General features: G+C 40.8%; 1 protein-coding gene across 1 annotated transcript; it reads right to left on the bottom strand.

Annotated features, from left to right (window-relative positions):
- Positions 1–34,638: 34,638 nt before the first annotated feature.
- On the bottom strand, positions 34,639–63,810 carry Fam204a (family with sequence similarity 204 member A). Its single transcript, XM_032892222.1, has 8 exons — positions 63,746–63,810; positions 58,434–58,690; positions 57,863–57,950; positions 57,719–57,749; positions 57,436–57,535; positions 48,894–48,983; positions 36,161–36,267; positions 34,639–35,679 (listed from the first exon to the last, which is right to left on the bottom strand). Exons 2-8 carry the CDS (start codon positions 58,680–58,682, stop codon positions 35,628–35,630), a joined length of 717 nt encoding a protein of 238 aa, XP_032748113.1. The 5' UTR covers positions 58,683–58,690; positions 63,746–63,810; the 3' UTR covers positions 34,639–35,627.
- Positions 63,811–72,089: the final 8,279 nt, after the last annotated feature.

The following is a 72,089-nucleotide window of genomic DNA, read 5'->3' as shown; positions in this document are numbered from 1 at the left end:
CATTGTTTTTGGCTAGGTAGGCTGGCCAGGGAGAACCCCAGAACCACTGTCTCCAAAACCCCTGACACTCAACCACTCCTGGCTTTGTACATGGGTTACGGGAATCTAAATTCAGGCCTTTATGCTTGTTCAGTGACTATTTTATACTGAGCCATCTCTCTAGCCCTAGGATTTTTTTAATATTTGAATTGAGTACATCACATGTGCATACACACAGGCTTACAACACATTCATTTTATAAGGCCCGGGAGTTGCATCTTTTTCCTAGTTGAATGAAATGCGGTTTTGCAGATCCTGTTGTATCTATGTGTTCTGTGCAAGGCCAAGAGTTCAAGCCAGCCTGTAGTCTAATTAATACAAGTCCAGCAGAATCAGAGGGTGGAAGAAGAAGAAAACCAAGAAAATGAGACATTAGCTCGGATGCCTACCTCACTGCAAGTATCCATTAATCTGCATGCTAGTAATGATTCCAAATATGCAAACAGATGTTTCTCTCGTTAAATTGTATATGCAAATACTACTGGTGGCAGTGGCAATGTTGTCTCGGGGTTGAGAGATCGTTGAGGGTAATTAAAGGTTAATCCAGTTTTCAGTTCATAGACTAGACACCAGGAATAGTTTCGAGGAAGATTTGTCGTTTAACCTCCAATTCATCACCGACAGTGCACGGATTTTCTGCTGAAATAACATAAACATATATGTGCTAATCATTACTCATCCATGTCTGGTCAGCAACAACTGGAAGCACAGCCCTATTCATCGTACTAAGCTGAATGTTACCATAGACAACACCAGTAGGAAAAGGATACGTCTCCCTCAAAAAGTGCTCAGTACCCCAATCCAGAGCGGTCACCTCTGGATCCTAATAGACAGACATCCAAATGACAGCAGTAACATTCTGTAGCATGGCTTCATACACCGTGAAACATTGGACCTTCCAAGACCTTGACCAAAATCACTGATTTTTTTTTTTTGTTACTGTGGGGTGAGTTGAAAACATAAATGGATAAATGATTTGGCACCCCCTTTAAATGGAAAAGTTTAACTCACTGGCTGGGTAACTTCCATTTTCCATTTTGAGAGGAGGGGGGTGGAAAGGCGTCCAGCAATTAAGGTCAGAGAACTTTCACATTGGCAGGTCTGCAAGACTTGCAAGGTCAGTAGAAACTGTGCAGGAAGAGCTGGTGTGAAGGAGGCTTCCTGCATCTGTGGAATTACAAAGGAGGATTTATTCCCCAGATCAACAGTTACAAAGAGCTTACCTTTGGTTTAGTGGGAACCCGGGTGCTCAAATGGTAATCTCTTCTCTCCCCTTTACTTAGTCCTTGATTCTACAACAAATGCAGAGCTATTCACTCTGCATAAAGGCCCACATGCAAAGCCAGCACGCAGAGTACCTGAGGTCTGCAGGCTCCAGTAGATGAAAAGCCTGCCTTCTGCCCCCAGCAAGCAGTGAGCCCTACCAGATGCCCATCGAAATGAAATTGAACGCTTCAGGGGCAGGCCGATCCCTAACTTGTAATCCTCATTATATGTCGAGGGCTTTTAGCTAAACCCAAATTTAATTTGAGTGCTATGCCACCAGTAAACCAAAGCTGCTTTCATGATCACAATTCTACACTAAGCCAAACCCCAAGTCTTGGAAATAAGACTAAGGGTCTGCCCCCAACAACTCCTGCTTTCTCAAAAGAAAAGTGCCAACTGCCAAGGCTTGAAAAACAAACGCCTTGAGAAACTGTACATTTCCCAAGAAAATGGTCTATGGCTGCTTTGCCCTAAGCACCCTTTTCATAAAATATTAACAGCACTGACTGACAAACCAGAGTTAAAAGGCAACCATTGTGGTCAAATGGGAGGAGAAATGTCTCACTATCCAGTTGTGAGGTTTTGTTTGTTTGTTTGTTTGCTTGGTGACCCATCAAACAATTTCACGTCTTTTTGCCACTATTTCATATTTACTGATGAGTTCTTTCCTTCTTATGTACCTTTTATTATGTCTGTGGCGACCTATTATTTCCTTTCCAGCCAGAATCTGGGGCTTCTCAGCTTAAGAGAAGAAAAAGCCCATCCAATTGTCACCCTTGGAAGTAGAAAGGGTCTTGTTGCAGCCTCTTCTAATGGGTCTAGGTATCTCCTAGCAGGAAGAGGAGGAGCATGGTGTTTTCCAGGACTGCGTGCAAGCCATGAATAGGCACAGCGCGCCCACACCAGTAGTACATAATGCGCGTGTGTTCCCTTGGGCACATATTAAAAGATCTGATCGCCTGCCCTCTCCAGGCTAATTTTGGATAACATTTGGAGATCTCCAGCCATACTCTCAGGAGGCTCTTTGGAAATAACATGGCCCCGTGCTTCTCTATTTGTTAAGTAATTGAGATGTAATGGTGATTATTACATATTAAAAAGAAACCAAATTCCCCAAGCACAGAGCAGCCCCCTAAGTGCCATACTGCTCAGAACGGCAAAGGGATGGCATCAAGACTAGATCTAGGGAGACAGACCTTGGTTAGCAGTCTTCAGACAGTGACAACTTGTCTCTGTTAAAAGCACCAGAAACAGCTCCCTCCTATGACAAAGAGGAGGTCCTTGGTTTTGGGTAATTCTGACCCTGTCCCCAGTATTGTCCATGTCTTGATATGAACCTTTTCCCACTGCCCAACACAAGTTAACTTGGCTTTTTCCTAGAGATATGTGAAGAATCTAAGAGCCCATCCAAGCAGGATTATAAGGATAAACAATGAAGCCAGAACAGCCCAAAGGAGGAGTCTACCTGACATATCACAAACTGCCCCAAGAGAGTGTTCCTAGCAGCCTCAATTTCACTGTGTTTTGCTATATAAAAATCATCCTCTGGGCTCTATAGCTCAGCCGAGAGAATGGAAGATAATAACATCCCTGCAACACAAAAAAAACATTTAAAATCATGATAGTGATTGACAGAGTTGACCTCATCCTAGACAGTGGAACAGATTCACTTAGAGCATCTAAGTTTCTGGAAGTTTCTAACATGTCCACTGTACTATCTCTGCAGAATGGAGCAAGTTCCTCTCCCCCTTAGAGCCAAACACCTCATCATATTGTAGGTATACCCCCCCAGCTATGCTGGCTGGATTGCAGGAAAAGATTATCCACTAGAGCTAAATCAGATCTTTAAGTGGCATCATGGAAACTCACCTTTCACCCTATATCAAGCTGGACCCTGTGCAAACACCAGAAGTCCAAGAAGTGTTATGCACAAAAGCAGGTATTCTCTGGGGTCCCCACCCCACCCTCTTGCTGGTCTGATGGGGCACAATGCCTCTCCAAGCCATGGTGTCCTTGTTTGCATAATGACTGGTCCTCGTGGCAAAAGACAGATGCAAGGATAAGCAAAACAAGTCGGGGGGCGGGGGATGCTCTATCAAGTGTCCGAGTCTTTCAGAAATGGCAGGGCAGCTGGGTTCTGTGCATACAGGGCTTCATCCTATAGTCCAGCACCAGTAATTGGTCTACTGTGTCCACGTCAACACCACGATTCTTAACCCTAATGGTGTGTTAATTTAACTCATTAGAGGCTCTTAGCACTTGAAAGGGTGTTTAAAAACACAAACCAACAATTAGTCTTTGGGGACCAAAGAATAAATGCAAACATAATGTATCACTTTTCCTGGCTCAACAAACACCATTTTGATGTGCTAATGGCCCCTAGTGAAGGCAGTAATTTCCAGTTAAAGCAAGCCAACAACAGTCCAACTACTGCCCCTGTGAGGCCACAATCTACTTCATCCTGAGAGTCCAGCCTGGAATAAACGTCAATCCAATAGCCTTCCCATACAAATAACATAAAAGTGAAGTCCTTTGTGCACTAGAAAATGTGCTGTCAAGAAACCAGCCTCAGGTGAAATGGGATCATTGAACCAAGGAACAGGGAATTGAGTTCATCCTCTGTCTAGTGACCTAAGAAAACTACGTCAGCACTAGCAAAATGTAGCCCTCAGCAAAACGGAAGCATTGTCACACACGGTCTACTCTGAAGGGTGGTGAGAAATCTGGTGCCATGTGGGAGGCTTGGAATGGGAAAGCGTGTGGTTTTAATGGGTTCATCTTTAGGATATGTGATTATGGGAAAATGACCCTTGGCGCGTATCAAGAGAGATGAGCAATCTTGAGGAAGAGTGAGCTGGAGAAAGGTGTTTGGAAAGTCTGTGTACACGAGTGGTTTAAATTATGGTGAATATATGTAATACCCAGCTTAGTATTTTAACCATTTTCATGTTTTTGCTTTCACAATATGCAGCCACCAGCTCTACCTTCCTTCTAGAAATTTTCATTTCCTCAAAAGCATTTCCTCTTGACCCATTAATAATTACTCCTCATTCCTCTCTCCATAGCCCCTAGAAACCGCTAATCTGCTTCTGCTTCTATAGGTGTGGCTGTAACAGACATTTACTAAGAAAAAAAAAGAAAGTATCATTATAACCAGTGTGTGGCCTTTGGTTTCTGTGTTTTATCATCTGGCATAACTTCCCAAGGTCCATCTAGCATGTGCAGAGTATCCATAGGTATCTCCAAACTATGCAGCTAATAAAATAACCTATTATTCCCAGGTACTGAGTACTACATCATGTGTGCGTGTGTATGTTTGTGTGTGTGTGTACACACATGTGTGTATTTACATGCTCAGATCATCTTTATCACGATATAACATGAGGAAAGTAAAATTCAGAATGGTTTAATGACTTGTCTCAACCCTGGTTTGTCAGGTTCCAGATTTCTTACTCTTAATCATATTTGGTATTTGCAGTCCAAGAAGAGCCATGTAGAGTATTTGACAGAGACTCCCAACCTGAAAAGGGACCACTTTATAAACCTGCAAGCCTTATCATGGCTGGAAACCACAGCCAGTAGAAATGTCAGAGGCATTGTGTCTGAGGCTACCATTAAGCTGGCCTCTTGCTGAACAAGGCATCTATTCTTGTTTAAGTGCTGAGGTCCTAGCCAGGATAGTAGCACACGCCTTTTCATCTCAATACTCAAGGGACAGAGACTTGAGGATTTCAAGTTTGAGGCCAGCATGAATGCTACATGAAGTCCCTGGCTCATCTCTCCCAAATGCTGTGGCTTTATTTCCAGGAACCCTCTGAAGTTCACATTTGGCTGAGTTGATAACATTTAGCTCTGAAAAACAATGTTTCTGCCTCTGCTAAATGTCCTGCTCACTTTCCCTTGTGTGGCACACAGACATCTAGAAGTGGAAGAGTAGAGAGGGAAGCCTAAGTATACGCCTTGAAGAAACATATGAAGACCTTATAGCCATGGGCGTGGTAGGTGGTGTGTACAGGATTTACCAGGACACTTACATAAGAAGAAGAGCTGTTTTGATCAGCGAGAAGCTAACATTAATTGGAATCTGCAAACATCTTCATTTCCTTATGATGTTTGATGTATAGGGGCCACATACCACTACGTCCCAAGCCACTGTCTTTTTCCTCTTTTTAAATCCATACAACCGGAATGAATTTAAAAGATATTCACAGAAATATGATTTTCAGTGTCAAACAGGATGAGTTAAAGAAAAGGGGCTGCAATTTAACTCCTGGGTCTACCAGCACATGCATGCATAAAGACCTTGGAGGAATCACTGGTTTTCTTGCAAGCGTCTCCCTCCAAAATGGGCCCGAGGAGGGAACAGTGACTCTTCGTAGTGTGGATCTTCCAAGATTTTGGCAGCCCAGCTTCTAGTCAGAACTGTTTGCTTAGGCGTCTCACTATCTCCATTTCTCCTATCTGGGAACACAACACCAAAAGACAGAAGGAACAGTGAGCCTCGGGCCATTATGCTCTTCAAACACTGGTTTCTCAATTTTCTGGGGAACAAAATTGTGCGTCTGAGAGACTGGACTCATGAGCTCCCTGGTTTTTTTTTTCCCCAACAGTGCTCTTGGAGAGACTGGGTACCACCACTGAACCTATGTGGAAGCTGTTCAAAAAGAGAAAGCACGTCTTGGTGTTTTTATACACAGTCTGGCCCAAGTGTAATGATTTAGAGAACTGATTGTTTAAAAAAAAATCACATGTGGTAAGGGCCAGTTTCTGACCTCGGAGGGAGGCACCGTAGCTGGAAAATGAGAGACTCTACTAGGCGAGCTGCTTCGGTGTGTTGGGATGGACTTTGGTGAGTAAGTTTATTCAGCCTGCCTGATTACAGTGCACACCCAGGATTAAAGCTTAAAATCACGACTGATGGAAGTACATTGAGTTGTGAGAACTAAGGTCCTAATTTCATGGGCATCAAATGGAAATCAAGTACTTAATTGAAAGCATGGCCTATGATTATCTTCTATTCCACGTATCGGTCTTTGCATTGCAAAGTAGAAGTAACCAATTTTTAAAATGTGGTCCTGTGTGTGCCTACATGCATCGTCATGTGTGTGTGTGTGTGTGTGTGTGTGTGTGTGTGTGTGTGTGTGTACATTCATGTGGAGGTTGGTGTCCAGTGTCTTCGCCCTCAGTCGCCCACCACCTAATATACCATCGAGGAGTCTTTCATGGGAAGCCAGAGCTTGCTAATTCACCTCGTCTAACTAGCCAGCTTGACCCAGGGACCTGCCTCCCAACGTCCTGGCAGCTTTATATCATGGCTAACTGGGGACCCAAACTTTGACCCTTTGGTTTTTGTGCAGAAGGTGCTTTACCCATTGAGCCATTTCCCAAGCCTGTACTGCCTGTCTTTTATTCTTGTTTCCAGGAGATCTGCAGTCAGAAGAACCAGAAGAAAGCAGATCGGGATTGGGACTGAAGTTATCATTGTTTGAAACCAGTCTCCAGTATTTACTTATCTCTGACTAAAACACATCATGCAACTGCTCTGATTTTACATTTTTTTCATCTATAAAATGAGGACGATTAATATCTCCTGAGGATGTCTGGGGGCTTAAATGGGGGATTTCCAGGTTTTGCCTGTAAAGTCTTGTCCAACCTGAGGCATTCCAGAGCTACACCAAGGGCCAGCAACCGCATCGGGGTAGAGGGTGGAATTCAGTATCAATTATCAAAAAACAAAAAAAAGAAAAAATACTTTACATGATTGTTCTTCAAAATGATGTGAGCATTTGTGTGAATGTGTGCTGTGGTATGGGGTGTGTGTGTGTGTGTGTGTGTGTTTGTGTGTGCATGCTGTGTGCTGTGTTGTGGCATGGTATATGTGTGCTGAGGTGTATGTGTAAGTGTGTATATGGGGGTGTGCTGTGTTGTGGCATGGTATGCGTATGCTATGGTGTATGTGTGCTGAGGTGTGTGTGTAAGTGTGTATATGGGGGTGTGGTGTGTGTGGTATGCTGTAGTGTGGTATGTGTATGGTGTGGTGTGTGTGTGATATGGTGTGTGGTATACTGTGTTGTGTGCGTGTGCGTGTGCGTGTGTGTGTGTGTGTGTGTGTGTGTGGTGTGCTATGGCTTGTGTATGATATGGTGTGTGTGTGCTGTGGTATGGTATGTATGTGTGCTGTAGTGTGTATGTGTGTGTAGTATGGTGTGTGTGTCATGTAATGTGTGTGTGTATGTGTGTGAATGTGTGGTGTGGTGTTTGTGCTGTGATGTGTGTATATGGTGTATGGTGTGCTGTGGTATGTGTATGTGGTGGTGTGTGTGTGTGTGTGTGTGTGTGTGTGTGTGTGTGTGTGCTGTCCTGTGGCATGTGTGGGTGCACATGTGCATGTGCTTGTATATGTACATGCGTGTGTTCTGAAGTGAATGAAGTTTACCAACTTACACCTTTACTAAAAATGGAGCTTCTGTACTTCTAATTGCAGGACTCTGCAAAACAAAACAGATCTCTTGCCTGCTTCTAGGCAAGTCCAAGGGGGTTAATTTACCACTCCTCAGAACAACTCTTTGGAGGGATCCCCTCTTGATTCTCTATTCTCACATTAATTAGAAGAAATGCCACATGCACTTGGAATAGGAGAAATTAGGAGAGAGACACGGCACCCTCTGGGGACAGCACACAACGCAGCTGCCACCTGGTGTAGAGGGGGGTGCTGGGCAGAATGACCATCCTCATGGTCAGCAGCTCTCCCCCCACCCTCCACAGGGACACTCCGGCCCCTTTGTTTGCAGGAGAAGTCCCATAGCTGGTATTTAGTAGAAGACTTCTGTTTAAATCTAATCTTCAGGGACAAAAGCTTTTGAGAATAAAATGGAAGCTTACTGATTTCTTCCTTCTCAGCAATGATGGAGGAGGGTGAGGACTTTGGAAACAAACCAAGACGCCAGAACCCGAGACGATTGTTGAGATCAAACATTGGATGCTACTTGTACTTCTGATAATCTTCCAATTGTTTTTTCCCCAGATCGAAATCTTCCTCAAAGGTTTGCGTTGATCAGATTTCAGGTCTGCTGGAGATGTTGGATTCTCTTGTTAACATCTCTTGTTGTTGAAGCAAAGTTTATATTGATTCAGGACATTTCTGTATGAGTCAAATGTAGATGACTCTCTTTTGGAACACTCAAGGAGGTTACTAAACTTTCAACTTCAAGTAACAAAGGCCTGGGTGGGTAGGAGGGTTGGGGTGGCAGCTCAATGGTAAAGCATTTGCTTGACAATAAAATAAAATCCAAATTATGCCCAATTGCCGACTAATAAAATGGGGTTTTCTGATTGGATAGAGCATTTCTGACACAAACTGGGACAGGCCACGCTTGTAAAGTGGGCGAGACTGCCTGTAACTCTCCTCCTGACAGAAGCTAGCAAGGATGGATGGACACCAGGCAGCCCAGGACCCAGTTCTCAAGCTTTTCGGGAGCCTGTATCAGGAGGACTCAGGCCTGAATTATTTATGGTAATTACAATACAGACTTCCTCCTGCTGCCTCAGTACAAGCAGCAAGCACTTCAACATTCCCTTCAGTCATGAGAATGAGAGGAAAAAAAAATCTGGAACATAAACTCCAATTCTCCTCTGCACTTAAGGACTCAGGGTGAGTTTGAGAAGAGTAAGCCCGAGTTGGCAATCAGGCTAATGAGTGCGCTGTCCACGGGAGGAAGTCCTCCAGCCAGGCAGGAGGCAGGGGGTGCCCAGCCTTCTGTTCGGCAGTTGATAAATATTGGGCCTTTATTTACATACAGTTGGTTTGTTTTTTTTTTTTTTTCAGTCTTGAAAGATATTCAAGGGTAAGTTTTGCAGTCTCTTTACATGGAAGGACAGACATATAAAAGTTAAAATAGATTTAGCCCTAATTAAATCTGTGCTGCCCTGACTGCCCTGAGAGAGTCTCAGGCCCCAGGTTCCTGGGGGACAGGAGTACTTGTTAAGCAGGTGAAGATGGTAAACAGAAATGCTTCTCTCTCTCTCTCTCTCTCTCTCTCTCTCTCTCTCTCTCTCTCTCTCTCTCTCTCTCTCTCTCTCAACCAGAAATCTGAATTACTTCAAGCTGCCATTCTATTTCTAAAAGGCATTTCTCCTCTTGGTACAGGCAAGAACCTTTAGCCCCAACCTGGCAGCCCCATTCAAAGGGCCAGACTTTCGAACGTTCCAGTTTTAAGCTCACAGAGAAAAATCTCTGGTAATGAGTCCCCACCAGTGACAGAGTTCTGCATCTAATTTGCCGTCCCTGCTCTGCCCAGTGAAATGGTTTACAAGTCTTGAGCATCTGGGGGGGAGGAGGGGGGATCTAAAGGAATTCTCTGGAGAAGGAATGAAGTGCTATCATTGAAATCTTTATTTATGTGAAGAGAACTAGCTAAAACATTACCTCAGAATGCAAGATTACAACATCAGTGGGATGTAAAGTAAATCTATTCTTAGTGCTGACACACCAGAAACCCATAATCCTCTCTCAAAGCCCTTTTGTTATTTTAATGTCCAACAAATTATCTTTTTTTTTTTTTAAAGAAGAAATCCACTTAGATTTGAGAGGTTCCTTTGGTTCTGGTAAAAGTAATTTTAGCTAAAAAAAAGTTTTAATTTTCTGTAACTGAGTCTTTATTGGGCTGGCTAACAAACACATAAGAGACTAAGGTGATTTCTAACTTCAGTAGAACTAGCCACAAAGTAACCACCAGGATTGGCCTCAAGTTACTATGGTAACAGTAGTCCTAAAAAGTACTTCAGCAGGGCATTTCGGGTAGCTAATTTGACCATTCTGGTTGTTTCTAAGTGGTTGTATATGGATGAGTAAGTTGCAGGACATGCTGAATTTTCTGCTTTTTTATGTCAGTCATACCTGGACTAATTACCCTACAAACGACTTCAGTAAGTATCCACTAAGAGATCCGAAAACTGTCCAAAGTGATTGCCATATCTATATCTATATGAAGTTTAACCTTGTTTGTTTGTAATTATATATCTGTGCATGTGTGTATGCATATTTACATGGTGGGGCACATACATGCAGGTATACATGTATACATGAATGTGTGTTGGTGGCAGGAGTCTTCCTTGATTTCTCACTCAATTTGACTTGTCCAGCTAGTCAGCTTGCTCCAAATATCCCCAGTCTGGCTCCTGAGCACTGGGATTATAAGCGGGCTGCTAAGTGGGTGCTGGGGACACAAATCCTAGCAGTAGCTGAACCTCCAGAATTCACTTGAACAGCAAACACTCTGCCCACTAAACCATATCCCTAGCTCTCAAGTCTGCTGTCCTCTAGAAGCTACTTTGGCTGTCTAGGGGTCTGTGAGAATAGCCTTAGGTAGCAAGGCCTCTAGGTGCCAACCCTGGCATGTTGCAGAAGAGATGATCGATTCTGGGTGCTGTAAACAGACACAATGTGACAGATGATAAGGCTGGAAGATTGGTGCAGGGGGTGGGGAATCTCTAGGACCTGACAGAGACCTGGGATCTGGAGATCTGGGCTGTCTATGGGGGCAACTCTGGTAGGACTTCTAGCAGTAGAGGATATGGATCCTGAAGTGGCCATTTCCTGTAGCCAGGCAGTGCTTCCAGTGGAAGATAAGGACAGCAACCCTTCGACAAAACCTTTGACCCAAAAGTAAAGGATGTCTAGGGACAAAGATAGGGCAAAAGCAGAGGGAATGGCCAACCAATGACTGCCCCAAATTGAGACCCATCCCATGTGCAGGAACCAATCCCTAACACTATTAGTGTAACTCTGTTATGTTTGCAGACAGGAGCCTAGCATACCTGTCCTCTGAGAGGCTCCACCCAACAGCCAGTGGAAAGAGATACAGAGACCCACAGTAAACTTTAGATGGAGCTTGGGGAGTCTTAAGGAAGAGCTGAGAGAAGGGTTGAGGGGCCCAAAGAGGACAGGGATTCCACAGGAAGACCAACAGAGTCAACTGACCTGGACCCTTGGGGGCTCCCAGAGATGGAACCACTAACCAAACAGTGAGCGTGGGCCGGACCTAGGCTTTTCCGCATTATGTAGCAGATGTGGAGGTCCCCCAACAACTGGGGCAGGGGATGTCCCTAAATCTGTTGCCTGCCTATGGATCCTGTACTCCTAACTGGGCTACCTTGTCTGGCCTCAGTGGGAGAGAATACACCTAGTCCTGCAGTAAAGTGATGGGTGCCCCCTTCTCAGAAGAGAAGGGGGATGAGGCATGGGGAAGATCTGCATGATAGGGTACTGGGAGGAGAAGGGACTGATATTGGGATGTAAAGTGAATAAATAGATTTTTAAAAAAAGGACTGGAAGTACCATTAAGCGTTCTAGTTTCAAGGATAATGACCATGACTTGATTTTTCCTTGAAAACTCAGAGTAGGAAGTCAATAATAGATATTTATCGAGTGTTCACTAGCTGATCACTAAAAAAGAAAACTATTGCACTAATGAGAGAGTGTTTGAGACTTAAAGAAAATCCATAGGAAATTGAATGGTGACAGAAAGTATGGATGTATACATAGATACATGTGTACATTCATACATACATACATGGAATGTCAGGAGACCAGGGGTCCTATTCTAGAGTCAGACCAGGATGTGTTTGAGAATAGGTGGCCAAGGCAGACCTTCCTGAGAGTTAGGATATTTAGACAGAGGCTAGAAGTTGGTGAGGAGTTGCAGGAGGCAAACAGCAGTGAGTGCAGAGCCTTCTAATCAGGAACTCCTTATGAAAATCAGTTCTTCATTACTTCAGTATCTGTAAAGCTTTTTAAGTTCTGGTATACATTTCGTGCTGCTCCACTATGGCTCCTGGTGTCCCTTGCACACATTCCTGACTCAAGATCCTCTCACCTCTTTTCTCTGAGTGAGTGTGCCTTCCTCATTGGGGAGCTTTGTTCTGCCCCAAATAATAGTGGTTCTCTCTCTCTCTCTCTCTCTCTCTCTCTCTCTCTCTCTCTCTCTCTCTCTCTCATCTGCTTGTTATAAAGATATTAAATTGAGGAAACATAGATGGAGGACCTGTTGGGTTTGGATATGAGTAGAACTGATGGACTGATGGTCTGGGAGAGGGCGTGAACTGTGAGAGAGAACTGATGGTTTGGGGGTGTGAACTGTGTGAGAGAACTGATGGTCTGGGAGTGTGAACTGTGAGAAAGAACTGATGGTCTAGGGGAGGTGTGCACTGTGAGAGAACTGATGGTCTGGAGGAGGGTGTGAACTGTGCGAGGGAACTGATGGCCTAGGGGTACAAACTGTGAGAGAGAACCGATGGCCTAGGGAAGTGTGCACCGAGAGAGAGAACTGATAGTCTGAGAGGTGTGAACTGTGAGAGAAAACTGATGGGGTAGGGGTGTATGAACTGTGAGAGAACTGATGGTCTGGAAGAGGGTGTGAACTGTGAGAGAGAACTGATGGTCTGAGAAGTGTGAACTGTGAGAGAGAACTGATGGTCTAGAGGAGGTTTGTACTGTGAGAGAACTGATGGCCAGGGGGTGTGTGAACTCTGAGTGAGAATTGATGATCTGGGGGATGTGAACTGGCGAGAGCACATGGCTGTAAAGTACTTTCTTTGTCTTTTACACACGAATCCCTTTGTGTTGGAGGCCATACAGTATTATAGCTGTTTTCCTTCATGTCCAGTTAATACCTCACACAACACCATAGGTGAGTCAATGTCCCATCAAGGAATGAGGCAACCTGGTGAGTTTTCTTGACTCCAATGGTGCCCAATTCTCACCTCATGATTCTCATGGATGCCAGAGAAGTGGGAGCAAAAATGACAAGCTTGCATGTTGAGCCAGACATTTCCACCAGAGCGTTTTCAAATCTATTACCTCACTTGGCTTATAACAGTGACCCCCCCACCTAAACTTCACAGAGACTACACTAGCCCCTGTCTCCAGAGACAGTTTAGAGGAAAAGAAACCCCAGTAGGTCTAGGAATCCTGATCTTTAGCTCACTGCCCATCATACATGGTCAAAGGCTCTGTTCGTTACATACAATACCAGCTAGGTAGCAGGAGCTTGGAGGAATCACAGAAATATGCTGGCCATGAGCAAGACCCAAGGGTAGGCCAGGTGAGACTTAAGTCCCAAGAGCCTGCCAAGTAATTGCAGTGCGTGAAAATGTGCCTAGAAATGGAGGTGGGCTGTGATGCTTGGGGATTTGGGACCATGGGTGCTTGACACGGAGGGGCTACCATCACATTCTTGGGCCCAGCAGTCCCCCTCTCTATGCCCATTTCCTCTGTAGTAAGAAGACAGGTCTTGTTAAACTAACTTTCTCAGATTACAGGAAGCAATCAAAACCGAGGAGCTAAAAACGCAAAACAGCAGAGAGGAACTCCCAGTCTGTGCTCAACTTGAGTTCCTTGGGGCTCTGAGACTCAAACAGGCAGCAGCACTCAGCAAAAATGTAGTAACACTCTTTTGTTTTGTTTTATAGATTTATTTTATGCATGTGGGTACACTGTAGCTGTCTTCAGACACATCAGAAGAGGGCATCAGACCCCATTACAGATGGTTGCGAGCCACCATGTGGCTGCTAGGAATTGAACTCAGGACCTCTGGAAGAGCAGTCAGTGCTCTTCACCACTGAGCCATCTCTCCAGCCCAATAACACTGTTGTTTAATGAATTATTTTTTAGGCTTGCTTGCTATTTGTAATAAATATTGTTTATTTTCATATCACGATTCCTTTGAAAATAAATAGACTTGAGTACAGTCAATGGTTGAAAAGGAAAGGTTAAAATTATGAAGGTGACTCAGGAGGGACGTTGGGAGAAACACTGGGTTGGAAGACCGGAGGGATTCTACTCCTCTGAACAGCAGTGGAGAGTGCTGGTTCCAGACGTGGCTCCAGATCTGCACCCCTGGACATATGCTTACACATCTGGATAGATGCAGAGACATTGGCCTCTCAGTGCATCAGTTTCCTGTCCATAAGGTGGGACTAATACATACTTATTTCAAGAGAATGCTGAGGGATATTCTTAGGATAAACCAAGCTAACCCTATGCAATTCTATGTGACCTGGATCTGGCCTTCAAGGAGTCCTTGATCAGACCATAGCCAGAAGACTTTGGGAATCAAGAGAAGACCAGTCAGTATCCACGGCCATCAGCATTCGCTTACCAGAACACACTTGCTTAGACACACTGCTTCCTGTCTCTGAACATACAAGCCCAGTGTTCCTTCCTCTCTCCCCCCTTTCTCTTCTCATTGGAAAGCAAGGGAATGGGGTGGAGGAGTAAGGCCATCTGGCCCATTCCCTATCCACACAGAATTGGAAAAAGGTGTCCAGGTGTCACCTGTCTGCTCATCGTCTATCTAAGGGCCTGCAAAAGTCAGCTGTGAGCCACATGTTCAATCATTTCCTGAGCCAAGAAAACAAAGAAAGAAAAAAGGGTTGGGAAGCCAGAGCAGCAAAAATGGCAGCTTGCCCACTACCCACTCTCCTGGGCTCTTCTCCCCACACCCGCATCCTGCTCTGAGGCATGCTTCGTATTTCTCTGTGACAAACCCTGGTCCTTGAAGGTTGGCATGCTGCCTCTTCTGAATCAACAAAGGGCCCAGAAGGAGGAGGACTGACCCTGCAGGTGGCCACATGCGGAACCTCAACCGTGTCCATCTGTAGCTGGTCCACCCCAGCCCAGCTCTACTTCAGGGGCCACGGAAGTAAGCACAGCTTGGAAATCCGGTTGCTTTCTTCTGGAGCCGCCTAAGTTCCTCTGGACTCAAACACATGGGTAGCGTCCTCCTACGCAGGTTGTATTTCCACTTATAATCTCCTGCTAACACGCAGCGAAGGTCGTGCCTGTCTGCACTCCCTAGCGGCAGAGAACAAGGACCGGTAGACACATTAGTTTATGTAAAGGGAAAGGAGAATCGTATTCTTCTCCAGAAAGTGTGGAAAAAAACCCCGAGAAAGCTCAGTGGTGGCATCTATGGGATGGTTAGAAGCCATCTTGAGGGGGTTCCTGGCAACAGTGGGAAGCAGGAAGCCTGCCACCGGAGAAGGGAACTACGAGCTCCATGCTCGTTGTGATCTCTAGCACAGCAGGGGCTTCCAGACTCTGGAACACACTATTCTGAGCGGCAAATAGACCGTCTCTACTACACTGCCTCCCTTTTATCTTTGATATTTCCTTTCTGACTCCCACGAACGATTGCACAACAGTCATGGGAGCAGAATTTATTATGACTTAAAGGCAGAACAGTACGGTACTGGCAAGGATGACTTCTAAAGATAGACTAGAAGAATTTCACTGATGAGTTTCCTCCCACCAATTGAAAGACATGTTTAGCCTCTTGTTTTCTCATCTATAAAATGGGGACAGCGGTAGCCACCTCACGGAGTGGCTGGAAAGCTTCAGTGGACAGACTCATGCACTTTCAGTAGTCCCTATAATGTAGCAAATATAGAAAAATGTCAGAATGTCAGTAACTGTTGTTTGTTGGAAAACTCTTCCATTAGACAAGTACCTCATACCTCGAGTGAAAGAGCAGCCTCCAGAATGGCCCTCAAGACTCTTATTCCCTGTCACAATGCCTTCTATATTAAACAGGGATGACTGCTTGACCACTAGGTCAAGGGGGATTAATGGAGTGTGACATCTAAGAACAGCCATAGAAAAAACTCGAGGCTAAAACTGCAGGAGAGGAAAACAAGACTCTGAGGTTTCCTTGTCGCCTGTGCAGGGTTTTCAACAGCACCACTTAGTTTGGTTTTAAATTAATGTATTAAAACATTAAAAACAAAAAAACAGAAAGAATGAAAAAACCCACAGTCCCAGCCAAAGGCATAATTCCCTTGAGAAATTTTGAGTTTTTAGATGTACTTTTGAAGCCAGCACCAGGAACTTCCATGTACAATACCATGCACACACCCACAAAGTACTGCTTAGGTGCCCTGCCCTGAGCTTGGGACTGAGGGCAGCAGGGCGTAGGGAAAGGAATAAGCTGGCCCTTCTGGAGTTTGAGGTCTACCAAGGTAAATGGGCATAGAGCAAGGAATTAATTACCACAAAATGGGTCAAGGTTTTTGAGAGGAGGTATTGGATTATGTGGGTACATGAGAGAGGCCACTGAGCTAGGTTATAGGGACAGAGAGGGCACCTGGAAGGAGGAGCTTCTACTCAGGATATACGAGACTTAGACACACACATTCACACCATCCTGAATCTCTGGATAAGAGGAGAGCAAAGTAAGGGTGTGCAGTAGGCAATGGGCTGATGGCCTGAGCAGGAGAAATGAGGTCTGGGCTGATGACAGTGATCCAGGCATCAAAACCCAGAGTAGGGGGACTAGGGAGAGCTCCCTGGGGAAGTTCATCCTTGGCCTCCAAACCTGCATAGGCTTTAGCCTGTTTCTTGCAGCCAGGCTTCCTCTCTTAGGAATTCATAGGAAGGATCATGACTTGGAAGGTCTACATATGCTAACCCAGGCTAAGACAGTTAATAATAAGTGTCAGCTTGTTTTATCTAGAACCAACTAAGATGTATCCCTCTGGATAGGTCTGTGAAGTCGTTTCGAAGAGGGGTTGAGAGAGGAGAATGGGATGACACCTTCTAGTGGCAACACAGATATAAAAGGCCTAAGGAAAAAGCAGTACTTCCTGGCTTGCCTACCCTCATTTCTTGCTGAGTGTATGCTTGTCCTGTCGCTACCATTGCTGCTGCCAGCATTAGTTGGTGTCAGAGCCTAGCTTTTGCTGTTCCAATGTGGCCTTCAGCACCAGACTGGGGACTACAGAAGATCCTAATAAACTGAACAATTACAATTTTCTCAGCCTTTCCAGTGTACAGCTAGCTATTGTACCTGTGGTAGTTTGAATAGGTATGACCCCCATAGACTCATATGTTTGAATGCTTGGCCTATAGGAATTGGCACTAGGAGATATAACCATGTTGGGAGTAGCTGTGTTCTTGTTGGAGGAAGTGTGTCATTGTGGAGGCAGGCTTTGAGGTCTCATATATGCTCAAGCCATGCCCAGTGGGACAGTCTCTCCCTTGTTGCCTGCTGATGGAGATGTAGAACTTTCAGGTCCTTCTCCAACACCATGTCTTCCTGTATGTTGCCATGCTCCCTCCCATGATGTTAATGGACTAAATCTCTGAAAGTGCAAGCCAGCCCCAGTTAAATGTTTTCCCTTGTAAGAGTTGCTATGGTCATGGGGTCTTTTCACAGCAATGAAACCCTAAGACAACACTCCTTATCTAATAAACTCCTTTCCATACCCTAACCCTAACCTATAGATTCTACCAATTCTGTTCTTCTAGAGAATGATAATACATCAAGAGATATGACCAAGTACTCTCTTCCTACCAGCAACCCCAAGAGGTCAAAAGCTTGGATTAGTGGACAGAGCCATTGTCAGAGGCTCACATAGACAGTCAGAGACAAGCTCCCAAGCCTAAAGACTCTACACTCGAGATACTCAAGGATAAGGACAACCAGCTGGCACTCAATGATGATTTTCCATGGTATCAAGACCCAGTGATACGGTGGGTCTTGCAATGCTGTGATCCAAACATGTTTATTAGCCCAGGAAGCCTCAGTAGAGGAAGCCTGTTCCCGGGCAGGCACAGGGCCAAGTCAGATCTGATTAGTCTCCAGGTGCCTACCCACTTGAAAGACCTTTTTCTTGCTTCTTGACCAGAAGCTTCCTTTTGTAGAGTTCATGCCTCAGAGCTGGGCAAACGAGCCCTGTGGATGTGCAGACAGCTTAGCTGAAAAGGAAATTCTGTCAGCCATACTTGGGTGAAAATAGCCAAAGTCACTCCCATCTGTTGCCTGGGGTGAGTCTAGTCTCAGGAGACAGAACTGAGGTGAGAGCAGATGGGAAAACCTGGCCTGGCATGGAAAGAGAGTAGACATGCTTTACTAAACTAATTCTTGAAAATGTATCAAAACTCTAAGAAATCCACTGCAAAAAAATCAGTCCGTGATCAAAATAGGAGTGCCCTTAATAGAATTATATTTTCCACAAGCACAATTGAGGTTCCAATCATACTCTGGCAATTATATTTTTTAAAGTTAGGCTTTAGGCTGAAGGGAGATGGCTCAGACAGTAAAGTTCTTCATTTGCAAGCTTGAAGATCTGAGCTTGATCTCCAAAACACAGACCCTGCTTCAACAACCCTGACCCCCATAAGTTGCCCTCTGACCCCTACACATGTGCTGTGGCACACAAATACCCACAAACTCACACGCATACCAAGACAGAAAAAAATAAATGAATGAATAACAAACAATTAAATCCCAAGTGGGAGAAGGCAAAGACAGGCATGTGTGTGTGCGTGTTGGGACGCTGCCTCTGCATTAACACTATGTTTAGGAAATCTGACTCCCAAGCTTACTCTTTGACTCTGCTTCAACTTGCGCTGTTTTGACCTGACCTGACCCCCGGTGCAATGATAGGTCTGTACCAGGGAGCCTGAGCATCCTTATCCACAGTCCTTGTCTAAAGTATTGACCTTTGTCTGACTGAGGCTGCTTCACTGAGAAAGGAATCAGCAGGTCTCTTACCCCTCTGATCAGCGTCCAATGTAGCATCTAATCTGCTCAAGAGGGCAAACTCAAGTCATTGCTTGAAAACTCCACCTAATGAAGGATTATAGACTTGGGTCCACCAAGAAGACAGTATAATGACTGCATTGTAAACAGAGCCCATAGAGAAAGGCTTCTGGCAGCGGCCTCCCTCTACTACTACACACCTCATCTTTTAAAACTTTAAAACAAGTGCCTTTCATTTCCAAAAGCTCAGAAACATGGAACCAATGCTGTGTCAACTTCAGGGAGCTTGATTTGCCTCAACAGTCCATATATCCAATATGGACTATTTCCATATTATATGATAGTATCCAAAAGTCATAGGCTGGGACATTCTATATTTTAAGTTGTCTTGGCAATAAAATCAGATCTATGGTAGAAAAACAAGAAATAACATCATGTCGACCTAACACCCTGCCACTGTGACACTGGTTCTGCCACCCAGCAGGGTCTACACACAGGGAACGGTTATTTACAAATCTAGGTCTTATTGGTACTGTTATTGCCAAATAAAATGTGACCTGAAAATGTGTCCAGAGCTGAAAAGATGTGAGCTCTGGGATGAGTCCACTCTCTGACAGTTTTAGTAGCTGACTACAATAGAAATACAGACAGACAAAGGGTTGTTCATTCCTTCCTTTGCCAACTTCTGGTACACTTCTCAATGTCACTGTCTCAAGAACATTATCATGAGGAGAGCCACAGCTGCAAATATATGCATATTAAAACACTGAGCTATGAGTATGGACACATTCAAATTAAATTCCATATTCTTAACTCCAGAAAGTAACCAGTGAGGGAAGGTCAGTTCGTCAGAGCTAGGGACTTAGGTTCTGGTTTCCCTGTCTAATGCTCCCAACCAGCATTCAAAGGCTTCTTTTTGCGATTTCTCTCTGTCTGGGATTTAACCTACAGAACTACGCATTTCTTCAGTGTGCCTATAACTGCATGAACAATGACATGACCTCCACCTTGAAGAATCTAATTCAACTGTGTAGTTGCACAAAGAGCATTGTCTTTGCTCTGCTGACTATGACTTTACAATTTATGAAATAGCATCTGCTGCAGTAGAAACTTACAGCATAATGAAGAACTGAAACAAAGTCGAACAGAGCAGCTTTGGGGGGGGTTGATAAGGACTATAGAGAAAAAAGGAGCAACTCTCTGTACCCTTTGGATAGCCAATGGCTACAGTAAAAACCTACAAATGATGATTATAGTGACTATCCTGACATTTATGTCCATTTCATCCTGGTTATGAAAGCACAAGGCATTAGTAGCTCATTCTAGAAGTATGTCTCTATATATAGCTTAATGTTATTTTAAATGCTCATACACTTAAGTGCCCTAAACTGTTCTATGTTCCTTGTCCCACCTCAGAGGCACAGGCTAAAATGCATTCTTCTATGTGCCACACAGAATCATGAATGCACCCACAATGCTAATTTGGAAGTAGAAAGAGGGCCACCTCCTTGCAAAGTCTACCACAGCATAAAGAAAATATGGAAATAAGAGTGACACATGAACCCATGAAGTTCAAGCAAGAAATGACTTTTCTTCGACACCAGGGCATTTGTTGTACGATGATAGAAGAAGGCCTTTCTGGAATAACAGGATGGAACAAAGGTAGATAGCAATCAGACAAGAGCAGGGTTATAGTTTATTATAAGAGTGTAGAAAATTGTGCATGTTTTTGACAATAGGAATTTTGACATTACAAACTATAAGACACCACTGAAAGGGCAGTAAACTCAGAGGTTTATCTTTGGAAGAAAGTTCTGGAATTGCTGTAAAGGTTGTATTGGTACAGAATTAAGCTGGAGACACCCAGACTTGGGAAGGGCTATTGAAATAGTTTGACTGAAAACTAGTGAACAGGTCTACAACAGCTTCATAACAGCTTGTTGCGATATGAAATCTTTTATGTCCCCAAAGGCCATGTGCTAAAGGCTTGAGTTTCATAGAACAGGGCCATCAGGAGGAGACAGAAACTTCAGGGCACAAAATCTACTCAGAAGAAATAGGTGATTACAGCCACATCCTTGAAGAGTATATTCAGATCTTCTTCTTCCCTTGCTCTTATTTCATTGCTACTTCATAACTGCAATTTTGCTATTATGAATTGTAATGCAAATATCTGATATGCAGGTATCTGATAAGCAACACCTAAAGGGGTTGTAACTAGTCAGTTGAGAACCACTAATTTAAAGAAATCCAGAATGATAACCACCATGCATATATTACATAAAGCTCAAGAACTACAAATGAGACAAAAATTCTGAGCTGTTTTAGCTCACTATCACAACCAGAGGTACATAGACTGGGAGATTGTCTATCATCTGCCCTTTTAAGTAAATGATAGTTATAAATATATATGAATGACGATGATGATTAGAGAGGTAACTTCCCATTCAGCTTATACTCATTACCCCCAAAGGACACCCAGAGGGCACTGAAGGTGGAGGGGCAGAAGTTTTAGAAAAGGCTGGTGAGTCTGCATTCTGAGAGGAAAAGGAGGCCCGTTTGGGGTCCTGCAGCATAGTTTCCCTTACTGCCTCAGATCTTTCTAGATGCACTGTTCCAACAGGTAGAAAAGTTCCAGGTTCCCTGATAGAAGGAAACAGAGGCTGTGACTCATCCACATTGCCAAGAGTGAATGACAGACATAGAGAGAGGCACCAGGCAATAATGCCACAGGCAGTGTCTACAGAGGCTGATGTCCAGGCAAAACTGACCACCACATCGCACGCGCATCAGCAATTTTAGGATCTCTGAGCCTCAATGCCATGCAGCCTTTAGAGATGTAATATAGAAGGGTTGGGAGTGGAACTCAACATAGGTCCCTCCTCTCTCACAAGTCCTTAGCCTCTGTATAGAATCCTCTTCTTTTGGCTCACTCCTCCTCACTTCCTACAGTCAAATTCCAGTCTTATTTTCTCAGTGAATTTTCCCAGTCCCTTCCCAGTTGGGTTGCATCTCCATTGTAATAACATTCTGGAAGCACAAATGCCTTGATAACAGTTACCCCAGGGATACTTTTTAATCTTTGTGGTTGATGAGTGATCCTTTGGTGAAATCAATCTTCTCAACTACAGCGTAAGCTAAAAAGAATGACTGTAAGACTGTACTCTATCCTGTAACAGATTGGCTCCTAGAAAACTGCCATGTAGAATTAAGGGTGTGTTGAATGAACAGATCATTAAATATTTCTTCTGATTTTGCTGCATCAAGACACTAAAATCCTCTGTTTCTGACTACTTCTCTTGACTATTCCACATCAACCAACCACTCATCCTCTGCCTCCATCACCTGCAGAGCTTCAGATGCACATTCCTGTAGATCTTTGCATGGGAAATGATGGTGACCCTGCTGTCACTTGCCATTGTTATTCCTGGGTGGTCTTCTAGTTTTATGACTCATTGGCACACCAGGAGATGACTGGGTCCTTAAATTTTATGCAAATGGGTGATTTGCACAGGCCTTTCCCCTTATTCCTAGAAGGCCTTGTTGGCCAAGGGTAGAGATATGATAATACAGCCTTGCTCTGCCATTTACATGAGTTTAGTCTTGGAAAGTTCTACAACGTTCTTGCATATAAGTTTGTTTATATGTAAAGAGAGTATAATTATAGCTACCCCACTACTTCACAGAATTTTAAGATTAAAGAAGATAATATGGAGTGCTTTCCACTGAGCTGATTATATTAAAAGGAGGAAAAAAGGAAGAAATAATTAATAATAATAATAATAATAATAATAATAATAATAGTGGTGGCAGCGGCTGTCTCAGCACACGTGAGAACCTGATGCACAATGCTGTCACCTATTCTGCCAAGGCCTTGCACCCTTGCAAGCATTAACATACTGGCCTGCCACTGTCTGAAGGACATCAGTTACTCCACAGAGCAGTGTCCCCTTCTGTTAAAGAACCCTTCCAAAATGACATGTATAGCACTCTTCCTATTCAGATGGCATTTTGGGAGGAAACAAAGGGCAACCTGAATACTAATCAGACATGGAACCAGCAACAACCATGCAATAATTATTATTAATAGTGATCACTTGCAAATAGTGTCTGTTGCAAAATTCTCAGGAAAACCCTGACAAAACAGTTATTATTCTCACTTATATGAAGAACAAGAAAACCAGAATCAGAACACAGCTGTCTATATACCCTTCTCAGGCAACATAGTCATTTGGTGTGTGTTGTAACAATCAAGGAATTAACTTCCTGTGTATGGCAATACGTTTTTTTAGTGCCCAGTCCATGGAATCAACCACTGACTTGCCCAGAACCCCTTCTAAGAAAGGTCCCATAACAAAATGGTGAGCCCACTGATACTTAAACACATAGGCTATGAACAAGGTACATGACAAGCTGGAAGGAAATCTTTTGTAATTCTGGTTGTACATTTAATTTTGCTGGTCATCCCAGTTTTCTCTTATACAGGTGGCTAATGTCTAAACTGGAATGCAAATAGGTTCCTAAATAACAACGCTTCTTTTCCTAACAGGCATGTTTCTCTTTATGAGCCTGAAGCATTCCTTGTGCAGTCAGGTGTTATTTCCACATCCTTCTCATATCTACGCATGCTACATCTTCAGGTGTCTACAGAGTGAGCAAGCTGGAATAGCATGTTACGTGCTGTTGACCAAGCTGTACTGAAGGAGACACTGCCTTGAGGCAAGCTGTAGTGAGGTGCAGGGCATAGCAGAGGATGTAAAATATTCAACCTGGATCTCGGGCTTGAGTTCTACAATATCAGAGACTTTCATCATTTCTCCTGTGTGTGTGTGTGTGTGTGTGTGTGTGTGTGTATCATGAAATATGAGAGGACAGGTGATAAAATGTTTTAAAATTTCAGCCAACTGTCACTATCTGTCACTAACTATCCCACCCAAGAGTGATATAACCTTTACAAAATCTTCACCTTTTCATTGTTAGTATCACTGGCAATTCTGCTGCATTACCTTTCTTGTTTAAAAGTAAATTAAAACAATCTAAGAAGGCAGATAATGTTTAATGGAAAAGGGCAGCAATGGGCTAATGGTTGCTTAGCAACCACTAGACATTGTTTGCTGCTTCACTCCACAGAAGCCACAATGGTGGCTGTAATCCTTCCGCAGCCCCCTGGACAGTGTACAATGCATGACAATTCCCTCTAGGCCCAAATAATTCCATTCTTTGTCTTGTGGATGCTTTCTTTTTCAACTCCAAATGGAGAAAACTCACTGCTTAATTCCTGAATATTCTAATGCTAGTATCTTTCCAGAACTCCAGCTGAACTTTGCAGATCTTCCTTTGGGTGGCACTACTTAAGGATTTGCATTCTTCCTCCCTTATGGTTTCCCCTTCCTATGGACTGATCCTGGTATTTTTGGAGGCCAAGCAAGATACTTGATATGGCTGTTTGCCTTAATCTTCCCTCCTGCTTCCAGGAAGGTCTTGAATGCTCAGTTCTTTGAGGGTAGAGGAAAATCATAAGTCTCTGATAGCTGTATTTTCTCACAACTAGAAGATGAAGAAAAAAAATGGAAAATACACTGAGAACTGTCAGGACTTTAAACATAGACAATAAGAAAGAATATGCATTTCTTCTAAATAATACTTAATTTGTCCTGACGATCATAATAAGGAGCCTAAAAGTGCCAGAAGTATGTTTACCTTTGCTGTCCTTCAGTCCTAATGTGACTGGAAGTGGGTCTTATATGGCCTCAACTAGAAAATAATTACAAGAGTGGTTGCCCATGATGGCTTGCTGAGCAGGGCAAAGTACATAGGAGTCAAATTGCCAGCTACTGTTTAGCTAGGCAACCCAGGAGTACAAGTGTTTGCACAGATCTAAGAAACTTAGAAGGCGTGGGTGGACTAATAATGTATACAAATAAGTATTTATGTCCATAGCACATCTACAGAGAAGTTTTATAGCCTTCAAGCAGCTTAAAAGTCAGTAACACAGAAGATGAGAAAACAACATTGTAAAAGATCTCTGCTTTCAAAACGACATACTAACAATTAGCAAATTAGCAATTTAGCAATTTAGCAAAGAAATATCTCAGGAAGGGTAAAATTTAAAAAAATCTGTTCCTGAGTTCATTATTTCTATCAGTAGATATTTTACTGAACACTTTGCCGTATACATGAGACACTGAGGAAGGTCCTGTGGTGCAGCATAGAAAGTAAAAGACCTGTTCGGTCATGGACCACAGCCTTGGGCAAGGACTTGTACTGAGCATATTGCATGCTGTATTTGTGTATGTTTATAAAATCTCTATAAGCCATATAAATTTATTTTACACAACCTCAAAGATACTACATCTCAAAATATCTATAAACAAGAGCTAACTCCAAAAGAGGTTCTTTCATTAGTTCATCATAGGCACTTACAACTGTGGAGTCCTTCGTGGCAAAATCTGAGGTGTGGGATATACTGAGAACAGCATGTTACCTGCTGTTGACCAAGCTGTACCGTAGGAGACACTGCTTTGGGACAAGCTGTAGTGAGAAGCAGGGCACAGCAGAGGACGGAGAACACTCAAACTGGATTGTGGCAAATTCTAAGTTCCAAAGAAAGCAAACTCTGCGTGGAATATAAAACCAGGAGGGTCTTACTCTCCTGAAGATCCAGGAAGAAGAAAATGCTCTGGCCATGTCTTAAATAAAAAGGAATGGAGAATCTATACTGTTGAGTGCTTATGCACACAGGATCTAAACTCTGCATGCTGGTTCCAACAACTCTACAGTGTAAGCTCGATGACAGTTCACAAAGGCCATGAATGTCTGCAGCTAATGAGTGTCCAGGGCCTGAAGCCAAATTCATTTTGTCCCAAAGCCTGAGCTTCTCTATCACTGTGTCTTCATTTGCCCGTATTTTAAAGACAGGGTCACATGTATCCTGGGCAACTAATTTTGAACCCATTACACAGCGGAAAATAAATTTGATTTTTCAAATCCCTTTGCCTCCACCTCATGAATACCAGGATTCTATCTATACTCCACCATGCCTAGGTCATGTGGTGCCAGGGATTGAATTGGGGCTCTATACCTGCTAGGCAAACACTGCCAATTGAGCTACATCCCCAACCTCTTTGTGACATTTATCTTTGGCTCATCTAGGAATTCTTTGAAAATAGAGCTCACTATGTTTCTTCCAGAAAATCTGCAGTAGGCAGTAAAAAAAAAAAATCATGCTACAAAACATTTGAACACAATTGTGTCAGAATCAGGAAGGATCTTGAGTCTGATCCCACTTATTAAGTCGGCAAGTTATTCTGTTCTCAGGTGCCAAAGGACACTAGACTCCCAGGTAAGAGAGAACCAACAAGGAAGTTTATGACAGCAGTGGTATTGATAGTATTGGCCATTCTCCTGATGGATACAGTGTGACTAACAGGAGGGGGCGTGGTATCCGTAAACTGTGTAGTTTCATTAAAGGACAGCAACTTTTGAGTTTAGGGAATAAATGAAAGGGGAGTCTACATGGCTGGCTACTCATTGTTCTAGACAACCTCTCTCCCGGGTTGCCCATCCCTGTACAGACAGAACAAAGGGTACAACGTGTAAGGTGCAACTCTTCACACAGGCATTGTGGCTGCTGTGAAGTACTTCCATATTAGTCTTCCATCTTCAGTGGTACCTCGTTTGGGTGCTCCTCCCACCCCCATCTTTTTCAGAAGAACCTAACACAGAGAAAGATCACCGATGTGCAGGTTATACATCCTTAAGTTGCAGAGCTGGGATCTGAATCTTGTTGCCTGCAGTCCAGCACTGCTTCACTATTCTGACATTTGTATGTCAGCAACGCAGCCCTCTTTTTGTCTATTGGTCACTGTTATAGTCTCATCCTGTGTGTACATCAGAATCCCACCAAATCTTGTTTCAGTGGTGTCTAATATAGATTCTACATTAGGTGATGCTGGTATTGCTGGCCAGGATTGCTTGGATACCACTATGGTCCAGCAGAGTTTACCTGTCTTCCCTACTAGAACAGAAGCTCTACAAAGCCTGTGATTGTTTAGTTCAGCATGATTTCCATCACAAATTTACTAAAGAATGTAGATAAGGGTATTCTTCCAGAGTTTGTTATCTGACTTTAACCTTGAAATATCCTCCACTGGCACCCTGACAGTTAAGACCCTTGGGTAGTCCTCCCTGCTTCAAAGCTGGAGAGGTAAAGGGACTGGAAAAGGATCTTGCAGGTGGAAGCAGGAAAATCACTTCTAATGGACCCAAATAATTTACAAGGCTCCAACTGCAAAAATAGTTGCAGCCACTTCTGATACACAGACACATCTGAGGGCTGTTCGCCACTGGGAACGAAATTTTATGCATGTGGACTTTGGGTTTTCTTTAGGAGCACTGCTGACAAGGAAGCAACTGTCAAGAGAGAATTCAAACTGAATCTTTAACATGGAGTCAGCCTTCCTTTGCTTTGTAATCTAAGTGTTTTAGTGAATGGAGACAGTAACAGACTTCCTATTTGCACTACATAGCATACTTCTTTCCAAGTGATACTTGGCAATATGTCAGCTGGTTTGTCTTTCCTATTCCAGTTTCTCCATGTAGGAAAGAGAGCCTGTCTTCGTTAAGATACACTAGTCACAGGATTGTGTATTCACATGTGTGCATATGTGTGGGGGCCAGAGGACTAGGACTTCAGATGCTGTTTCTTGTACCATCTACCTATACCCCAAAAAGGACCTGACATTTATTTACATTTTAACATGTGGTTTTGTAACAGGTGGGTGCTGATGGCACTGAGGACCAAGTACATTATAAATCGGGCTATTTGGTATACTATTCTGGAGGCTGAGAAGTCCATCTGGCATCTGCTTAGCATTCACACAGTGAGGGTCTCCTTATTGTATCACAAAGAGCACACCTGCTGGCTTGGGTCTCTTCCCAACTGTCACAATCTCACCTAATCCTAGTTACCCCGACAGGCTCCTTCTCCAAATACCATACACAGACAAGTCTATCTGGATTGGGGTCAGAGGATGTGAGCACCTTGCTAAATGCCCAGAAAAATCTGGAGAACTAAGGGTATTTAAGATGAGATGATCCAGTTTCACAAATTCTGAGCCAAGTCACAATTTAGCTTCAGACTCAGCTGATGTCCAGTGTAGACTAAACCGTTTTGGTTTCAAGTTCACCACTGCATATTGCTTTGTCTACACAATCTCCCGGGGCAGATGCTCACCCACTGTCCACATCCAGGATGTCTTGTCCGGGTGCTTGCTGCACACATGAGCATGTGAAGAGGGAAGCTCTTCACGTAGCTATCTTCAGTACACACCAGAGAGCTGCCTCAGTGGGTACATTTCCCCAATTCTGTCCTGCTTGCTAAGTTCACCCCTATTCTAGAAAGCTGCCCTTCACTGAGGAGGACTTCCCCAGCAGATGCTGCCTTTCCCTAGGCCCTGTAAAGTGACATGGGCAGGATTTGTGTGGCACTCTGTCTGCCCCTGGATGCCAGTGTTGCTCTGTTAAGTCATTTCAATCTTGTCAGCTCTGCATCATTCTCTTTTTTCAAGTATGTAAGTGTCCACATCACTTTCAAAACAGACTTGAGGTACCATTTCAAGGAAACCCACCTAAGGCACCGTGCACTTCCAAGGCAGCTTAAGGTTTCTTGTGACATACTTGACTCCCTGTAAACAACGGCCACCTCTTCACTGTCCTCTTGCTGGACAGCTCAGTAGCTTCTGTTGATGACATGGCACCTTTTAAAAACCTCTCCTCAACCTGTCTTCTGCAGCAACCTTTTCTGCACCACCACCCCCATCTCTGGAGCTGTCCATTTGACATTTCTAGCACATTCCCTAAGACCCATGATGTAGCAAGTCTAAATTATGCCTGGCATTCCTTTGATATTACTTAGAATAAGAAGCCTGCTATCTTCCTTTGTCATGCATCAGGATCCCCAGAAATACCCCATTCCAACCAACTCCCTGGATCCAAACTCCCTGCATCATCTACATAGCAGCGATCTGGGTCAGGCCAACTCTGAAGCCTCATAACCTTCTTGATCATCCTCCTTTGTGCTTGCTGTTCCTCAAGTGCATCTCCTGCTCCTTCTGCCTGAGATGCTTTTTCTTCAAATGTCTTCCTGGTACAGTCTGACAGTCCTTCATGAGACTTGGCCCTCTCAGTGCCTCTGCCTCACTCCCTGAGCACAACGATGTCCATTCGGCACTTGCTCTACCCTGCCACCACACGCTACGTTGTCAAAATAAGCTATTTTAACAAGGCTTTGGCAACACATCTGAGTGAAAGTGACTGTACCAAATTACAAAGATTAATCTGTGTTTCATATCAGCAAAGCTTATCTCACCATAGCATGGTCATGTGTGATAGAGACAATGCAACAGATGCTTCTAGCTACTCATTACATCTATTTCCTCTTCTTCCTGAAAACAGCAATCTGTATTCCCCAGTCTCCCTTGTTGTAACGTCTAGATGATTAAGGTGGTGACACTTAAGGTTTCCTAAGCGACGGTAGAAAGTTGCTGGCAGCCTGGATCTTTCAATGATTGCATGGAGCAAAGGCTCCTGGTTGTAGAATCAATCTTTGCTCCTCAGATGAACAAAAAATCAACTCCTACTGTGCTTGAGTTATTACATTTTAGAAGACACATTCATGACAATTTCCTGACAATTGATGACATGGACAGGCACTGAGACAGCCTTTCTAATGTAGGGACATGCTAATACCATTGAGGACAAACTCCTAGCTTAAAATTACAAAGGGATGTACAAAGCAGTACATTCATTCTTCAGTCATATACCACCAGTGGAAGCTGGGAAAGTGAGGGCATCAACATGCCCATTCCCATGAGCACTAGAGTATCAGTCATTAAGCTAGACAGCAACTATAGCCAGCTAGGAACCGGGACATGTGACAAATGACCAGTAACTACAGTCTGTAGGCCTGGACTACTTCAGTTAACACATGTGGGTCATTTCTGTGTTCAGAAAACAACTGAGTCGTTAATAACTATGTAAATGCTAAGCTGTCTAAGACTTAGTCTACAGTATTTCCTAATAGATTGCATTTACTCATCTCTGCATGCACCAGAATCACTTCAGAGCTAACAGAGAGGAGGATTTCAACAAATGTTTCTGATATTACTGGGGTAGGAATTCAAAGGAACTCAAAGCTTCAGTTTTACCACTCCCTATGACATTCATAATTACTTCTAGTATCATCCACTTTACAAATAAATACACTTTTCTTTCTGGGTAGTCATAATTGTATGCTATCCATCAAATAATAAAACCTCGAGAGCTGAGACATTTAGCCTGGAGATGAAGTGATATATTAACTTCTTGATCAAATGCCAGAGCTTACAGATGAAAATAAAACAGACATCAATAATTACAGCTTGTACTGGAGTTGGTTTCTTAAGCTCCAGGTTCAATGAACAAGTAATAACTGGACAGACACACCCTTCAGAAATGAGAGGTGGGAAAGGATTACCTCACTCATCCTCATACCTGGAACTGAGCAAGCCCCTTACAGCAATTTAACAAGAGGTGGCCCACAAACTCAGGAGGTGGCAGGTAGCAATTGCTCAAGTGGTACCAGACAGATGCAGGGAGAAACCTGGCACAGGAGCATTTGGGAGTGGAAGCACAGCCCTCCCCCTTTTCATTCCTGCATATTACCACCCTAAGAAGTCTGATCTGAATGTGGAAGACAGATACTAAACACCCCATGCTTAAAAATCTCACTTAGAAATTTTATTGTTTTCTTCTTGAGTTAAAAAGGGGATTACTAATACCAATAAAATGCAATTATGCCTCGGTTACTTTTTAATTTTACGAGCAGATCTGAAAACATAATGTACTTTGTGTCATTTCATAAACTGTCCCACCAGAGCCTGTAGCTGGGTTCCAGAGATCGGATTCCCCACAGTCAGCAGGCAAGAAGCTACTCTGAGGGCATTACTGCCGTTAAGACCCTCTGGGGACAGCCACGTCCACCCACAGGACACTCACCAATGAGCAGGAGAGATGGCAAAGAGGCACCATATTTCATTCCAACCCCAGACTCAAAGCTGCTTCATGGCCACCACAATTTGCCACTGCTCCCTGAGTTCAAGGGCTTCTTCCATAGTCAGTCTGCTGGCTATAGCCATACCACCAACATGCATGTGAGGAATTTTTTCCTTTCAAGATGGAGAGTAAGGATAGGAATAAAACAACACAGACTAAAGAATGCAGCTCTCAGTCTCCAGCGTGGAAAATGGTTGTTTGCTTTAGTATCTTATAAAGATCAAGAACGGGTGCTCAAAGCTCAGTGAACATTGTAGACGAGAGAACTGAAGCAAAGAAAGAACCAGGGGATGGGGAGGATGCTGTCTCATGCTACCTGCTATAGCTGAGGACAGTGCACAGGAGGCCAGCACAAGATCAAGCCAGTCAACATTCCAACACACTCAGGAAGAAGCTCAGGGGGCCCCACTCCTAGCTGAAGAGCTCTTGGCTGGTGATGGCTGCTGGATGAGGAGATTTTGGGGATAGTGACCATTGTAGATTACCAAAGCTCTGGTGGAAGGACTCACACACCTATTTACGTAGGCAGCACTAATAAGACCCAGTAGGTTATCATCATCATCATCATCATCATCATCATCCTCACTGTTATTATTTTTATGTAGATGAAAGTGAAGGGGACATGTTAGGGAATGGGAGGGGAGAGGTGGGGTGGATATGATCAAGATACACAGTGTGTGTGTGTGTGTGTGTGTGTTTGTGTGTGTGTGTACATACATGAAACTGTCAAAGAGCAAAAATAGTCTTTAAACCACTAAGAAATTTTAAAAGTACACATATACATTAATAAAATGCCTTAATATGCTAGATAACATTAAGCTTGAAAAATACAGACATGTTCTAATTAATACATAATAAAAGTAAATCAAGTGGGCTGAGAAGATATTGCAGTGCTGTGAGTTAGAGGCCTGGAATTCAGATCCCTGGGATAGGCATAAAAGTTGGGCAACCATGGTGGCCTTCTAGTCCTAGCACTCAGTGGGTAGAGACAGGATCTTCAGTCATGCTGACTAGATGAACTGAATATAGTCATACACACAATGCACAACACACATATACATAGTGAGTGAGGAAAAGCACATAAAACCTGCCTGCTGCCTGGAGTCTGTAAAGCCCCCAGCTTTACAGAGCACTTTAGGCTTGTTACCAGGCTAGAAGGCACTGATGCCACAAATACCAATCTGCACTTGCTTCTGGAAAAAGATTTTGCACATTTTGTCCAAGTATTGCTATTTATTTCATCAAAGTCAGAGCTAAGACTTTAGTAGAGTGTAAATTTTAAGCCAATAAATAAACTGTTGGCTTTAAAAAAATATTAAGTTGACATGCAAAGTGTTTTCACCCCTGCCAGAAACTAAAAGTAGGCAAATTCTGCCAACATGAAAAACTTGAATTATATCAGTTGGTTTTGAATTTGATGTCCACGTTTCAAAATGGAACCTGATAAAACATAAATTTATTGCCTTGTATAACATATTTAGTTATTAAGATATGTATTTTCAAAAGCATAGCCATTAATTTTTCCCTAACAAAATGAATGCAGACATTTTGAAAGTAATACACTCATATTTTAAGAATTTTAATTTCTTGGGCTGGGGTGATGGGTTAGGAGGCCCTGAGCCTGGATCCCAACTCATGTAAAAGCCAGGCATGGCCATGTGCAGTCCTGCCTGACAGGCTCTAGGCTCACTACAGGTTCAGTGAGAGACCCCCATCTCAAATGAGGTAGAGAGGACTAGAGAAGAATGCCCAGGCACGCAGCAATAAACACCACACACATACAAACAAGAATTCTACGTTTTCCTCAGCTGTCAATAACCTAAGTTACTAAAGTACTTCAAAGACAGTTTAGACAAAAGGTGTAAGTGGCATCACATTTTAAGTGTGAGGTTTACAGTTGTTACCTAACATTCAAACAGCATTTTATTTCTGTCAGGGACCTGCCCTTCCTTCATCTGCCTATCCCCAAGTAAGTGCTTGAGATTTATTATCAATGGCAGAAGTCAGAATTTAACTGCTGATTTACAGTCTTGGCTGAGGTATTTAACTGTCATCAGAACTAATTATAGCAAGCTTGAGATTACATATTCAAACTCTCCTTTTGGTGAAAGAAAGAGAATGTTCTGCTGGAATCAGAAACACCCTGAGGGCTCCTAAACAAGAATGCACTACCAACTTTACTTCTCAAAACCAAGCAGTAAAGCTCAAAATTACTGTTCTTCAGTACACTGTTCTGGCCTCAAGTACTCAGACAATAAATCATGTTACATTAATGCCATACCAATGGCCTAAAATATATTAATCTCACTCAACAGTAACTGACAATCACATTACTAATCTAATTCAAGTGTTCTGAGGTAGTAAATGCAGATGTTGAAGCTTCAGGGACCAAGGTTATTACTGATTCACTAAGAACCTTACTTTAATGTGGCCAGAATAGGAAGGACAAATGACTACACCCTGAAGGTAACACTGCTATTCTAGGAATAATGCTGCCAACTTATTGTTCTAAAGAATAAAGTATTTAAGTTATACTAAAGTTCATCTAAAATAAAACTAATACCAAATAAGAGACCAGCAGATAAACAAAAGGCACCATGCCCCTTCCTCACCCAATCCTTCCTTCTTACTTTCTGACCACAGCAGTGTATTTTAAAACCTTTTACATTCCATGCCCACAAAGTAGAAAGTTAGGAGATGTGACTTCTCGCCAACTGAGTCCCCTTCTCTGTCTGACCTGACTACTCTCCACTCTGTTAAAATGCCCCATAGACACAGGCAGTCCCAGAATGTGGGACTGGCATAGCTAAGGTCCAGAAGTTAAGGGCACTGGCTGTCCTTCCAAAGGATCTGGGGAGCCATGTGGTACCTCACCACCATTCAAAGCTCCAGTTCCAGGAATAGGACACCTCTTTTTTTGGCCTCCATAGATACTAGGCATATACATGGTACACATGCATACATGCAGGCAAAACATCCATACACATAAGATGTAAATAAATATATCTTAAGAAACAAAACAAAACCTAAAATGGGCATTTAGAGGCAAACTGCTAGCACTGGTGTGGGTGAAAGGGCTTGGGAAACTAGACTCTAAGTCACAGGCTCCTAAGTCTGACCCACATGAAAAATACACTGTTAAAAGTCACTAGACCTATGGAAGTAAATTTAAGGAAATACAAAATTAAGGCAGAGCCCCAAGGAGAACTCATGTTCTAGGGCCTTAAATACAAAACGATCCATACTAGGAATTAGGTGTACAGTGGGTGGAAAAAATATTCCTGTATCATTAAACACATATTCCCCATTAGGAGTCCAAAGTTGCTGTAAGTAAAGCGTACTCAGGAACATCTATGAGACCTCTTCATTAAGATGAGCCAGTGGATATCCATCCTCCTAGATCTTGCTTTTTGCTCTTTGCTTCTTCTCAACTAAATGAAGGTAAGATTTGATATTTGGGCTTTTTTTTTTTTTAAACACTCATTGGCTCCCTAGGTCTTATTTTATTTATATGAGTACATTGGAGCTGTCTTCAGACACACTAGAAGAAGACATCAGATCTCATTACAAATGGTTGTGAGCCACCGTGTGGTTGCTGGGAACTGATGAACATTCAGTGCTCTTAACCGCTGAGCCCAATTTTTGGGCTCTTAATTACCCACTTACTCTTCATATAGAGAAAATTTTCATATCACCATAAGTTAATAAAACAGTGACTATTTCAAGTCTAAAATGATACAATCATGTTCATGACTCACTTCTCACATATCCACATATGGTCTTGCTAGTTATCAAATGACTTCTAAAACCTCTTCCCCTTAGGACTATAAACACACACCTAAGGACAGTGACTTCCCAGGTATCAGTTCTCTCTTTTGTCTCATTAATTCATTCCATCTTTCAAAGAGTTTCCAGGAGAAGGGGTTAAAACAAACAATCACTTAGACAATCCAAAGTTATGTTATCTTGAGTTACAACTGTCTGTCTAGCACAACCAGACCATTTCCTTTTCATAAACAATCATAACATAAAGAAACACATTGTTGAGAGATATTGAGAAAGGTATTTTCTAGGCAAATCTGAATTTAAATCATTATCCAAATAATATAGTATGTTCACCTTTTACTCTAATTATTTGCACTAACACTGCACAAAAAATTTAATCAACTGCTCTTACTATGTGACTAAGTAATATTACTTTTACCTCCAAAAAGAAGCAATAATTATATTTAATGCATTAAAGTAACTAAAGTCATTTGTAAAATCAGTAACTTGAAAAACTATTTATGACTAATCCATTATAAACAAAGCCAATCTTAAAAACACAATCCTAAAAAAAGTACAGTCATGCTAAGAACAGATAAGGAAGTCGAAGGACCTCACAGGCTATGCTAGACCAAACAGATCAAACACAAAATTGATCTTAAACTGTATGCTTATAAAACAAATAAATATCTATCTTTTTTTCTTGTACATATGCTTAACTTTCTCACAAAAATATAAAAATGTTCTTTTCCATCAAAAACTTCTGAGAAAACAGACTGAAGGGTTTATGATCAGCTCTGAAGTTTTATGCTTATCTTTTTCTAACTTTATCAATTTCCTGACATATTTAACCCAAGCCAGAAAATCTTTTCAGCAAATGAAGCATGACAGCTATAAACAAATGTCTTGAAGAACTCTGCAAGGTCACATATATCCCATGTTGCTTTTGGTTTCCCATCTCTTCTTTGCTTCAAACCTAAAATGAAGAGCATAAAAATCTTAACTTATTTCTAAAATAAAATACTATACTAAAGTAACATGTTTTGTAAGCACCCAAAGCACTGACACTTTTACAAACAGCACTGGCTGAGGTAAGGCCTCCATGTTTACCACCTCACAACTACTTTCACTGAGACATAAGACCCTGGGGAAGTGGCCTACAAACTGGATTCCACGGATGAGCAGACTTTTCCACAATTCCTACCAACTCAACAGAATCATGATTTCTTTTTTTTTTTTTTTAAGTTTAAAAAATTATTTTTAGTTTGCGTGCCTGGTTATTTTGCCTGCATGTGCCTGTTTACAATATGCATGCCTGGTCCCCACACCCAGAAGAGGGCATCAAATCCCCCGGAACTGCCTGGTTGTGAGCAAGTATGTGCTTGGAACTGAACCCTGGTGCTCTTAAATGCTGCGTCAACTCTTCTATCTCAGGACACAGTCTTAAGTGAACTTACCCCCATGCCAGTTTCTTCTTCTTTCGAGCAGCCTGTGAATTTTCAGCCTCCTTTTTGGCTTTAACAAACTTGTGGCAGGCAATTGCTTTGGCAATTTTTACACCAAGCTAAGAATTATGGAAGGAAAAAAGGAAAGAAAATGTGAAAAGAAATATTCTAGCTAGTAGTGCAAGAATTATAATAGTACAAAAATATGGGAGTACATGGTTCAGAAGCCATGTTTAAAACTAAGAAATCCTATGTTCAGGCCCCTTGAATGAGGCATAACAAATCTATAGATATGGTTTTGATTTCTCTCCACTACCCAAATATCCACTGTCCTACTTGCCCCATCTCCTGGATGGAAATCCTTCCCAAACTCAGACCCTTCGAGGTCCACTACAGCAGTCATGAGGCCCTGCAAGCTCCCTCAGCAACTCTGTAGGCTGAGCGGGAATTTGCCCTGATAAGGCTGAAAACAGACTGACAGAGACGTCAACTTTCTTTGCTCTGGGCTAGAATTACAGCGGCTCAGTATGGTCACACCATTATCTCATGCTGATCAGAGGCTCTGATTGGCAGTCACAGATGGGATTAATGAAACATGGGGAAGCTAATTACTACTTCATAAATACACTCTGCATGATGGGCAACAGCTTTTAAGTCTCTGAGAGAGAAAAGAATATAGGGGGAATCAGGAAGTAGAGAAGCTGGACTCCAGGATCCAGCTGCTCCTGTGCTCAGGCTTTCCTGACTTCTAACTGCTGCCTTACAAGATTCATCTAACATGAACCCAAACCCAGATGTCTTCTCTAGCTCAGCCTATAAGTCTCTGCTTCTGCATTTCTCTAGCACTCGCCAGCTTGCAAAGCATTTCCTAGGAACATCCCTAGGCAGCAATACCAGTACATAAGTTTAATGTAAACTGTCCATGTGTGTGTGACTCAAATCCATTAAGAACTAGGATGAATCCAGGTTGGCATGGTGGGACACACCTGGAATCCCAGTAAAAGGATCCTATCCAGTGAGGTAAAGCTGTATGCATAGCATGGTGAGCACCAGGCCACTCAGGGATACATAGCTAGACTCTGTCTCAAAACAAACAAAGATTTATACCAACACAGGCTTTCAATCTTTCTGATGTTTCTTGAATTTTCTATTCTTTCATTCAACTAAACAGATGTTAGAAGACAGGCAGACTGGTAGAACAAGGACACACACGCAGCCAGTCAAATTATCCTATCAAAATCTGAGTTTTAGAGATCTGCTTGGCAGTTTAGGAAGGTATGGAAGGAACTAAAGAGCTCAAGTACAAGATATCAACTTAGCAAGGTGAAATCTGCAATGCTTGACACATCTTTCAGCTGATCTTGTCAGATCTCTAAAACTCAGACAGATTCTTCCTCTCTGAGTAGGGCAAAACACACAGCTTGCAAGGTAGGATGGGATAGGAGACCATGACACAGAGATCCTGCCTCAAACCAGATGTAAAGTCTGAACTGATATTCAAGGCTATTCCCTTTCTACACCTGAACCATAGAACATAGGTGTACACACACACACACACACACACACACACACTCAGATTTTAAAAATGTTACACGTTAATCAAGGGGCTGGGCATTACTATATCTCAGGAGAAAAGGAAACTCAAGAAAGGCGCTGTGGCATCATTATTCACTAAGATAAAATTCCCTTTACTGAAACCCTATGTACTTGTCATACATGAAAAAAACTTAAGTCAGCGCCCTCTGCTCAGGTTAATGCAGTGGCTACTGTAGTGTCAAAAGAATCTACAAATAGCAATGGCTTAACTTTTATTTGTTTCACTCAAGTCCCTGAAGGCAGCAGGGCCCTCTACATCTTGTGGTATCAGAATGTGGCAGAAGCAGAGGATCTCCTATTGGCTCATAAAGTTACACAGACATGTTTCTGATCAGTGTTAATCACATAACTGCGGCTAAACACAAGGGGACTGAGAGGTATGGGAATAAAACTGGGCACCTGAAGGGTACTAAGTGAACCTAAGAAATTGTCTTCTGTCACCAAGAGCAGCTGTGACCTATGTTTAAGATGCACAGCATTCATGCGGATGGCTTAATCTCCATCCTGCAACATTCATTCCCTGAACATCTCTATTTCCCTGTTAATTCCATGCCTTTGCATTACAAACCAAGTAAGATGCTCCAGTGGTGTAATTGGTTAATATCTGGTACTTTTACAACAAACCAAATCAAACAGTGATGGGTGATATAGTTTACTAACTCCCCCAGGTCAAATTCCTGTTTACCTCTCAGCTACTTGATATTATATTTAAATTCAGTAAGTACCTAGGTAAGAAACAAATGATGGAAATCGTATCTGCTATACACCATTACCATGAGTGAAAGTTCTTTCCCAAACTGTTGTAAAAATAAGCTACAGCTCTGTATTATTAATACTGAAGTTCCTAGTCTGAGTTGCCCAGATATGGTACAGACAAGTCAAGACGCTCAAATGAACGGACTCTACACCCGACCAGATGGAAATGCTTCCAGTATTCCTATAAAGCTACAAACAAAGCCAAGCACAGAATCACCAGCACTGAGGTAAAGTTGCAAAGACCACGATCAAGGCACAGCATAATCTTTAAGAATTCTTTATACTGCACAGTGGGCTCCATACCACGTTCCTAGAAGCAATTTCACACAATGCTCCTAAAGGGTGCGTTTTCTACCCACTTTAGACTAAGGACCAGGTTAAATGGAATGTTCTTCACTCAACCAATAAACACTACAAGGCTGTTCTATGGTGTGTGTGTGTGTGTGTGTGTGTGTGTGTGTGTGTGTGCGTGTGTGTGTGTGTGTGTGTGTGTGTGTGTGTGTGTGTGTGTTTACAGAAAAAACTTTTGGTTTCTATGGATGGTGAAAATCTATAGTAGTTTTGACCTTTGCATTCTTAAATGAATGTGTTTTACTTATCTCTGTGGAGAATGAAATGGAACAAGGATATCTAGAAATACAAAAGGATAAGACCGTTAATGAAGAGCCCATCAAGAAGAAACATATTTTTTAGTCAAGATGACAAACCTGAATTTCAGAATATAAAAGAATATTGTGCTGTACATCTCTATGACAAACAAATAAAATAAGCAGACTAGAATTACCCTTTTACTTCTCTAAAAGAAAAAATTCATCTTCCTGGCCAATGTAAACACCCCAAAAGCTTGCTCAATGGTTTATATATTAAATAAAAAAAAAATAATAAAACAGTTTGGGGTCATCAGATAACTATAGTAACACAATGTGAGAAGACTTTTTTTAATGAAAAAAAAATGCATACAGAATTTCTTGAATGTGTAGCCAAAGTATCAGCATTTTCCATATAGAACATCCAATATTTTGCTGCATTTTAATTAAGGTGTCTAAACATTATCACAAAGAACTGCAAATTGGTCAGAGCATGCGGTAAGAAAAATTAAGCTCTAAAGGCTTTTTATCACCATATTTCAGGAACCAAGGGTGTAAAATGTTCTAATTTGGGATATATTAAAAGCCATAAAAGGTCTTTCAAAAAGATTAATGGTACTTTGCTTGGATTTAAGATAAGGGCTTTAGCTGGTTGGAAAAGCAGGGCCCTGGCTGGACCCTTGAGGCATTCATCTTTACAGCCACTTGGAAGATTTGTGAAGGCGTCTGCACAACCTCGAGCAAATGCACCGCGACATTTTTTTAATTCCTTTCAATTTTACAGGTTCAGTGTGTGTAAATCATATTGGGTCATAAAATAGATATAATGGCACATCCTTATAAACACAGTGGAGATCTAAAAAAACTTCAAAATAAAGTTAGTACCTCTTGCAAATGTTGCCATAAAGTTTCCTGATAATCATTTGAAACATCTGATTCCGACAGCTTAATTTAACACAACTATAAACTGCTTATCCATTTTATAAAATATTTTAGTCATCTCAAAATTACTAGCTTGTAACAGAGTCATGAAGTTTTTCTCCCTTTTGAACACTTTCAAGGCACTTATTTTAAAATACCAATTATCATACTTTAACTTTTTATAGAATAATAGGTCTCTATGAAAAATATTTATGCCGTTCCCTTTTGTTCTTTAATTAAATGAAAACAGATGTTTTCTGAAGTAAAGCGGAACCATTACTGGAGTACTTAAAGTGTTAAGGTCTTTAATTTTTATATCAGTTTGGTCGACAATTCCTGATTGTCTTTACTCAAGCTCAACATTAATGTCAAGCAAGTTACCTAGGAGACGAAAGAGATCAAAGAGACAAAAAAACCCTCCAATGTCTGATTAATCAAGCCTGCAAACAGCTTATTTCTTTTTGCCTGCATGCAAGTATGAAAATGAGATTCTGGGAGCCGAACACTGTGCAGATTTGTTCATTCTTATCAGAACAAAGCCAGCGGCAGCTTATTTCATGGATCATTGGCACTGTCATCAGCGCTACACAGAACGGGTGACAGCTCCTCATTTTGAAGCTTGAACAAAATTAGCAAAAAGTCGGCACAAATTAGCCTCTCATCTTTTTAGTAATATGACATTATTCATTTACTTTTTATCCAATTTTTAATTTTTTCCTTGTCAGCTATCCCTTTCTAGTGTCTCTCGCATGCCATCATAAAATGCCTTCTGAAAAACAAGCAAAGAAACAGTCAAAGTTGAAATAACACAAAAGTTCAAGAGGAAAGAATAAGCACTTCTAATGGCCGGTTCTGCTGTGTTTTAAAATTAAGTTTCAAAACTTTGCAATAATTGATTTTTAAAAACAGCTTAGGATGCCAGTGTATTTTAAGAAAGAACATAACAAGGCTAATGGATCATGCAAACCCACCTGAGGTGTCCCTGCCACAGTAAACTTCAGATGCTTATGTCACATTGGTCTTTCTCACCACGGCCACACCTGGGATGCCAGAGTTCTGACTGCAGCCCAGGCTATGGCCCACCTCGTCACTCAACTGACTTTTCGACCAAGTTCTTCTCTTTGCATTATCACATCTTGTTTCATTGTCATCTTGAAGTGTGTATGCACACACAGGCTGACATGTTTGCCTATGTTTGTATATAACATAAGTGTCTGGATGTATAACGAAATATATACTTATTTATTACTTTGATACCTATAATTTCCTGCCAGTTTATTTCAATCATAACCATCAAATCCCAATTTAAAACATACTAAGAAAATAGATACACATATATATGCATATGATACGGCCCATTACTCAACATTGATTTAATAATAAAATAGTTTATATAATACCTGTTTTAATAACTTCAAATTATATGTAGACTACAGGATTCTAAACAAAAGGAAAAAATATTACACTGTTGAAACTACTCCTGGATATTGACATTCATATTCAAGCAACTTATTCCATTCATAAAGGGGAAAAAGGCATTAAAAAATTAACCATAAGCTGTTAGATGTTTTACACAGCCCCCATAAGAAAGACAGTTTTTTGAAAGAACTGTAGTACTGTTTTCAGCAATTTCTTTATCTCTGTTCTTCTAAGTAAGAAAGCCTATTAACAAGCTTTGAACTTAAAATCACATTTACAATAATGTGCCATCAACAGTTTTATAAGCTAATTAGAAAAAGATTAATTAATGACTGGCTGCTAATAAAATGGCAATCATGAAGAAAGAAACCAAGGGTGCTAAGCTTCAACTACCACCAATTAAGAGCTAATTACAAACAAATTATATATGTGTTTTGCTGTGGGCTTTAATTTACTAAAATGGTTTTAATTAAAAGAGAAAACATGCTGATTAATTGAACTGCAGAAAAAAAATCTACAGTATAAACTGTGCTTTGTCTGTCTCTTTAATTAGACTTGTAACATCTGAAATCTTTTTTAAGGTTAGTTAAAAGCACAGATAAACATAATTAAGACAGCACATAAGGAATGCCATTCAAGGTGAACACCCAGCCAGACCCCAGAGGTTAAGAAAGCATCCACAATGCAATGAGATGTGAATAAGCACACCTGAAAAACACAGGGATGCCCTTCGCTAAATACCCATCCTACTTTCCTGAGGCCAACAAGCTCTGTCTTCAAAGCTGCAGGATTTTTATGGGAAAGAAAACGTCTTTAAACTAGATGTAAAGGAAATCACCCAGTCCTTCCCTCACGGGGTCAGACAATGCTTATTCCATGCACTGTGCTAAGTTCCTCTTCATGTAACAACTGATTTATTTGTTAGAGTTAAGGAGAATAAGGCTTTAAAAAAAATTAAAGCTACCATTTTAAGGCCAATAAGACTATGTGCAGACAGGAGGATAAGACAGAGAAATGTTTGAATTAAAAAATACTGAGAGATGACCGACATATTCGGTTCTGGATGATCCTCAGCAAACACATACTGCCCCAAGGACAGAGCTCTCACCTCCACTAGGAGCAGATAGAGCTGCCTAGCAGCCCATTCCCTGAGAGGGCTTTTTCTCCCCAGTGCCCTATCCTCTTTCCTACTGCCAATGTGCCAGTGAAATATACCAAAAGGAAAATGTTGCTAAACTGTTCTTACTACTAGAAAGAGAAGTCGATCAAGAAAAGGTCAGGACTGGAAGGCAGGACAAATATATTTTGCCAGAGTCTGCAGATATCCACACAAAATGACTAAGTAAAACCTACCACCTTCTTTTAGAGAAAACTCATGGTTGACAGCATTTGTTAAACATACCTCCAGCTAACTACAATATCTCCTTTCCAGAAATATAAAATATTGGTTGGCATTACATGTGCGTGTATGTGTGTGCGCGCGCGCGCGTGTGCGTGTGCGCACACTCATAAAATCCATACTGTATTTTTACTGCTTTTACCTACTCTTCAGACGCCAGAAATCACAATACTTACAACTAAAGGAGGGATCTGACCTTCTTTAGCAGGGCTGGATGTTCTAGCAATAAATTTTTATAATGGCTAATTGGAATATATTGTTCAGTACTGTGTATCAACAAACAGTTTTAACTCAGACACTTGGTTTCAAGATATTTCTTCCCAAAAGAGTATTTATGAAAATAGAACAGGTCCATTTTGTCCATTTTGACACTGGACAGATAGACTGAAGTATATCTAAGGAATATATTTAGTTAAATGTGCAGTGACTCATTTGAAGGTGGGAACATTGCTTTGCTACCAAGTGAAGTTGGTTTTTATCTCCACAAGCTAAAAGATGTTTAGAAAAAGGTCCTTTTTACCATATATAATACTCCAACTGAATTTAAAAGTACTTGTTTCTACAGGTCTCTATGACTGCACTGTGCCTTATGATAAGGACAACATCCGAAAAGACAGCTGAGGATAATAGGTAGAAGATGTTATTTTCAAAGATCACAGTCCACAGTCAATCAACAGAGAATGTCCTGCCAAGTCAGGGGTCAGTTCAGCCAGACATGCCCCAAACAAGAGTTTAAAGAAAGAAACTGGTTTTTTTGAAGTTGGAACAGCTTCATCAGTATAACACAATTATGGAATGGTCAGAGGGGCAGGAAGAGCATTCTCAGCAGTCTGCAGCTACATGGCAAACACTGAAAAGACAGCCCAGCTTACGCTTAGACACAAGACACTTAAGTTACCCTCTTCCCCCAAACCAGATTCCACATAAACTCAGTCATCACAAATGTAAGGGACATGCTTCTGGGAAATTACGTGCTTTACTGTGTCACAATGAGATCGCACCAACAGCCTAATTTTGACATACTCTCTTGAGGGATGTTTTCAAGGTCTATTCACAGACATGGTTCTACTTTTAACTTCATTTTTCACAAAATTGATGCTGCCCTACTCACTTCACAGGCTTTTAAATGTTAAACATCAAAATGAGCTTCACCTATGGCTGGAAAGGGCTTTAAGAACTCTGGGGTCTGTGCCTCTGAGCAAAGGCTTTATCAGCAGGTCCCAGTCACTGCTTCTTGAGAAAAGCAAACGCTGCTGTTATTAAAAACCAATCTACCTGAATTTCAAAAGGACACCTACCATGCATACATATACTCTATTCATAGAAGGTTTCTGCCCCAAACTCACACTTCTGTAAAATCCCATCTCATCATCACAGTGACTGGACTAAGGGATGAATATGAGAATATAAAGTTGGCAACATTTCTTGCCGAAGCTTTTCTTGACTGGACATTCCTGAAGGGTGCTCCACGAGTGGGCACAGCACTGGCATCTTTCTAACTCTGTGTCACAATTGCAATCATGACCCATCTGTCCTTTAATTATCCAGGATATAAATTGCTGGTTTTTCTTTTGACCAGAATTCATTAAACACAATACCAGAACACAGCTTTACATATGTATCAAAGCATAAAAACAATTGAGGAAAATGTTATCTTTTCTAAAGCAATCTCATTTGTCATACAGTATGACAGGGAAGGTAAGAACTTGAAATAAAATGTCTAGTCAGCATTATAAAACTTCAACTTCTAAAACGACAAAATGAGAAGACACCAAACTACAATCCCGGTGTCCTCCAAGAAAATCCCCATTTCTAAGACCCCAGAGGGACAGCTCTGAATGCTTTTTCAGGTTGTTGAACACATACGTAGCAAGGAAACTCACCAGGGCCAAGGTGAAATTATTAACACAAGGCTGGTACACCATAATCCATGCAACTCCTTCCCACCCCAGCACACCATTTAGAAAACTGCTCATATTCATGAGATTTGATATGGATTCAGAAAACAAATACCTCACATATAATACCTCACATTTAAGCTAACTATTAATCTTCATTGCCAAGTAATAAAAGTACTGTCAAGAGGGGCTGGAGAGACGGTTCAAAGTTAAGAGCACTTGTTACTCATGGAGAGGTCTAGAACTCAGGTCCCAGCACCTACACCAGGTAGCTTATAACTCCCCAGCTACGACACCTACACTCACTTAAGTTTTCTTGAGCAAATGAACACACACACACACACACACACACACACACACACACACACACACACACACACAGACGATTAGAAGTAAACATTGCTTTAAAGATCTAAAGTTATTTGGCAATCACAATAATAACTTACAATAAAAAAACACAATAAAAGAACCAGCAACAGATGCTGAACTAGATGAAAGTGTAACAAGGGAGTGCTATAGCCTCAAACTGTCTCTCCATACAGTACTTAGTCATCACAAAGGGGAAAAACTCAGAGCTATCACCCTCATCAAAGTCAAACCAACAGAAAGTGTCACAGAGATAGCATGTGTCTCTGGATAGTCTGAGAAGGGCTCATGGTTACTGCTGTGACTCATTATGAGGAAATACTAGACAAAACAAAACTGCAGGGTGTGTATTAACTAGCCTTTCCTGAAAAACACGAACTTAAAAATAAGGACGAGAAGCTATTTTAAACTAAAGGAACACAGCAACAGAGTACAATGTTAGAAAACAGGATATGACTTTGTCAGTATGCAAATTATTAGAATAAATGCAAATCTAAAGTATATGAATTAAAGAAAAACTTTTCTTCAAATTTTATAACTTTCTTCTTAAAAAAAATTCGTGTGTGTGTGTGTGTGTGTGTGTGTGTGTGTGTGTGTGTGTGTGTGTAAGTATATACACATCTAGGTCAGTTCTTCCCTTCTACCATGCCAGGTGTTCGACTGAACCAACTTGTTGGCACCTTTTCTATAACCATATAACATTTTTATATGGGTGCATATGGTGTGGGTTTGGGGGGCATTTACTGTGTATGAAGACCGGAAGACAACTCTGTAAGTTCTCTCCTCCCACCTTCACATGAATTCCTGTGATCAAGCTCAGGCTGCCTGCTTGTACAGTAAGCAGCTTTCCCACTGAGTAACCTCCCTGGCCTCAAATTGTACGATGTCCTTAATATTAAATAAAACTCTGCTAAAAGGAACTCAGAACCTGCAATGAAACAGATTCTTCTCTGAAAACATTCCTGGTTTTAGGTAGAAGGACTAATAAACTATGCTTTGCCTCGTCTTTTCTTCCTCAACCAAGACAAAAAGTCCAAGATAACTGACTGAGGGAAGGAGTCTGCTATGGTACTCTTGGGTCTCCAAAAGAACAATGAACGAAAATAAGAGAGCACTAGCTTGTGTCCTGTAACCCTGAAGAGTGCAACTAAAGAAAAGCACACAGCACTTCTAAAGCCATCTAGCAACCACACACCAGAGTCCTCCTGTCTTCTTAGGTTGTGTCTTGGGCTTTACCAGAACAATCCAGCAAGCCCAGACCAGCACCCAAAACCAACATCACACAGTCCTGGAACCTTTCAAACCACTCAAGAGACACCTGTTCAACAAGAGGCACAGGGTGAGATACTTCCTCAGCAGAGATGCAGTTAAGCACCAGCTCCCTCAAAGGCTTCATTCCCAATCCATATGAAGCTGCCACCAGCTTCTAAACCAACAACTTGGTAAAGACACAACCTGATGATTGGCTATGAGTGCCCTATGAGATTTCAACCTCATTGGATCCCACTCTTCCCTAGTCCCATCCTGATGTCCTCCCCAGTCTGAATGTTTAGAGCCATGGTAGAAATCTAACACCTGAAGTCCTGTCCAAGCCCATAAGCATTGCTCCTCCTTACCATTCCCTCATGTGTCCAGGGCCTCCCTGTCAAATTCTGCACATGACATTCGCTAATTGGTATAATCTTGTTATCTCAGGAGTTAACTATACTTTTAAGAAACCAAGCCATTACTTCTAACAGCTCACTTCTGAATGAGATCTAAGTACCACACCAACAACACATACCATGTTTGTTGAGTGAAAGCAAAGATTAACTTATAGGGATAAGAAATAAAGCACAGATTGACATGCAGGGATCTTACACTGAAGAAGCCCCAGATAATCAATAGTAGGGAGTCCTACTGAACTTGTAGCACAATTTAACACATCTTCAAGTTCATTTTAATAAATGAGCTTTTCTCTTTCCCTTCCAAAATAGTGATGAAATTCTACTATATCCAACAAGAGCACACCCACCGAATCAGAATACAGCATTTTTAAAAATAAAAGAGATTGATTTTCAAACTAAGCAGAAAGAGCATTAGTAGATGGGAAGAGTAAATATCTTATATAAAAATAGCAAATACAAAGAATATTTCATTGAAGTTCAGCTACAAGAAATCTGTCAAAGCTTTGATGGCTATGCTGAGTCATAGTATCCCCACAAATTAAAAACATTCCACATGCCTGACGTGCATTTTTCTTTCTTAAATAATGCAGCAATTTTGTTTCTGGATATAAAGGACATTCAAACAGATGTTAGTATACTCATATTTACAGGTGCATGGTTCACTGTAGTTAAACCGTGGAAGCAGTGTCTACTGGTAATTTAACGCACAAACGGTGGCACAATACCCCAAATATGGCACAGTGGCAACCGGTCTTGAAATGGACAAACATTCCAACATATACTCCAGCGCAATGATCTCTAAGGATGTTATGCTAAAGAAATACTCTGGACACAAAAGCATAAGCACATGACTTACATGAGGCACCTACAGAACCTGAATGCACAGGCAAATGGCCTGCTGTCAACAAAGAGTGGAGAGCAGACTGCAGAGTAGCAGTTTAGGTGTGGAGCTTCCGTTTTCCAAGATGGAGACTTCTAGAGACAAGTAGTGGGAGAATCTGCACAGTGGTGTGAGTGTGTTCGATGCTACTCAGTTACACAGCTATACTAAATTATACTCAGTTACACATGTATATACAGAAATATTATTGTGACCAATTATTCTTAAAGATTTAAGACAAACTTAAAATCCTTCAGCCTTTCTTTTGAATTTGTCTAATCCACACATAAAAATCCACAAGGTTTTTTAAGGGCTGCATGTAAAAACAGGCAAAAATTCACACACACACACACACACACACACACACACACACACACACACACACACACACACACTCATGATGGCCATAAATGGTGGGTTTTTAGACAACTGATGATGGATAAGTGCAACCATATTTCCATAGAATAATCTATGAAATAGAACTTTCTAATTTCTAATTAGAAAACAGAAAAAAACCAAAAAACAAAAAACAAAATGAAACAAAAAGTCTGTGAGTTAGAACACTAAGAAATGGCCAGCAATTTGCATAGATGAGTTATGATGCTTTTTATGTGACTGAACACCAAGGAGTGCTGTGTGCTATGTAGACAGGGAGTCAAGTACTAAGAATACAAACTAGGAAGTAGATTTTTCACGTTTTTCAGTGTATAAAGCAAAAGAAACTATAGAACAGGGAAATACAGTAAGTGTGAGTGACAGGTCTACCTCCAAGAACATGAGTCAGAAGCATCTTGTGACCTTCTACAGCTGGAAATTATATTAAACTATATTTAGTTTTACACTACTACAGACTATGGGAGAATTAGCTGAAACCCCACAAAACTGACCTGTATGTACAGAATCTACAGTAAGAGACAGTAAGCAAGGACTAGGAAAAGGCTGCAGGGTGTGACTGCAGAACACATAGCTGTACCCAGGGGGGATAAACTGAGCTAGACACTACGGGAAAAATAAAGGCACCCTTCGAATCATGCCTGAAAAACAACACCAACCTCAAAAATAGATAAAGCAAAAAATCTGCTGTAGGCCAAATAAAACTAGGATCAAATATCAATTATGTATAATTTTCATCCTAAGTTTTAGACCAGAATAAATTTAAAGCAATAAAGTCAACATAAAACCTAGATTTCAAAGCAAACAGTCGAATGGGAGAGAAGTATGAGGGCAAAAAGAGAGCTGGACAGAGTCTGACTTACCTCTCGAGTAGCTAGCTGGTTGCTGAGCTCCTCAGCCTTCTCAACATCCCACTCCTCCACAGCCTGGTCAATGCTCTTCTCAAGGCCTGACTACAAAGGAAAACCAAAGACAAGTTACGAGAAGGAAAGACAGTTAATCACTTGCTAACCGAGACTGCACAGGACTACAGCAAATGCCTCTTCCATTCACCCCCTCAATACCCCTATGCAGGTCTGCATCAACTCCCATTCATGGATGTTTCTGAAACATTCCATGGCTACTCAGGGTCCCCAGATTTCTCAAGCTAACAGTAAAAAGGAAATGCAAATTCAGATTGGGGGGGTTGGGGATTTAGCTCAGTGGTAGAGCGCTTGCCTAGCAAGCGCAAGGCCTGGGTTCGGTCCCCAGCTCCGAAAAAAAGAAAAAAAAAATTCAGATTTGGGGGTTGGGGGAGGTGGAACCAGAGACTAATAACAGTAATGTTAATGACAGCCAGGGATCAAAATTATGGAGTGTTCACCAGATGATAGCACCTGGGCTTATTCTACAAATGCTGTCACTTGCACTCTTACATCTCCATGAAATGTTAGCCTGTTTGCAAGAGGTAGAAATAGCCATAAATTACTCGACTTGGCTGACATCAGTCTGTAAGGTGTAAAGCCAGGTCTGCACTCTGAATTCTCAACCACAGCCCATTCCTGCAGCTCAACACTTCACTCTATAGCCTTTCACCATCTTCAACTAGGTCTGCTAAGCTGACTACTATACAGAGAAGAAAGCAACAAATAATTATTTTATTTTTCTATGAAAATATTTTAATTTACTAAAAATACTTCAAGAAATCAAAAATTTAAATGTCACAGAATTACTAAACTAGGTAGGGCTCATTACACACTTACCAAAAGACACTCGGATGTAAACAAGGTCTAGCTGTGAATAGTTACTACAGAACACAGAAGTTTTACGTGATCTAATATATGCTTCTTGGAAGACAATCTTATCTTAACAGTTGCCACCTATTCTTTCATTTCAACACAGTAAATCTTGGACCTCATACAAACTTCCTCCTAATATAACAGCAAAAATGCTGAGAAAAGCTCTTCCTGCAGTAAATACTTGATCACAGCAGTCAAGAGAGGGTGATTTTGCATTGCTGTACTGCTGTTGAGATGATGATTTTAGTAACTGCAGCGTAACCTACCTAAGAGGACTAGCAGCAGAAGCTAGTGAGTCCTTCACCTGACATCTGGGTAAGATTTCTTATCACAACCCACCCAAAGACTTAAATAGTCAACCAGCTTCCCACAGTAGCTGGAGACATCCATTAAACTAACTGCCTTTTGTTATCTCTGACTCAAGCCACATGATTCTAATGCCTGTACTCCTGTACAATCTCCAGAAATTTCCTTGTCTTGTTTGTCTGTGGAATTCTTCTCAGGCTGGTGCAAATACTATGGCGGACTCTTTCCAAATACATTTCATTCTCAGGAAGCTCTGACTGTGCCACTCCCACTGAGGTCTGTGCACCAGCTCTCACCTGCCAATCGTGCAAATCTACAAACTGTTTATTTGGGTTCATGAAAAGCTAAGCTAAGGATCTTGTACCAGAATGTAGATCAACTACCTGGCTGACAGGTTTATCTCTCTCAGCCTCATCTATAACAACGCTATACTTCCTAATCTCTGGCCACATGTGCCGTCTTATTAATGTTACCAGCACCTCTGACATACTTTCCTTAAAAAAAAAAAGCCTTCCAATGTTTTCAGACTCATATCAGACATTACTCAGTATGCTGCCTTACAGACTGAACCTTGTCACCTTTCCTCATGTCCGACACCAAGCCTGCATCACTAAACTTTGTATCTGTACCTTTAAACTTGTTCCTCTGACATACTATCTTTCTCCTTTCTTGGGTTCTGTTTAATAAAGGCAAACTCTATGTACAGTAACTAGCTTGGAGTACCCCCAAATCACACCCAGTTCCTTCCACGCAGGAGGCTTTCACTCAGTCAGTACTAGGGCACTCAAGTTGCAGTGCAGTAATCCATGTCTGCAGTAAGAACAGAAGGAACCAACCTATACTGAAGCCCTGAAAAGAATTCCATGATAGTAACATTGAAGTAATAATGCTCTTACAAGCAAAAAGGGATAATATACTGTCATGCTTATCAATACAAATTTATCTGCAACAAATAAAAACTGTATTTCTTAGGACTGGACCCATGGCTCAGCAGTTAAGAATACTTGCTAAACTTCCAGTGAACCCAAGTTCAGATCCCAACACCAAAGTGAGGGCTCACAACTGCCTGGAATTCAAGTTCCAGAGGATCTGACACTTTTTCTGACCTCTGTATCTCTTCAGGGTTCAAGGGTATCTTTATCCTGAGCTCTCAGTATAGTACAATTAGAGGTTTACAGTCCCCATTTAGAACATCATATTTAATCTATAATGGAAATGAAGTTATTTATTTATAAAACGGAAATACAATAGCATTTTACTCCCTTTGCAGAATAAAGATTTCCTCAAATGCCTCTGAGACAGATAAAGTATATGTTAATATCAAATTTAATTTTCTTGTATCACAAAGTCTGAGGTAGCTGAATTCCTTAATTCATTGTTTACCCAAGCAATCACCCAGCCTAGCTCCACTCTCCCACCTTCGTAACCTGTTCACTAATCCTCCCTTAAAACTGCCACATGTGCTCCCTTCAGATTATCTAGGCTTCTTACCTTACTGCATATAGTGCCCAAAGTAACCAACAGATCCCAAGACATATTTAACCATTCTATTGAATCAACTTGTTAATGTCCCTCTGCTACATAGAGCTATAGCTTAGCACTGAATGTCAAACAGGGAAGGGAAAACTCCTTCATCATAGAAAATCTTATAAATTGCTGAGCTTAAATAAAGTTTCACTTGAAAATAAAATCAGGCTGGAGAACATCTCTTGGTAGTAATGCCTAAAATAAATCAAACCCTGGATTTGATCCCTAGCACTGCCTGTAATCTAGCATAACAGTGACACACACTTGAATCCAAGCATTTGAGGGGTGGATATAGGAGGAGAAGCTCAAGGTCCTTGAAGGTACATTCCTTTAATCCCAGCAAAAGAAGGCAGAGTTCAAGGCCGGCCTGGTCTCCAATGAGTTCCTGGAGACCCAGAGAGCTAGTAGTAAGACCTTGCCTAAAACAAACAACAAATAAACAAAGTTGTTTAAGGTCCTCCTTGACTCCATAATAAAGTATGAGGCCAATCTGGACTTGTCTCAAAGCCAAATAAAGGAATCAGTTAACGTTCCAGTCTACCTTACCACCACTCAACCAATCCCCATTCCCCTAAGAATTCAGAAGAAATGTGGTCAGGGCTGGAGAGATGGCTCAGCGGTTAAGAGCACTGTCAGCTCTTCCAGAGGTCCTGAGTTCAATTCCCAGCAACCACATGGTGGCTCACAACCATCTGAAATGGGATCCGATGCCCTCTTCTGTGTGTCTGAAGACAGCTACAGTCTACTCATATAAATAAAATAAATTAAAAAAAAAAAAAAAAAAAAGAAGAAATGTGGTCACAGTTCTATGTGCTTACTCTTAACCCTCAGCTTCCCAAAGACAGTAAGATTATTGGCTTGGATGAACAAAACTTATTTCTAGAAATAAAATCCTAAGTTTCTACTACAATTTCAACTTTGTCTCCAATAACAGTTCTTTTAAAAGATATATAGATATAATATACACACATATATATGTACGTGTGTGTGTGTGTGTGTATATATATATATATATAAACTGATTTTTGAATTTTTTTCTTCTTTCATACAATCTCAATCTATCTATCTCTATCTCTGCCGCCCCCCTCCCAGCCCCCAGTTTTGTTTTAAGACAGGGTCTTACACTGTACCCCAGGTTTGTAAAAGTAAAAGTATCTTTTATTCTCCTGTACTAATTATCATCTTGGAGGCATACTGCCTCCATCTGCTAACCTAGGCCTAGCCCTGGAAGCTCCTAGCCTCTGTACAATTTTACTTAAGCCTACAATGTTTTCAGCCTCTGAGACTTATTACTGGGTAAGTTCACCCCTTCCTAGTTCTTTCTGAGCTCTGGCTGGCTGGTCAACTCAGTTGTTCTGGCTCAAAACTCCTTTCCACATTGGTTGATTCAAACTGGCTTCTCTCTTGGCCTCTGGCTTTCGCTCCGCTAGGTCTCAAACTAACTGTGGCAATATGGTCTCATCTTCTATGCTCCTTCTCATTTTCTGGCTTGTTCTGTTCTCACTTGTCTCTAGCTTGTTCTCTCTTCTCTCTACAACCATCCCCATAAAACTGCCTCTTCTTCCTCTCTGCACTGCTCAAGTAGCTTCTCTTTCCTCGCTTCTCCTTAGAGTTGGGCATATCCCATTCTGTCAACTCCTTCTCTAGTTTCTCACTCTGTCTGCTACTCAATTAGACATCACTTTCAAACTTTCAAACATTCCTTGTTTGGAAGTAAAGGCGTGTACTAAGGGCGTGTCTATATTCCAGCCAAAGAGATTAAAGGTGTGTACTAAGGACTGAAGCACAACACACCAGAAACAGTTCTTTGTTTTCTTTTTTCAGTGAAAAACACAATCTCAGGGTTCACAGTGTCATCAAATATCCTGCAACGCAGGTTGGCTGGAAAGTTATTGCCCTACTCACATCTCTGAGTGCTGAGTTTATAGGGATAATGTATGTATGATGCCTGGCTTGTTCTTATAATTTACTAAAAGTAAATAGAATTGCTTCTTTGGGCTCTGAAAATTTTTTATTCTATTGTGTATCTATTAAGAATAAACATTTCAAATACATTCAAAATTCCTTTATTATACATGCCCATCACCATTAAAAGACCATAAGTTCATAGCACTTTGCCTAGAATGCTGCTGAGAAAGTCAAACGAAGTAAATCTTCCAATCAAGAACTGAGCAATCTGGGGTGTCTCTAAACGTCTATGGCTCTAGTTCTCTCACTGAAATCCGGTAAATATAAAGCCATGCACTCTAAACTATTTAGCCCCTTGTTCAAATACAGCAACCATCCATTAAATATTAAATGTTGCTCTTATCTCTGATATCAAGATGACTTTTCAGTGAGGTTACAACTCCAGGGGCTTAGATCCTAGACTCAAGAATTCAACTCTAGGTTAGTAATTTGTAATCAAACAGGATTTAAGATTCCAAGCTTTTTGGACTTTCAGAAAGACCCTCAAAGAAGTCCTGACTTACACAAGTCTATCATACCAGAAGAGAAGCTCGAGCTGCAGGCTATTACTATAGCTGCAGTGCCTTACTGTACTCGCCACAGTTTTTACTTGAATGAGAATTAAGCATAAAACATCAGAGATCAGGTATGTTTAGGAATGGCAATTTGGCTACAAGTAGAAATTTTACCTAAAGACACTATGTAAAAGGTTCAAATAAGACAACAGCTGACCTCTAATCAATAAAGCTGTCCTACAAATGTCCAGAATGCACAACAGTAAACGTATGTGTGTGTAGGATTTCCCAAGCATCAGGCTTAGGGACTCACTCCACATGTGCACATGAGGGATTCCTTTCAATATGTGACTAAAGCTCTTTAAGCCCAACTACATCACACTGTATTTTTATATAAATCTAACTTAAATATTTATTTGGACAATATATTCAATCTCTAAAGTATAATACAAATAAATTATTTACTGAAATTTGTTTAATTATGACTGAATTTAAATATCTAGGAGCAAAATGATGTAATTTTTCCATAAAGAAGAGGAAGGAGTGAGATATACATATAAATCTAAGTTATATATTTAGAAGTTAGTTACATGTGATGATTTTGTTATTTTATATATAAGTCACATAAAATTAAGTTAAAAACTAAACTTATCTATCACTTTAGAAAAATTCAGATTGGGGTAAATGAGTTAAGTTTAAGTCTTACATCTTATCTGCTGTTGGTTTTAAGCCACGTAATACTACCTTCTGTTTCTTCAACTATCTTAAGAGGTTAACATTGGCCCTCCTACAGAAATCATCACAGGACCATGAAAAACACTGCGACTACTCCACCAAGTTTTCCCAAAGCCCTGTAGCTGCCTCCCCATGCATTCAAGACAGTTAGGTTTTGATCTCGTCTGTGTACTAGAGTTCCATATAAAGGTCTAAATGGAAAAAGTATTTGCCACAAATAAAAAGCTTGATAAAGCTAATCTATACAACAGCACTTTCCTCTCATGAGTAACATTAAACATCAAAGACAGTAATTCTAAAACAAAGTTGATAAAAGTACCTATAGTTTTCATTTGATATACCCAAGACTACTTCAACAATGATACTAACTAATAAAACTGAGTCAACTATGGAATACTTGAGACATTTATAGTGAAATGAATGAGTAAAATTTACTCTTCATAAACTCCCATGTAGATCTGAAATAATTATGCTTTGTTTACAGAATTATTGATATCTATTACATCTGTATTTAATACAAAGAACACTTTAATACAGCATTGAATATTAGGAAGACTATATTTAAAAAACTTACAAACGTCTCTACACTGTCTGGCAAGCAGGTGACAGCAGTGTTACAGTACACATTCTGGGCTGAGCATCAGTTTGGCTTGGCAGGACGCCAAGGAAGGGTATGATAGACATGAGATTAAGAAGTTTTGTTTTGCTTTACTGTTCTTGAGGGTTGAGTGAAAACAAAATAAAAAGACTCTATGGTAACAGATCAGCCTCTGCTCCTGAGAATATAATGCTAGGCTGGAAATCCGTATTTGTTTACACTGCACCACATGTCTGCATAGTCCCCATCAGATTCCTAACTATGTGTTGGACTTACATGTATTCATAGCTTTTATCACGGTGTCTCCAGTATGGACAATTTGCTTTTACTTTTATTAAAGTTTATTTACTTTGCTGGTCTCAACAAAGAGAAAACTCGGCAGGATACCAAAAAGAAGCATCATGTAAAAACCATGACCCCAACCTAAAGAGTGAGTGCAGACTGCTGGCATGCAATTACACTCAACCCCCAAGAGACTGCTGAAATCATTCAGCTGCACTAAATCCTTCCTTTCCTTTCATGCCTGCATACTTGTAGAATATTAAGTGCTAGCTAGATATAAGCCTGGCCAATACCAGTTTCCCTGGTCAGAAGACCCATAACTTTCCTCCCCGGGTGTCATCTATGCAGAGAAATCTGCAGGAAGAGTCCAAACTTAAACAGTGGATGCACCTGTGACTACAATCAGACAGACTCACAGCAATTTCTGCTAAACCGAGTTCACACTTTTAGCTGCTGTTTTGACTTTTCTAGAATGCATGTAAGACTAAGTGCTAGGTGCTAAGATGGCGTTCTTCAAATGACAGGATGAAGAGTCCTCATAACTCCACACAAAGTCTAAATTCTACATGAGTAAGAGCTCGTCCTATCTAGTCAGGACTGAGATTATACAACTTATAGGAAATTATACAAACATACATACGGTAACATAGCCCCTTAGTCCTCTAGCCCTAGGAGCTCTGGATTCTCATGCTCTTAGGCTCTGCCAATACTGCCTCCCTACCTTGAATACATGGTTTGTTGCTTCAAGGCCTGTCCTCATTTCCAGAGATTAACAACTACAAACACACACCACAAGCTCACACACTGCTCTGAACCTCCACCTCATGACAGTCGTCAATCACTCTGTTCCTGTGTTAACACTCCTGTCCCATGAGTTCTAAATAGGTTCTACTCTACATCTCCTTTCCTCCTAACTTTTCTCAACTTTCTAACTAGAATCACTGTGTGTGTGTGTGTGTCTGTGTGTGTGTGTGTGTGATCACTTGAAAAGACCCACTAGTGCAAAGGTAAATACTTCCATTCTACTTTCCCATTAAACTGCAAAGCGCTCAACTTTTCTCCATCCTCATCCGCATCATTCTCACTCAGGACCACGATCTTGTGCTGAGTCTGCTGTCATCATTCATTGCCACTGCATCACTACCTACCTACTCTCCACAACACTCAGGGCATCTTTAAGCTTAAGTTAGATCATGTCACTCTCTTAAAGGCCAAGTGCACTGCAAATAAAGCCCACTTCCTAAGTCTCTGAGGTCCCATCCATGTTGGGCAATTCTCCAGGATTATCTTGAGTCTTTGAGCTATCCTCCTCCTGACTTCAGTCCAGCCAATCTAACCTTCCCACTAAAAAACAAACAGGTCTCACACTAACCCTTCCTCTAGAGTCCTCACCAATGTCTCAGTACCTCAGGATGGTCATCACATAAAGGCTTCCACCACCCTCCAAGTCTCAGTGAGATGGCCTCTTACAATAGCTTTCTTTCACTACCCAAGGCAAAGGGAGTGAGGCTTTCACAATAATATTTTTACAACTTGGTCTTTTGAACAGTTTAAAACTAGATAGTCACTTGTTTATCTAGCATCTTTTTAGTACACAGCAGGAAATTTTAAGTTTCTAAATATATGAATCATTGAACTAGTATTTTAGGCATGGCTAATCAAAAATATGTCCTGTTAGCTAAGGTAGAATAATACAATAAATACGAAAGGTTCTTACCTTCTCAACTTTTTTCTGTTTAACAGGGGGTTCAAATCTATCATTGGCTCCAAAATACTGAGTAAGCTCTTTCCACTGGGTCTCACTTGAGGACTGCTCGCTGCAAGGAGATAAATCAAGTGTGTGCATAAATTAGGGCTCTTTTTGTCTATTTTTAATTGGTTGCAATAACTACACTTCAATGACTACTTCTCATGTTTGATCATTACCAAAAGTAAGTAGTACAGCAATCTAGAAAATTCCACAACACTGCTGAACAGTAACTACTTTAAAATCTACCTACCTGGAAGACTCCTTTTCACTCTTCGATTTGCCTAAAAGGAATTCAGAGTGTCAATACTTAATTATGCAGCTATTATTTAAGATGTTAACTCAATTAATCAGCCTAGGTTAGCACAACTAACAACCTTAATTTAAAAATAAACACCTTTTTTGGAGCGTTTTCTTTTTTTCTGTCTGAATCTTGGCGTTGAATTTTTCTGTTCAGAATTTTTTTTATGCAATTCTTGAAATTTCTATGTAAAAAGAGAAAAAAATGTGTGTGCGTGTGTATGTGCACTGAGATAAACATACAGTTTAAAAATGAACAGGCGCTGTTAAATAAAATCCTATGCTCTGCCATTTCTAAAGACACCAACTAAGGAATTCTGTTCTTGAGGCTACTTCAGTCCTTACAACTCTCAGTTGAATTGGGACATTCACTGGTTTTGATATAAGCTGTTTGATAATGGAGAATGAAGCTCAATAACTCATATAATTAAAGGAAGAAATAAAGAAATAAACTCATTTATCATGTTAGGTAGATAATCCTATGAAGTAGATAATCCTATGAAGGTTTTACTACTTCTACTTATGTAAAATAAAACGACTCAAAGTACCCAATAGTAAAAGCATTTTAAGGCCCTTCTGCTGTCTGTTTTATCCCAACATATTTTACACAGCAGAGAACACATGTGCACATGCATACTTTGCTAACGACACGGAGGTTGGAAACCTACATTCCACATGTTCAGGGAAATCCCAGAAGGACACTTCTCATATGCATCTGCATCTGCACCAGTCTGTGTCCCCATCTCTGGCTGGCCTGCTGGGCAGTCTGACACTGCTGGCTCCTTATTGCTGCCAGTCTCTCCATCTTCCTGTGAATTATGTTCTGAAGGCTCTGGGTTCTTCAGTGTGATTTCATCTTCAGAATCTGACTCAACATCGCTCTCATTTAGTCCAGGAGGTAACAGCCCACTCCACATCTCTTCTTCTAATAGGAGAAAGGGAAGGATGAATTCAAACTCAAACAGTAGCCATATTTTAAAACCACTAACAGACACCACAGGAGACCAATATGTCTGCCAATGATCTAAGGACAGCCAATTTAAATTTTACAATCTAAAATGGGTTTTAAATTTAAAATGGATAAAACAGAACCTTGGCTTTCTAAAGTATAGTTTATTCTGCCTAAACAAAACTCAAAAGCACACATGGTTCAAGAATGTCAGTAAGAACTAAAAACATGTATTTTTTAAATTTTTATTTTGTTTTGTTGTTCTTTTACTAACACAGGGCCTTCCTCTAGAGGCCAGGTTGGCCAAGAATTCCTGAAGACCTTCCTGCTTCAGCCTCCTAAAAGCTTCAATTATACACACACAGCATCACAGCTAATTTAAAGCTTAAAACACCATGCGTCTCACTGTACCCATAAAAGGACAAAATAAAGGTGGATGTGTCATATATAACTTTCATAAGGTGCATTGTCTAAGAAGCAAGGAAACAAAGAAAAAACTAAGTTGTGAATCTATGTTTTAAGGGGTGCAGTAGTGTGTGCCAATAGGATGGCTTAGCAAGCAAAGGCACTTGCCGCAACCCTGACGACCTGAGTTCCCTCACACAATAGATGAAAAACAACTCCTTCAAGATGTCCTCCAACCTCTATCTGTGTGCTATGGCATGGACACCCACACCCACACATATATAATACAAAATGTAAAAAAATATAATCAATAAATTAAAAGTGTGGCGGCAAAAAAGATATTCTAGTTTTAAATCTTATACTGTTTGGTAAAAAACAAATAAACAAATGAAATATAAATCTAAAATTCAGCAGGTATACAGCTTTCTTGAGTAACAATCCTATGTATTTTGGAAACAAGTTCAGCATAGTATTTGGCATTATCTGTATTGACCAATGGTATAATCGTTAAGTTTCATAAAAATGACTTTTAGAATTCATGTAATCAAGTGCAATGATTATCAAAGTTTCATTTGATATCCATAGTGTAGCCTATTTTTTCATACAGCTGAGCTCAGGCCCGGTACATTTCTCATGATTCCTCATCAGTCTGAAGGAGAACAGAAAGCCACCTTGCTGGATGTCCTCGTTCTCTGCAGGTCACAGGTATCAGAACCTCCGCATGACCCTGAATCACATATTTCTTGTAAGGACCTCCCCAGATTTAAAGAAGCAGTGTTTTTGTGTTTTAGCACAGGTTTATCAGTCTTCGATTTTCTGAAACATTCTCTTACTTTTAAAAAAGACTCAACTAGACTCCTGGTTCCAGTTCCACTAGAGGAAGAAGGAAATCACTTAATAACCCTGAGCCTCGGTTTCTTCATCTTTAGCGCAGGATAGCTACACTGGCTAGTCTGAAGAGTAAGTGAGATCCAACACTCAACAGCACTCAGGAGGTTCTAGGGGCTCAATTAACGTTTGCTGTTAAATTAAAAAAAAAAAAAAACAAACTTGAAGTGTGCATTGAAAAAAACCCAATAAATGTTCAGTGGTTCTTGCTATTATTTCTGTAGCCATGAAATGAATTTTTATCACTCCTAATATGGAAGAACCCAGAAGACACCTTTAAAGCTTCTAATATTTGTGGTGTTTCATTTATCAACTGAAATGAACCATGCTACCCCCTGACCTCCAGTCTATCATGAAGCTTTCTCTAAACAAGCCTGGCTCTTGGCCTTCTGAATAGAGCAATGAAACAGGAGACAGTCAAACAATTAATGGAACTCAAATATTAATGTTTCTCATCTATAAAGGTTTCTCTAAATCACTATGTGTAATTTTCTATCCAGAATTTATGTTCAGCTCAAAGTAGAGACCCAAAATTATATGTTTCTTGACTTATTAAAACTGCATCTACCCCTAAACTTGGTCTGAAGGTTTTAAAAGGTGAGATAAAGGAAGTCTTGAGATATGTTGAAAAATATGCCAGCAATGAGAACAAAATACTAAAGCAACACAACATCTAGCTGAGGATACTTGTAACAAATTTCAGACATTTTTTAAAAATTTTTTTATTATATATTTCTTTACTTACATTTCAAAGGTTATTCCTCTTCCCGGTTTCCTGTCCATAAGCCCCCATTCCCTCACCTTCAGACATTTTTTTAAGTATGCCTGGAACCTACTATAGAAGTACTGCCCATGGCAATTTTCACTACACACTAGATACTCTCCAAGACTTTAGGAACCAAAAGCACACAAAAGAGGAGAGAACCAAGAGCTTAACACAACAGTATCTACACATGGCATGGAAATGTCACTCTGCCTGGATCTCAGATAGCATGGCAGACCTCTGAGCACATCTGGAATTTCACAATCTATATCCCGGGCATTCAAATGTGATTTCCCAACAAGAGCAGTCTCGGGTACCCTACAGAAGGTATCTTTCCCCCATCAGTTTTCAGACAGCTACCCAGTTTTCAAGGCTTTCTGAATTGTCTCAAAATTACTTTTACTGCAAATATGGCAACCAAAATTATCTTTAATAATGGTATTTTCCCGGCTTGATAGTTTCTTAAATGGACCTGAAGAAAGAAGAAAAGTTAAAAGAACCTCCTAATACATACTACGAAACTCAAATAGGTATTTAAAAAAAACAAAAAACAAAAACTCTGTCCCTTAAAATCTTTAGTCACCCATCAGTTTCCTGGGATACTGGGGGAGGGGTGGCACAAAACAAGAAGAAAACAAAAACAGATGTAAGGTAGATTAAGGTTTCTGCTGATAAACACAGTAACTGCTGGTAATGAGGCTGTAAAATGGAGCTGTCCACTTAAGAAGCAGTTCAGCTGTAAACTAGCCATTATGGAGCAGCTGACTAGTAATTTATGCCTTGGACCCCTGTTGGAAGATTCTGCCTTCTATTCCTCGCATATACATGTCATTCCTACATTTTCCAATCGGCGTCATATCTGGCCTGCTGCTACTCCTGTTTGGGATTCTCTGAAAAGTGATTATTTCTTTGAAGTGTCTCCTTCATTCCTTCCAGGGTATGTATGTCTTTATTTTAAGGCAGAAAATCCTAGATTAGTCTCTGAGAATATTCACTCAGTCATTCTAAAAAGATGTGGAATACAGACAAACAGAAATTCAATTCTTCTGTATAGATTATAGCCAGGCCCATAGCACAGAAAATGAATTAACTTGTAAGCGTTCAGTTGTTAGCCTGTAACCCAGTATTTAATTTAATCATATCCTCAAGGAAGATGTAAATGAGCCACGGTCCCCCTTTTTTCTAAAGTTTAAAAATCACTTCTTCATTTCTTACACTCATCACCACTGCAGTTAGGATTTATTCCAGCTACAAACTATTTTGTGTACAAGATGGGACATATCTTCTAGTTCTAGGCAGATATCATTTGCTATGAACTGAATGTGTTTATACACTATTCTAAGTCTGAGGGTTTTCTTTCACTACTGAGCACACTTTGGCAGAAAACAATGCATTTAAAACAAAGTGGTTCATCACCTGGTAATCTATGTTTTCTTACAGAGTTTTATAATGAAAGTACTGGAAGTCACTATGATAATTTTCACTATTTTTTTAAATCCAATTATTTCCCTTTCCCCCTGACAGCACAGTATCATTTACCTTTAGTGAGAAAACCTAGATCCAGTAAAGCAGTATTCTTCACCTGTTACCAGAAATGTTACTACATACCTCATTGTTTATAAAAATTTTTAAAAGGGTTTAATAAAAACCTTTCTCTCAAGATACAGAAAAAATACAGAAAAAAAAAGTACCAATTACAAAAGTTCTAGTTTGTGTCAGGTCTGGAGATGACTAGTTACAGGGGTAAAAATGGTCTTGAAAGTCAGATGCCTTCCATCCTGAGCATGGCAGTGGGTCTCCATTCTTTTTACCTCTAAAATGAAGGTGTGATCAGACACCAGTGAGATGTCTCACACACACCTTTAAAATGTGTATGATCATAATGTTCTCAGTGTCCTAAATGCCCAGAGCTGCCTTACTCTTTGATCAATATGCTACTCTCTATCACGTACGCCAATTAAAGCTGCTTCTCTCCTCTACCTCACAAGATGACCAGTTTTCAGAGGCTCTGCACCCGGGCCACTGAAAAGGGGCAGGAAACCAAGTTAAAACAAAAGACAGAAAAGCAGTGAGAGAAAAACAAAGCAGACGTGTCACATATGGCATACAAGCCAAAAGGCAGGCATTAATCTTCACCACAACACTCATTAGAAATTAACAGCAACCCTTTTTACAACTGGCCAAATCACTGTGATTCATTTATGCCTGATGGCTTTAAATTATGAACTTTTAGAGGGCAAAGTTGGTGATGAATTCTTGGAGACAAAGATTTAGGGGACGGGGTAAAACAGTGGTTCTAGGATGTAATAATATGTTGGTGAAATTTATTAATTTTTCTGCACTTTTTGCATATGAAAAACCAGGGAAGATATTATACTAAGTAACACACTGAGAGTCACATTTAGAAATTTGAGAAATGTATTTCTAGACCACTGAACTGCTTACATGCAATACCCAAAGGATAAAATCTGCACATCCAACAGATTTTCTGTCTCTACTATGACAGAATTTAAACTGCATTTTCCATCAAGTGACTGTCTTATGTATTCGATTTTAAATAATTACAAACATCTAAATTTAATCGTACTTGTAAAATAGTTATAACCGCCATCCTCTAACCTATAACAGTATAATAATTTAGTTTCCGAACTTTGGAGTTAGTTAACTGACGGACTTTTAGGCTTAAGGTATCAACACTAAGTAAATGTCTTATTTATTGTTACAAAATGTGTTTCTTTTTCTCCCAAACTACACAGAAAACACGAGGGAATCTCGGGCCTGAGTTCAGATTTACTCCACATAAACTATTTACTTAAGCGGAATTTTTTTTGTTTTTTTATTTTCAAGGGTGGGTGAGTATGAATTAAAACAACGTTTACAGCTAAGGCCTGGAAACCACTTTTTCCCCGAGACCCTCTCTACCTTGTATGGAAAGATTTAAACTATGCAATCCATGCCACTGTACAAATACTTACAAAGTTCAAGACTGAGAGGATGGCTTTAAAAGGCACACCCCTTCCCGGGGCCGGCAACCTGGAACTCTGCCGCACTCGCCGGGTGGGAGGCCGCGCCACCTTCAGCTCTCGAGCCCTGTCAGAATCCGCACCGGGACGCCGGGAGGGCGGGGAGCGGCAAGCCCCGCACTGGTTAGCCGAAGTCGCTGTCCTAACACGGCGAGTGCACCAGGAACCCGCTTCTGCGCTCGCCGGGGACAGGACGGCTACCTCACGATGCCGTCGGAGCCCAGCGGGCCCGCCCGAACCCAGAGTTTTCCTAGCCCACTCCGGCGTCTGCACGGAATATTTGCAAGAACGAGCCGCCCGGCCTCCTGCGTCACCCTCACTGCCTCGGAACCCAACCGGACAGGCTGCCGCAAATCTTGCTGCCCAGTAGCGCTGCGCGAAGCCGAACTTACAGGGTAGGAAACAGCGGCTCGGCGGCCATCTTAGAACCCCGCCAACATCATGCCTTCTGATTGGCTTCCGCAGCTCAGCCAATCGGCTGGGGCCGTTCTGGCTCTGTGGTCGCCTAGGGAACGGCCGGGCTTGCTTTAGTCCCCTCTGCTCGCAGGAGTTGGGCTTTTGTTTGCTTGTTTGTTGGTTTGTTGGTTGGTTTGTTTGTTTTTCTTTCTCCCTTTCCTCACTTTGACCGAGCGATTTCTTTTTTTAAAAAAGCTTTGTTCTTTCCTTTCTTCTTGCCAATGCTGGTGCGCCTGTCTGAGGAAAGTGCTGACCTTCGATGCCCACCTGAGTTCCTTCAATGAAGAATGTAGATGATCTCTTAAAAGAGTGCTTTGCTTCCTTTGCTTCCTCGCTTCGCCCCACTCCCAGCCCCCCTTTTCTTTCTTTTTGCGTATATTTGAGTGTCCACTGCGTTCCAGGCCTCATGCAATTCTTAACCTGATTCCTGTTCTCCAGGGACTTATCAATCTGGTTGACCGAATCGAATCCAGCTAAGCACCCACTACTCAGAAGTTTGTTTACCAGGCTGGCATAGTTTACAGGTCCTGATGAGGGTTTTACAGGCGTGTAAATGAAGAAAAGACCAGAAAATTTTCACCAATTGAAGACAGTAAAGCCAGGCGATGATACGGGGATGAAGTAGGACCACTTCAGAAATGGTTCCATTTTCTGAAGTACTGTTCTGTAATCAGATTATGTTCCTAGTTTCTTGTGATGGTTTTATAAGACACTACAGGGCTGAGAGATAGCACAGTGAAAACCTCGCCGAGCAAGTGGGAGAAGCTGAGTTCATTCTATCCTCAGACTCCTTATTTTAAAAGCTAGGGGTGGCAGCCAGCACTGAGGAGGCAGACAGGCAGACTAGCCTACTTGGCAAGCTCCAGGCCAGTGACCACAAAAGACAAGTGGACATCCCCTAAGGAACTATACTTGGGAGTTGTCTTCTGAACTCTGTACACATGCATTAGAACACAGATGTGGCATGTGCACGCACGAAATACAAAGCCTTGAACAAGTTTAAAAAAGAAAAGCTTGGGACAAATTAAACTTTGCAGAATTTATTTGAATAAACTGTTGTTTCATGAATAGAGGAGTACCCTGACCCAATCAGAGTGTTCCATCAATGAGCAAGCTATTTTTGCAGATTAAAAAAGGGAAAAGAAATATATAATAGTGTGGTTGGTCATATCTGGGTGTTTACCTTATAAAAGCATGGTCTGATCAGCTGTCATACTGACTGGCTAAAAGCCAACTACTATGACTGACTACTCATGCAACATGTTGTTGACTCAGTAATACGTTGTAAGAATACTAACATACTCAAGTTAGGCTGCAGCTCAAGCTATTTAATTATTCAAAGCAAGGAGTTAGTCGTAGGCCAAACATACATTGCTTAACTTTCAGTAATTTTCACTTAACATTATGAACAAGAACCTTTTAAATATTCTGACATACAAAATTTTTGCTCGTATTCGATGTGAACAGATTAAGCATTATTGTATATTTAATCCTACTATTTAAACACACATTGTACCCATGCATGGCCCAATATCTTCAGGAAGATAGGCCAAGTTTATGATGTAGCGTTCTAGAATCCTAATTTGATAAGTTTGCTCGGCAGAGGATCCCTTTCAAGCATTCCTTGATTCTAGAGAAAAGCAAAGCTGTCAGCATTGAGCAGCTAACTTCTGTGTCGGTTTGCTGTGAGCTGCTATAAAAATTACCACAGACTGGGTATCTTAAATAATCAATGCATTTCTCCAGCTCTGGAAACTGTAAAGTCTGATAGCATGGTCTTCTCTCTTGGCTTGTAAGCAGCTACTAGCTCAGTGTGCTCACATGACCTCGTTGGAACACAGTTTAGGAGAGTTCTCTGGAGTCCTCATACGGACACCCACGGGACCAGGTCAGAGACCTATCCTCTTGATTATACTTAACTTATTCCCTTACAGAGCCCATCTCCAGATATACCTGTGTGGTGGATTAAGGCTTCTACTTGAATTTGGAGGAAAGAATACATCTATTCCATAACAAGTACTAGAGGCAGAGGCATGGCTGTGAGGCAGTGAGAGGGCAGGGAAGAAGCTATAATGTGGGGCAGAAAGAAATAATGTCAGCATGATTAGTCCCCAGTTATGGCTACACATGTCCCATGAGCACTCACTACTCACTGCATGTGACTGTGCATTGGGTAGACCTGGAATAAAAATGCCAAAGATTTACAGCCTTAGCATATATACGTTTATATATGTATATAATTACACTATATTTTTCCAAATGTTAATATGAAATGTCTTAAATACCCGCCTATGACACTAATAAAGTTTGATAATAAACACGAAGTCGAATCTCGGAGTTTTGTTCTGATTTGAGCTGTGAGGCTGTCAACTTCTGCATATTGTGTTTTGCAAGTTTTCTAAGAAAAATGTCAGCTATTTGATTTATTTTAATCAATAAATTTATCTTCCCTCCAGAAAATGTCTGCTCTGGAAACCTGCCAAGCCATGTGTTTTGTGAATGAAATACTTGTTTTTTGAGATTTCAGTGAAACATAGATTTGTTGAATACTTTTTAGTAAATCATAGTGAAATATGACATGTAGCTAGTGAATTGTGCTGGAATTGTATTGCATCTGGCACTAATTTCAAGCATGTAAGTTTCATTTAAATTTCTCATATCTTCAAAAACACAAAGCAGTTTTTCTTTGCCAAAGAACATAAAGGTTTATGACCAGTTTTCCTTTATATTTAATATTTTTAGTACAGAGATTATAAGTCACACCCATGATATAAAAGATGAATTGTGAAATTATTTTTGGTAGCTGCTAAATCTCTGATTGATGGAAATGTTCTCCAAATATAATGAAGTCCCTCAACTATTTCTCATTTGGATAAAATGAATACAACTTTGTTGAACATATAATAAATGTACTTCTTGCTGAAACTGAGAAAGAATAATTAGCTTCCTTCTATACAAAGTACTTTTTCAAAATTGCAAAAATATGGTCTCCTGACTTATGTAGAGAAATTGAAACCAGGGAGTTCTAAATCTCATAATTGTGTTTCTATCCATCATGATCGAGAAATGATAATGTATCTGATTTTTTTTACATTTTCAGAGAAAAATATTTATAAACAATATTAAGTCTTCCAAGAATACAGTTAACAATCAACACTATGATATTGGCAAGAACTGACATCTAAGGAAAGAAATTTTTTGTAATATAGGGTATCGATGAATACCTTATACCAAGGAGGACTTTTTCCTTATTGTTCACGTCTAATCCTTTAAATTCTTCAGGTCTAATGGGGAAAGACAACAGAAGAGGAAAGTTTAAAGAGTATTCAAGTATATTTTGCCTTTAGTATCTTACACAGCCTTATGAGGTAGATTTGTGTGCATCCTTTTTATAGATAAGAGTTGAGGTAAACTGTCTAAGCCATAAATCCAGTGATGTGCAGAACCAAGATAAGGCACACAAAGTTAACCAATGACACAGCGGACTCGCTGGACACTGAGTTTCTGCTTTCCCCAACTGTTATATACTGCCTCATAAAAAGAGGTTCCTTAGAAATCCCAGCACAGAACAACAAAGTGTAGACATCTGAAATGATCAGTGTAATGGCATATCCAGTGAGATCTCATGAAAAAGAGAAGTTTCTATCTCCTTCCTATTACCATACAGTGGTGAGTGATCACAACCTATCAGCAGCCTCCAGTCATCCCTGGTTTGATGTATTGAAATCTGTTAGTCTCTCCCTTTTCTTCTTAACACCTTCACTTAAAAAAAAAAAAAACACTCCACTACCTATTTCATCTCTCTATATGAAGCAATGCATATCAAGTGTAATCCAAAGCCCAGTACATGAGACACTGTCAATAAGTAGTTTTCTGATAACATAAAACCCAAGGATTTCATGAATGTTGACAGATGCTTGCATAACACTGTTAGCACCTTTCTGGTCTTTACTGTGTGTCCAATGTCCTCTCTGTCTAAGGTTTGAGGCTACAGAAGTACATGAGCAGGCTTGTTAAAAGCTTGGCAGGGGTGAAATGAAAGTGTATTAAATAAAGTGAAACAGAGACTATGGCTTAGGAACATCCAGTGAATGAGTAGTGAGCACCAGGGATAGCATAATTTAGCGAAAACCTAAGAAATCAGCTTAGAACTGGGCACGGTGACTCACACCTGCAACCTTAGAACCTGGAAGGTGGAAGAAGAAATATTACACGTCCACAATCACTTGGGATGAATAGTAGAGACCCTATCTCAAAAAAATTCTTGGGTTAGACTTGGAGCTTTTCCAAAGACTCAAAGCTCAAGCTCTAGTGGATGCAGTGGAAGGATTTATAGGATTCTGGTGAATGTTTAATAGCCTTCTGTGTTTGAAAGGTAGACTTGGAGTTATACACATAGCTGAAAGACCATTCCAGAAGAATGGCTAGCATTTAGACAAGTCCATGAAAACAGGCTAAGGGGAATTTTGAACACCAATTTAAATATTTTCTCTTCATTTTTTATTTCCTTTGCATTTCGTTGTAACTGTGCACTTCCATCTTCTATTCGTGTAAACTATAAAACGTCGCTAACTAAATGTGACACCCAGACTCCCTCTACCAGCGCAGCTGTTTACCAGATCAGAGCTGCCTTCTATCTTCTGTACCACTTGGTGATCTCCACAGCTCGGTGTCTTGATCTGACTAGGGGTAATGAGGGGATGAGGGGAAAGGCAGACACCTAAGAAGTGACAGACATAGGGACACAGAGAAGCTGTGGTCAGGTGGTCTGTGTGCATTGTCATGGAATGGTACTAATTATTGCAGTAACCCAACCTCAGCATGCTTATTTCTTAAGCCCAGAAGGAAGGACTTAGCTAGTTTTGCCAGGGAGTCTCTGTAGGCAACAGTCTCAGGGAGTAAACATGCAAGAGGAGGAAATTACAGGTGCTAGATTTGCACACATTGATGAATCGTAAACATGTTGCACTTGCACACACTGGAAGACCCTCCATAGATACTTGTACTGGGACCCCCGTATGAATTTGCTAATTTCCTAGGGTCTGAGACTTTGTTTCTTGACATGGCTATGCCCATGTCAAACAACACAGGGCTTCAGCCACTCTTACACGTTCCCTTATCGCTTCCCCAGCTCCCTGCAGTACCATCTCCCTAGTTAGTTCTAAAGCACAATAAAGCTGTGTGAGATGACTAATGGCCATGCAAGGGGTCTCCTGCTAGGACTCTTGGGCACTGAGCCAATATATTTTCCTTGTGCTACTAAAAAAAAATCTGTGAAGTACTCTCTGAGTGTCCTTGTATCTTCATAGTCTACAGTGATTGTCTGCCAATTGCTTCCTCAGATTAAGGGATCAGCTAGGTAAAGGCACACCATCTGGAAACCTGTCTATTGAGAACTATTGGATAGCTTGTTCTCCATCATCTTTATTGTGATTCATAAAACATCACTACATGGAATCCTAACAATCTTACAAGCATGGGGGTGAGAGAACATACCTTTTTAAAAGGCTGTAAATTTAACATGAAAAAAAAGAAAAGAATCATCTGTGTGACCAGAAGACCCCTTCAGAACCTTTTTCAAAGTCTGCACTATTCAAAGTTATCAGGGGAAGGGAAATCATGTCTTATTTATGGTTGTTAATTGTTTTGTTTGCATTGTGATGTGGTATTGTCTTCTAAGGCTGGAGAATCAGGTCAGCGAGAACACTGACTCTATTGAAGCAACCATATTTGCTAAATTGAGGGTATCCTGAGTGATCTGCCTCATATGACCTCACTCTTGCTGTACTCTGTCTCAGAAAGCTTTTCAAATTATTTTATGTGTTAGTTTCTTGTCATAAGAAAATACTGCTATAAAATATGATCTAAGGAAAAATTTTGCCTACCTCTCCAAAAATATAAATTATATCCATTTGTGCATATCTATGCTCATTTATGCTCATATACATATATTAAATATATGCAAATATATACACACATAATATTTGCAATCATCAATACTCATTCCATAGACAAATGCCTACATCTGCTTTAATTTACCTCTATTCTAAAGGATTTCTTTCACTTGTCATATAGAGCAAGTCCGTGGGCACCAGAGTTTCTCGATTTTTCTATTATTTGAAAATGTCTTGATTTCACCTCATTTTTCTAGGATATAATCATACATACACACATACACACACATACACACATACACACATACACACATGCACACACATACACACACATACACACATATACACACATATACACACAAATGCACACGTACACACACATACACAGAAACATACACATACATGCACATACACACACACACACACACACACACATACACACACATACACACTTACACACGCATACACACACACACATCTTATATTGTAAACCAAGTTTTAAAGTAATGTATGTAGTCACATAAACACTACCACAGTGAGTACATTGGTAGTGATTCTCTCAAGGCTCCTCTCTAGGGAAAAACTTCCTACCTCCCAGCTCCTATAAACGGATGAAATACCTTAGTTTTGACATTTCCTGAATAGATTCATACAAATCAAAGCAAATAGTAGTAGATTATTTGTTCTGGCTTATTTTATTCTATTTAGCTTAACATGGGCAAGGATCACCAAAGTTTCCGTATGTATTTTGTTGCTAAGTTGCATTCCTGAGTAGGGGATCACATGATTTATCTATTCACCAGTTGATGGCTACTTGGACCATTTTGAGGTTTTAGCAATAACAGTGAAAAAATGCTAAGAAACACGCTATATAGATTGTGTGGTGTGAATAAAGGTTTCAATTCCTCACGGGTAATACCCCTGCATAGGTGGTTTGGGGATTGTATGATAAGCCTAATTATTTAAGGAATGGTCAAGCTGTTTGCTAAGTGGACATTCCACTGTGCATCTCCGTCAGCAATCAGCAATGTCTTCTTATGAAGAACTCCTATTGCTTTACGGTTTAGCGACAGAACAGTCTAACCTGTTTATATGTAGGTATATCTAAGTATGACACTAATTTTAATATCACTAGTGCTTTATGATGTCTATGGCCTTGGATTTTGATTTTCTTTACACTGGGTTTCAAAGAGCGTACTGTCCATTTACAAATTTCAATTTCCTGATATTTTTCTTTTCTGGGATTAGGGTCTCTCTCTCTCTCTCTCTCTCTCTCTCTCTCTCTCTCTCTCTCTCTCTGTGTGTGTGTGTGTGTGTGTGTGTGTGTGTGTGTGTGTGTCTGTGTAAAAATGTTTTTCCCTTATTCAAGGTTATAAAGAATTTTTTCTGCTTCATTTGTAAATTTTTATACTGTTGGTTTTTAGGTCTGTGATCCATTTGGATCAGTTCTATACATATAGTTCTATACAGTAGAACTCAAGGCTCATTTTCTGGCATCCCCATGTCCAATTGTCCCAGAAAATTTATTTAAATGTCCCCATTCAAGTGGCTTTGTACCTTTATTGAAAATCAAGTTGATGATATAAATGTAAAAATATATTCTAGACCTTGAATTCGCTTTTACTGATCTGTTTCTCCTCCAATACCATACCAATCTTAATTACAGTGGTGTTTTATAATACATTGAAACAAGGTAGTGTGAGCCTTACCACCATTTTTGTTGTTTCGAAATAGTTTTGATCGCCTTTGTTTTCTTTTTATGCACATTTGAGAATTTTTAAATTTCTACAAAGCAACTGTGGAGATTTTGGTACATCAGGTCTGTAGATGAGTCTAAGGAGAATTGATAGCAACATCATTGAGACTGGTACTTCCTATTTAGTTCCTTTGTATTATTTCTCTCTCAAGTGAGGTTTCTTATCTTTTCACTGTCTTACATTCCTTTC

Source organism: Rattus rattus, chromosome 2 (genome assembly GCF_011064425.1).
Source record: "Rattus rattus isolate New Zealand chromosome 2, Rrattus_CSIRO_v1, whole genome shotgun sequence".
Taxonomy (NCBI): domain Eukaryota; kingdom Metazoa; phylum Chordata; class Mammalia; order Rodentia; family Muridae; genus Rattus; species Rattus rattus.
This window is presented reverse-complemented; position numbering and strand designations above follow the sequence as displayed.

Bases quoted from the DNA above. Each gene is read 5' to 3' on its own strand.
- Fam204a (XM_032892222.1), bottom strand. From the start codon at position 58,682: ATGTGGAGTGGGCTGTTACCTCCTGGACTAAATGAGAGCGATGTTGAG. The intron at 57,750-57,862 runs GTGTTTATTTTT...AATTCCTTTTAG, and splicing joins AAGAAAACGCTCCAAAAAAG to GCAAATCGAAGAGTGAAAAG. The intron at 48,984-57,435 runs GTAAGAACCTTT...TTTCCTTTGTAG, and splicing joins AACAGAAAAAAGTTGAGAAG to TCAGGCCTTGAGAAGAGCAT.